Source organism: Phoenix dactylifera, chromosome 8, assembly GCF_051530095.1.
Source record: "Phoenix dactylifera cultivar Ajwa chromosome 8, Ajwa_hap1_PhDact_Kaust_v1.1, whole genome shotgun sequence".
NCBI lineage: Eukaryota > Viridiplantae > Streptophyta > Magnoliopsida > Arecales > Arecaceae > Phoenix > Phoenix dactylifera.
Window position 1 is genome coordinate 22,184,381 of NC_143197.1, and position 72,089 is coordinate 22,256,469.

At 45.6% G+C, this 72,089-nt stretch overlaps 1 protein-coding gene and 1 long non-coding RNA gene across 4 annotated transcripts; one reads left to right on the forward strand and one right to left on the reverse strand.

Annotated features, from left to right (window-relative positions):
- Nucleotides 1-25,237: 25,237 nt before the first annotated feature.
- On the reverse strand, nucleotides 25,238-28,297 carry LOC120105249 (uncharacterized). Of its 3 annotated transcripts, XR_016396230.1 has the most exons (6): nucleotides 27,948-28,297; nucleotides 27,761-27,859; nucleotides 26,054-27,648; nucleotides 25,864-25,922; nucleotides 25,659-25,788; nucleotides 25,238-25,551 (listed from the first exon to the last, which is right to left on the reverse strand). It is a non-coding gene; the product is annotated as an uncharacterized LOC120105249 (long non-coding RNA). The 3 variants fall into 3 exon arrangements; XR_015968142.2 differs by having other exon boundaries at nucleotides 25,659-25,922; nucleotides 26,054-26,166; XR_016396229.1 differs by having other exon boundaries at nucleotides 25,659-25,922.
- A 1,171-nt stretch (nucleotides 28,298-29,468) lies between these two features.
- Nucleotides 29,469-50,008, forward strand: LOC120109080 (serine carboxypeptidase-like 31). The gene is made up of 7 exons (XM_089924956.1): nucleotides 29,469-29,745; nucleotides 29,820-29,927; nucleotides 48,132-48,214; nucleotides 48,631-48,813; nucleotides 49,477-49,607; nucleotides 49,699-49,794; nucleotides 49,891-50,008. Exons 1-7 carry the CDS (start codon nucleotides 29,469-29,471, stop codon nucleotides 50,006-50,008), a joined length of 996 nt encoding a protein of 331 aa, XP_089781082.1.
- The last annotated feature ends 22,081 nt before the right edge of the window (nucleotides 50,009-72,089 follow it).

Consider the following 72,089-nt stretch of genomic DNA (forward strand, 5'->3'; position numbering starts at 1 on the left):
TAGGGATCCACGATAGAAGGACTGTATCACATGATAACTGCACCTAGAGTTTCATCATTCTATTCTGCTGAGTAGCCACTACATGCTGCTAGGTGTCACTAGTGGATGGTGGTACTCATAGGGATTATCTCGATGATCGATAAGCCCTAATGAGTAGAGTTGGAATCGTTCCGACCCATTGAAAGGAGTTTTCAATGATATTGTGATAGAGATCACAATATATCTCACTACCAGTCAGAGTAGAACCTATGGGGTCACACACACTAGAGGCATTGACCGATCCGATGGTTGAATCGTGATTAGGAATCACAAGTAATCAATTCGATTGATAATAAGCTGAAGAAGGAACAAAGAGAATTAATTAATTAGACTTAAAACAAGAGTCCTACTTGGAGTAGGATTCCTAGAGTCCTAATTGGATTAGGACTAGGAATCCTACTTGGACTGAGATTCCAACTTGGACTGGGATTCCTACTTGGACTGGGAATCCTATTTGGAGTAGGACTGGGATTCCTACTTGGAGTAGGATTCCTACAATCCTAATTAGATTAGGAGTTTTGAATTAAATTTGGATTCCTACTTGGAGTAGGATTCCTAGAGTCCTAATCGGATTAGGACTTCGAATTCAAATTAGAGTCCTAATTGGATTAGGACTAGAATTAAACAAGTCCTAATTGGATTAGTATTTCTTAAGTCCTAATTAATTATTAATCTAATGAATCAACATGACTCCTAATTGGATTAGGATTGAAGAGTTCAATTGAGTCATGGTTCATTCAAGTTCTAATTGGATTAGGACTAGCATAGATTGAACCCAATTGATTCATGATTTGGACTAAACCAAATAGGAGCCCTAGATGCCTTTATAAGGCTTTGAAAGGAGGTGCCCTAATGATAAGTGAAGCCCTCCTCCTCTCCATCACGTGGCCACCATCCTTTCCTCTCTTTTCAGCCACCAACAACAAAGGGAAGAAAAGGATCTTGGTAGCCTCCTTCTTCCTCCACCGTTTGGTTCCAACGCAAGGAAGAAAAAGAAGGCTGCAGGGCTTCGTTCCTCTTCTTCTCTTCATCCTTCTTCTTCCTCCTTCCAAGCACAATCAAGGATTGATTGAAAGGGAGGATATCAGCCATCAAAGTTATCTCTGCAAGGGAGCTAGCACCCCGGGGAGATAGAAAGCTTGGATCGATTTTCTGCTTCGTGTGGATACCCGTAGAGGCCGGGCACTTGAACGGCTTCAAGCGAACCTTCATCCTAAACCACGATCATCAGTTTGCGGTGATCATCTACCCGCACAAAGGTGAAGATCTGATCTTGCTAATGCTATTTAAAAGTTTTTAATCCTTATCTATCTACGAACGGTTTTTAAACAACGCTCATGCGATAAACGGTTGATCCCGCACATGCCTCTTCCGCTGCATCTGAATTTTTTGAATTTTCTGCGGCATGGGCGGGTTCCCAACAGGGTCGACTCCAGTGAAGGAAGGGTCAACCCCAAGAAGTTACAGGGAGACGACAGAGAGCACTTTTCTATCGGTCTCAGGTGGGGTCGACTCCAAGAAGTCACAGAGAGACGACAAAGAGCTGTTCTCTGTCATCTCAGGAGGGGGTCGACCCTTGAAGTATTGGGGTCGATCCTTGATCTGCAGGGGTCGACTCCAGCGCTGTGCCAGGCATGCCATTCAGTCAATGACGAAAATTTTTGGTCTTTGACTGGCTTAGGGACTTCGTGATTTATGCTCCTAAGGGTCTAAGTCATTCTTAGGCTAGGTTTAGACTCAAGGGGAGAGAGCATGTAAGTCATGGACTTGAGTTGAGTGCTTTCTAATGTGGCTTAGGGGGAGATTGAGTTGGCTTAGGATTAGACTAAAATTGAGAGCCTATATGAAGGCTTGATGTAATCAGTTTTAGGGTTATCACTTTTATTATTTTCTGAAGAAATAAGAGTCGCCAGAAAACTTTCTCCCACATTCTCTCTTCTCTTCCTCTTCTTCTCCACGAAAATCCTAGTTTGTGATTGTGGTTCTTCATCTCTTCTTCCTTCTTTCTCCACGCGGCCTGACGCCCTAGGTTAGCGGTTATCAGGGATCCACACACTTCCGCATAGCGCCAACAATTGGTATCAGAGCGAGGTTTTGGCATGAGAAAGAAGAAACGAAGGAAAGACATCAAGAAGAAAGCATTCGCTCATCTCCCTTCAAGGTGATTTCTCAAATCAGATTTGTATTTATTTGTGATTGTGGTCTGGCCAACCATGAACAATAACATGAAGGTGGAGTTTGAGAAGTTTAATGGGAAGGGAAGCTTCTCTATGTGGAAGGTCTGGGTGAAACAATCTCTTGGTGCAGAACTATTTGGATTCGGCCTTAGAAAATAGGCCGGAGGGTATGACAGATAAGGAATAATTTTCATTGGAGAAAAGGATTTGCGCTACCATCAGAGGATGCTTGGCAGATTCAGCCTTGTACAGCGTCCTAGAGGAGAAGACACCCAAGGGATTATGGACAAAGTTGCATACCATGTATATGGGAAAGAATATGTGCAACAAGTTGATGTTGAAGAAACAATTGCACAGCCTTCGGATGCATGAAGGTGGAGATATTGTTCTTCATATTCAGAGGTTTGACCAGGTTTGCAATGACTTGCAGACTCTTGGCGTGAAGATGGAAGAGGAGGATAGATCTCTACTCTTGCTTTGCTCGTTGCCAGGTTCTTATGATCCTTTGGTTACTACTTTGCTGTATGGGAAGGAGACGCTGAATTATGAAGAAATAATTTATGTGCTAAGGTCCAATGAGCAAAGGGAAAGATTAACAAAGGATGGAGTTCCTCAGGAAGGTCTTACTGTCGAAGAGAGGCCTAGAAGAGGGAAGGAACGGAGCAAGCAAAGGGGACGATCAAAGTCCAGAAAAGGTAAGAAAGAGTTCAAATGTTACAAGTGCAATGAACAGAAGAGATGGAGTCGACCCTGGCACGTTTTGGCACGTTCTGGCACATATAGCACAGATGAACAGTAAATGAAGCCGATCCCAAGATTCCTTGAGCCGATCCAAGGAAACCATGAGCCGGCCCCAGATTCAACCACTGCAAAAAAAAAAGCTTTCTGAAAATTACTGAGAGGGCCGACCCCAAGCATTCTTGAGCCGACCCCAGGAAGCCTTGAGCCGACCCCAAGAGAGCATGAGCCGACCCTAGCATGAGAACTCAAAATACATGTCTCTGGAATCCCTGAGAGAGCCGACCCCACTGTAGAATTAGGTCAACCCCAAGAAAGTATGAGTCAACCCCAACCTGAAAAGTTGAAAAAACAAGCTTCTGGATTTTCTGAGAGGGCTGACCCCACTGTAGCAGGGGCCGACCTCACTGTAGCAGGAGCCGATCCCAGCCTGATGAACAGTGACTTGAGCCGACCCCAGCACGGGTAACAGCCCAACGACTAGTTCTGCAGAATTATTTTTTAAGTCCCCAATAGCTATAAACGGCTACTTTCTCCATTTCAACGGTAGAAAAGTGTTCTTTAGAGATTGGAAAAGTATTTAAGAGGCACTATTCATCAGAGGAAGGCATCTTTTGAAAATAAAGAAGCACATTTAAGAGAAAATCCTAGAAAAGCATGCCTCATTCAATTGCTTCATCTCAAGAGCCAAAAGAAAGTGGCTGAGCAGTTTTAAAGAGTCATCAATAGCTCCACCAACCCTTATGAAGTGAAGCAAGCTTGACAAAGAAGAAAATAGCTCCTCTAAAGCAATAAACATTCTCTAAACTCTTCTTTGTAATTTATAATTGCTTTATTTGCTTTTTTAGGAGCTTTCATTCATTACTTATTACTCTTGTTGTAAGGTTTATTAGTAAGCCCATAAAACCAACATTGTAGGTTGTTGGTAAGCCCGCAAAACCAACATTGAGGTTTATTGGTGAGCCCGAAAAATCAATTGTAAAGGTTTTGATTGTGAGCCCGAAAAACAATCCTACTGTAATCCGAAGAATTATAGTAAAATTTTCAAGAGGACGCTTGGAAAGTGGATGTAGGTGCCTTGGGGTGCACCGAACCACTATACATCATGGTGTTTGTGTTGTGGCTTCATTTGTGATATTTCTTGCATTATCTTTCATCTTTGCTATAGTTTAATTCATTGAAGTAATTTAAGAAAGCATCCACCGCACTCAACTAAGAAAGTTTTATAAAGCACTAAAAATTTAGAAAAATCTAATTCACCCCCCCCCTCTTGGGTTGTTCCCTTGGGCAACAAGTGGTATCAGAGCAGATGCTCTAATAGTATTTGTTGATCTCACGATCAAGAGCAAAAGATCATGGCAGCCCATGTAGGAAGTTCTATGAGTGAGGGGCAATCCACAAATAGATCTCCCTTGTTTAATGGTATGAACTACACATATTGAAAAGCTAGGATGAGAATTTTATTCAATCTCTAGATTATGATTTGTGGAGTATCATAACTAAAGGACCACATACACCCACAATTAGCATAGATGGCACAATCATTCCTAAACCTAAAATGGATTGGGATGACAGTGATAAGAGGCTAGCGCAACTAAATGCTAAAGCCATTAATGAACTTTACTGCTTTCTAGATATAAATGAATTCAATAGAATATCCATATGTACCTCAGCCAAAGAAATTTGGGATAGGCTAGAAGTCACACATAAAGGGACTAATCAAGTTAAGGAGTCTAAAATAAATACGTTTGTACATAAATATGAACTGTTTAAAATGAAATCCACTAAGTCTATAACTAAAATGTTCACTAGATTCACAGACATCATAAATGGACTAAAGAGTTTAGGCAAATCCTATACTAACTCTGAATTGGTTCGAAAAATTCTTAGGTCTCTACCAAGAGTGTGGGAGGCCAAGATAACTGCAATTCAAGAGGCAAAGGACCTCAACACGCTGCAGTTAGAAGAGCTTCTAGAATTACTCATGACCCATGAGTTGACCATGAAGTAAAATTCAGAAGAAGAGGTCAAGAAAAAGAAAACCATTGCCCTAAAGTCCACAACTCCAAAATAAGGCAATGAATCAGAAGACTATGACGAAGAGGGAATGACAATGCTCGCGAGGAAGTTCAAAAAATTCATGAGAGGAAAGAAGGAGTTCCACAAAAGAAAGCCCCTCTTCAAAGGCAGCTCAAGCAAAGAAAAGAAAAAGGACAAAGAGAAAGAAAAAGAAGCGCCAATCTGCTATGAGTGTAACAAGCTCGGGCATTTCAAGATAGATTGCCCAAAAGTTTATGGATGGCAAGGAAGCTCAAGAAGAAGGCTCTCATGGCTGAATGGAGTGAGAATGAGGAGTCAAGCTTAGAAGAGGAAGATCAGCAAAATACGGCTCAAATCTGCTACATGGCTAATGAAAATGAGGTAGATGCTGAACTTGATTGTGATTTTACAGTAGAGGAATTACATGATGCATTTTTAGATCTTATGGAAGAGCACAAGAAACTAATTTATAAAAATAAAGTTTTAAAGGATGAAAATCAATTTCTTATGAAAGATAAGCTGAAACTATCTAACGACTATGAAACATTAAGTAAGAAGTTCACTAATAAAACCAAAAATCTAATTACCGAAAACATTAAACTAAAAGGAGATACAGAAAAATATAAATTCTTAGTGGATAAATTTATACTTAGCTCAACTAAATTAAACATGATTCTTGATAGTCAAAAAACTGTATATGATAAAGTAGGTTTAGGATATAAAACAAATAGAAAATAAAAATACTTAAAGAATATATTTGTTAAAGTCAAAAATAAACATACTATCTGTTATTGCTGCAACAAATTTGGATTCAAAGCATATGAATGTAATTTTAGAAAATTCAGCTATAATAGATTGAGTGAAAAGAGCAAGCTGAAATACAAGAAAATCTGGGTTCCAAAAAGAACATCAAACACTAACCCTAAAGGACCGTATCCTTGATTTTGATTGCAGGTATGTCTTACAGCCAATAAGAAGAATAGACGTTGGTATCTAGATAGTGGATGTTCAAGACACATGACAGGTGACATAGAGCAATTTATCATCTTAGAATCTAAAGATGGTGGAGTGGTAACTGTTGCCCAGTAGATACAACCCAAGAGGGGGGGTAAATTGGGTCTTTTAAAACTTTTAAGCTACTTCTAACACTTTTCAATTAATTATGCTAAGTTGTATAGTTGCACAGTGGAATTTAAACTTAGCAATACGTTGATTTATCGAATGAGACTTGATTAAGTAAATTGAATATGCTTGCAACTAAAGGATGCGCGGATAAGAGTTAAGCAGGCAATTTATCTAGATAAGTAAGTGAGCAAGATAGACAATGACAAAAAGCATCACAAACACAACAAACATATAGTGGTTCGGTGCACCCCAGCACCTACATCCACTCTCCAAGACCTCTTAGAAATTTTACTATAATCCTACAGATTACAGCCGGTTGTTTTACAAGCTCACAATCCAACTTGTTGTTTTGCGAGATCACAACGAACTCGGTCGGTTTTCACAGGCTTACCGACTAGAACCAACCGATTGTTTTCACGGGCTCACAATCCAACCCAGTTGGTTTTCTCAAAGGCTCACCAACCACAACCTTACACCGTTGGTTTTCCCCTTTGGCTCACCAACAAACCTTAACCCCTTGATTCAATCCCTTGATTGAATCAAGTTACAAGATATTAAAACAAAGGTTTAAAACAAATCAAAGCTTCTTAAACAAGCAAATATAACAATATAAACAAATAGGTAAAGAGAAGCCCTCAAACAAGTTGTGTAGATGAGGAAACTCGGCTTCTTCTTTACTTGACCCTCTTCTGATTTCGCACGAGGTAGAGGATCACTGAGGCAGCACACAGTTGGAGAGGAAGCTTTGGGATTCACTCGGATGCTCTTCTTCTCTCTATTTTTCTTTGAATGGCCCTTTTGTGCTTTTGGGAGATTTTTCTTGTAATCTCTTTGAAATCTCTTCCCTAAATGTTTTCTCCCACTTCCATACTGTCTCCCCTAGCTCTCCTCTTGATTTTATAGCTTTACATGTCGTGGAACCAGAAATCTAGCCGTTAGAGACAAAAATAGAGCCATTATCCACAGTCTGCAACTCCTGACAAAGTTTCCGTTGGGATCAGAGTCGACTCGCGCGATCTGGAGTCGACTCGACTGTAGCAGGAGTCGACTCATGCTTTTCTGGAGTCGGCTCGGCAACTGTTCCAGATTTGAATTAAAGTGGTCTTCTCGACTGGGAGTCGACTCGACTTAACCCGGAGTCGACTCGCCAAAATTTGGAGCTGACCTTGCACTTTTGGAGTCGGCTCATCCCAAGGAATCCATGGATGCATTTTTCAACTTTGCTTACTCGAGTCGACTCGGAAATTCTGGGAGTCGACTCGGTGCTCAGAGTCCGAACTCCCGAGCTTCTGTCTTTTGGCTCGTGCTGTCTCGGAGTCGACTCAAACTGTCTCTGAGTCGACTCGGCTCTCAGTGTCTGAAATTGGCTCTCTGACTTTTTGCTTGTTTTCCTCTGGGAGTCGACTCTAGCTTTCTTTGGAGTCGACCTGCCAACCATCGGAGTCGACTCGAGTTCCTCAGGAGTCGACTCGGCTCTCAGGGTCCAAAATAGCTTCTCTGTGTTTCTGCCTTGTTACTCCCTGGAGTCGACTCGTACTATCCAGGAGTCGACTCGAGGACTATTCTTTTGGATTTTCCTTTGAATTTGCTCTTCCAACTTGAGTCCTTTGAACTTGAAACTTGGGTCAATAAATTGTAGCTTTCTTCCAACTTTTCTTGAGAGCTTTGGAGGCCTTCTTGTGTTCTTCCAACTTGCTATATTCCTTGCAAAATAACTATCTTTCTCCTTGCAACACAAACGTTAGTATTTATACTTCAAGGTTTTGTGATCATCAAAATCAATCTTTAAATCAATCTTTGGGTCATCAGTAACCTATGGGGACAATGAAAAAGGACACATCATTGGAAAGGGTAAAATCCGTATCACTCCATCTATTTTTATAGAAAATATTTTGTTAGTTAATGGTTTGAAACATAACTTACTTTGTATTAGTCAGTTTTGTGATAAAGATCTTAAAGTTTCCTTTGAAGCTTCAGTATGCATAATCAATTTCCTTTGAAGCTTCAGTGTGCATAATCATAAATTCTAAAGATAATAGCATTGTACTTATGGGACATAGGTATGGAAATATTTATATAGTAGATCTTGATGACTTACCCAAGAAAAATGGATTATGTTTAATCACTAATAAAGAAAAGAAAAATAAAACAAGTTGGCTATAGCATCATAGACTAGGACATGCTAGTATGGACTTAATCTCAAAACTGATCAAAAAAGATTTAATAAAAGATTTGCCAAAATTAAATTTTAAAAAAGATAAAATTTGTGGTCCATGTCAATTAGGAAAGCAAACAAGATCATCTTTCAAATCAAAGAATGTAGTGTCAACCACAAGGCCTTTTGAACTCATCCACATGGATTTATTTGGACCTACTAGAACTACAAGTCTAGGAGGAAAAAAGTATGGGCTAGTAATTGTGGATGATTTCTCAAGATATACATGGATTTCATTTCTTGCACATAAAAATAAAGCATTTCAGCATTGTTGAAATATTATAAAAATGTTATAACTGAAAAGAATTTCACCTTAATTGCAATTTGAAGTGATCATGGGACCGAATTTCAAAATCAACACTTTGAAGAATTCTGTAATGAAAACGATATTCCTCATCAATTTTCAGCACCTAGAATACCTCAACAAAATAGGATTGTTGAAAAGAAAAATAGAACTTTGGCAGAAATGGCTCGCACTATGTTATGTGAGTCAAATCTTTCAAAGTACTTTTGGGTTGAAGCTATAAATACTGCTTGCCATATTTTAAACCGTGTTTTAATTCGTCCTATTACAAAGAAAACTTCTTATGAACCTTGGAAGAATAAGAAACCAACTGTCAAATATTTTAGAGTATTTGGTTGTCGATGTTTTATTTTAAACAATAGCAAGGAATATCTAAGCAAATTTAATGCCCAGTCAGATGAGGGTATTTTCTTAGAATACTCTACTTCTAGCAGGGCTTACAGAGTCTTCAACAAAAGAACTTTTGTTGTTGAAGAATCAATTAATGTTATTTTTGATGAGTCTGATAGTGAGTCCCTTAGGAGAGAAAGTATTCTTGATGATGATGCAGGGATAATTGAGTTTGAAAAGCTAAACCTTAATGACGTTCCAAATCAAAAAAGGAAGATGAAGAGAAAAAAGAAGATGATCATAATCCACCACAATCTCAAGACTTGCCAAAGGAATGGAGGTATGCATATGGGCATCCTAAAGATTTAATTATTAGTGATCCATCACAAGGGGTAAGAACTCGATCCTCTCTAAGAAATTGGAATAATTATCTTGTTTTTGTTGCACAAATAGAACCTAAAACTTATGAAGAAGCAGAACATAACATACATTGGATTAATGCCATGCAAGAAGAATTAAATCAATGAAAAGAAGCAATGTATGGATACTAACTGAAAGACCAAAGCATAATACAATAATTGGAACCAAATGGGTCTTTAGGAATAAGTTAGATGAAAATGGAGTAGTTACAAGAAATAAAGTTAGACTTGTAGCTAAGGAATACAATCAGAAAGAAGGGATAGATTTTGAAGAAACGTTTGCTCCCGTAGCTAGATTAGAAGCTATTAGACTACTACTAGTATTTGCATGCTTTATTGATTTCAAACTATATCAAATGGATGTAAAAAGTATCTTTCTAAATGGTTATATAGAAGATAAAGTTTATATAGAGTAACCTCCTGGTTTTGAAAGCCATGAATTTTCTGATCATGTATTTAGATTACATAAGGCACTACATGGGTTGAAACAAGCACCTAGGGCATGGTATGATCGACTAAGTAAATTTTTGTTAAATAATAATTTTAGTAGAGAAAATATAGATAAAACACTTTTCATTAAGAGAAAAGATAAAAATCTGCTAGTGGTACAAATATACGTAAATGACATCATATTTGGTGCCACTAATGATATTCTTTGTACAGAATTTGCTAAATTAATGCAAGAAGAATTCGAGATGAGTATAATGGGAAAACTCAATTTTTTTCTCGGATTACAAATCAAGCAAACTAAGGAAAAAAATTCCATCCATCAAACTAAGTATCCAAAGGAAATCACTAAAGAAGTTCGGAAATGAAAATCACAAGAAAATAGGCACTCCGATGAGCCCCACTAGTAAGCTAAATAAAGATGAAAAAGGGAAGAGCATAGACATGAAACTCTATAGAAGCTTAATTGGATCTTTGCTCTACCTTACTGCTAGTAGGCCTGACATAGTATTTAGTGTAGGAATATGTACTAGATATCAGTCAGACCTTAAGGAATCACATCTAGGTGCTGTCAAAAGAATTCTTAGATACCTAAGAGGGACTTCAAATATAGTATTATGGTATCCTAGAGATTCTTGTCTTGATTTGCTTGCATTTTTAGATGCGGATTTTGCTTGATGCAAGTTAGATAGGAAGAGCACTAGTGGGACATGTCAATTCTTAGGAGACAATTTAGTGTTATGGTTTAGTAAAAAGCAGAATTCAGTGGCACTGTCGACAGCTGAGACCGAATACATCACAGCCGGAAGTTGTTGTGCCCAAGTACTATGGCTCAAGCAACAACTAGAGGACTATGGAATTAAGCTTGATAAAATTTCTATAAAATGTGATAACACTAGCGCAATCAATCTCACTAAAAATTCGGTTCAGCACTCTAAGGCAAAGCACATTAAAATTAGGTATCACTTCATTAGAGATCATGTGCAAAATGGGAATGTAAGTATTGAGCATATGTGTACCGAGAAACAATTAGCTGATATATTTACAAAACCTCTTAGTGAAGATAGATTTTGCATGCTTAGGAAAGAATTAGGCATATATGACCCCTTTGCTTAGAATAGGAAAATTGTCTCTCGATACGCTCCTCTTATTTTGTAAATCCTATGAAACATTGATCAAATTATTGATTTATAAATTCTTCACATGTATATCAAGGTCTCATAAAAATTTGGTAAGGATCAGAAAGAAGAAAGATTATAAAAAAAAAAAATTGGGAACCTGAACTGGGGCCGACCCGAGCCCAGAGTGGGGTCAACCCCACCTTGAGTCGACCCAAAGCACAAGCTGGGGTCGACCCGACGGCGGGACCCCCATTTTTAAGGGGGGAGCCGTGAGCGCTTTTATCACTTCTAACCTCCAAAAACCCTATTTCCTCCTCTCCAATCCCCTCTAATCACTTCCAAACAATAGTAGATCCCTCTCCCAAGCCATTAGATCAAGTTCTAGGAAAGGGTTTGGTGAAAATGGGACCCAAACAAGCAGTGGCCAAGCATGCTAAGAGAGTGACACGCCCATCTACTGTAGAGGAGCATCCTAGAGAGTCATCTTCAGTGCCTCCACAAGCTGAGCCACATGTAGAGCCTCCTCCACCTCCTTCCCCTTTAGTTCTACTTGCTAGGTATGCGGGGAGACCGGTTACTATAGGTAGAAGAATTCATTCTGAATTTTTGGATCAAGAGGGGTTCAGGTTGGGTGGTTGGATCCGACAACAGGGATAGGAGTATCTTTACTCCCTAGATTTACAGACCTACCCGGGATTAGTTCGTGAGTTTTATGCTTTCCTACGGGTCGGTCCAGGAGGGCTTGTGTTCAAGGTTCGTGAAGTTCGAATCCGTGTTTCTGAGGAGAACCTAAGATAGTTACTTCATCTCCCATGTGAGGGTGCCATATCAGACAGACCAGAGCACAAGATTAGAGCTCTACAGCTGATTATGGAGAGAGATGAGCTAGATTATTCAAATAATTTGGTAGCTAGCTCTTTTCCTGCTGAGATGAGACTGCTTCATAACTTTATAGGTCGGATATTGTTTCCGAAGAGCGGAAGATTCGACTATATGTCTAAGCATGATCAGGCGATTATGGAGCATGTTATTCAGGCCATGATGATCAGACAGATGTGTGAGGCCGTATCTAGAGCGAGAGCCTCTTTACCATATGGTATGGTACTCACACTGATATTTAGACATCATGACATATGTCTGGTTGGAGAGATCTCCAGAGATTTATTATAAACCGACACCTACACTGCACGATCACTTATTCGCATGGGCTACGAGAAGGTAGACGGTCACTGGGTGCGGGGAGGTACAGGGGTACAGGCACCAGAGCCTGGAGACTCTATTCTCGAGCCTGAGGTACCTGTCGACCATCCTTCGGCACATGCAGAGGCAGGACTTTCATCATCCACACCTACTAGATATACAGAGGAGTATTGGAGTAGGATGACTGAATTGTATCAGCTCAGGTGATGAGTCTCTTTGATAGGATGACGAGTCTCTCCGATAGTATGATGAGTCGGATAAACAGTATCACGGCTGAGGTCAAGGGAGTTTCTGCTCAGGTGACGAGTCTCATGGACCGGATGACAGCTTTAGAGAGAGAGTTTCATGGTCCTCAGGGAGCTCGAGCAGCTGAGTCAGAGGTCTCGGCATAGAGCCAGCCAGTTCATAGGGCTCACAGACCCTCACAGTCATATCAGCCCAGACCTCCTCTCACCACCTATACTAGGAGATCTAGAGCCAGATCCCAGCCTTTGGATGCCTCTAGGCCTACTGATAGCACTGCAGGAGCTTGTTTAGACTAGTGCATAGAGTTACTCTAGCTATCTATGTATTTTGCTTTTTGTTGATTGTAAATGATGTTATCTTATATGGCATCTTGGCTTATTAGAACATTGTAATTTTGGCTCCTATGAAATGTGATGTCTTATCCGGTTTTATAATCTTTGTCATTGAAATACTTTTCACCCATGTATTACATATCTTTTTGATGATGACAAAAAGGGAGAGAAGTAAGAGAATGTTGCCCAAGGTGACAAGCTAGGGGGGGGGGGGGGGGTGAATTGGTTTCTCTTAATTTTAACTATCTTACTTATGTCAATTGATGAGTTAGTGGAATTAAACAAAGCACAATACAAACAACAAGAAGTATAGTGGTTCGGTGCTCTCCTAAGCACCTACGTCCACTCCCCAAGCGACCCCTTGGGAATTCACTATAATCCCGCGGATTATAGTTGGATTATTTTCCGGGCTCACAATCCAAAAACCTTTACACTTTGGTTTTCCGGATTCACTAAAAACCTATGTTGGTTTTACGGGCTCACCAACGAACCTATGTTGGTTTTTCGGGCTCACCAACGAACCTTTACAATTGGTTTTACGGGTTCACCAATCAACCTACACCGTTGGTTTTGCAGGCTTACCAACTAACCTTTACAAGGAGTTTAATAAATGAAGTAAGAAGATTTAAGCTCCTAGATGAGCAAATATAACAATATAATCTACAAAGAAGAGTTTAGAGAATAGTTATCGCTTGATGTGACTTCTCTCTTCTTTGTCAAGGATGCTTCACTCTTCAAGGATGGATGGAGCTCTTAATGACTCTTGAAATCTGCTCAACCACTTTCTTTTGACTCTTGAATGAAGCACTTGAATGAAGAAGATTAGGGCACTTTGTCTTTCTTGTGTACTCTTTGATATTTTGCAAAAGGATGTTTTCTCTGATGAATAGTGCCACTTTAAATAGTTTCCTTCATCCATTGGACAAGCCCCAATGGTTAGAATTCAAAAACTAGCCGTTACTTACTGTTGGAAGGACAAAAAGTACTTCTGCAGAACTAGCCGTTATGCTTCTGCCCGTGCTTGGGTCGACTCAACCTTTCCTTGGGTCGACCCAACTTTTACTTGGGTCGACTCAACCTTTCCTTGGGTCGACCCTCTTAGAACCACAGAAACTTATAATTCAGCCTTCCCTCACTTGGGTCGACTCAACATTTCTTTGGGTCGACTCAAGGTTCAGTTGGGTCGACTCAACTTTCACTTGGGTCGACCCTCTCAGGGTTTCCAGAGAACCTATTCTGTCAATGTATTCTATCACTGCCTTTGGGTCGACCCTCTCAGTGTTTGGGTCGACTCAAGCTTGGGTCGACTCAACTTCCTCTTGGGTCGACCCTCTCAGTGTTTCCAGAGAACTGTTTTCTTGAGGCTTGAGAGGCTTGAGGTTTGGGTCGACTCATGCTTTCCTTGGGTCGACCCAACTACTGTTCATCCGTGCCATTTTTGCAGAAGTGTGCCAGATGTTTTCTTTATGTGCCGGGGTCGACTCAATCCACACTTTGCTGCAACTCAAGATTAGATTCATCCATATAAATAATGAAATGCATCTTTATCTTATTATACGAATATAATGAGAGTAACAGACTTATAAATGAAGTATCGAATTAACTTGTAACATCCTCTTGATTATTGCTTGTTAATCATCAAAATAACACTATCATCCTCAATCTCCCCTTTTTGATGATTACAAAATATAAAGTATGAGCCTATTGATACTTATCTTAAAATCAGTTTTAAAAGGGCTCAAGTTGCTGAATTTCAGCTTTTCAAATATGAGAGTGAAGTCTCCCCCTATTTCATCCAAATGTTTCCAATTTGACTTTTTGAATTGCTCCCCCTTTCATTTATATTTCATTAAAGATAAAACTTCAAAAATTTGAGATAAAGCATGAGTTTCAGATTATGTATCGAGGTGTGAAAGGTATGTGCCAAATTCTGAAATTCTATGTGCCAAATTCTGAAATTCAATAGAAATTTTAGATTTGATCATTTTCATTGTTACAAATTGCTCCCCCTTAAATGTATATGCTTTCCTATTATAATTTTCAACTTGTTTGACAACTTATTTCTCTTTCTTATACAACTTATTTGTCTTTCCTTACTTCTCTCCCTTTTTGTTATCATCAAATAGGTGCATGGGAATATACGCAATAATTAACAAACATTTAAACTTCATTGATCAAAATAGGAACATTTTAGTACAATTAATGCCAAAAACAAAAACAAATACAATGTTCCTCAATCAAAGTTCAAAGTACATGATCAATACAAAATACATATGAGAACTAGATACATATCCTAGGCTCTAATCATAATGCTAATATCAGCCTAGGGAGTATCTAATGGCTGTGATCTAGTCCTCATCCTCCTAGTATAAGTGGCGAGGGGAGGTCGAGCCTGATGAGACTGAGTATGGCGTGGAGCACGGTGAGCTAGATGACTCTATGCCGAAATCTCTGACTCAGCTGCCTGTGGCACAGATGGTCCATGAGTCTCTCTCTCTCGCCGTAGAGCTCCTATCTGCTCTCTCAGATCACTGATCTCAGCAGACATGATATCTAGTCTGCTCGTCAGCCCATCAGTGATAGTCCTCGCCTGAGCTGACATAAGCTCAGTCATCCTACTCCAGAACTCATCTGTGTCTCCCGCAGGAACAGATGACGATGGTGCAGCCTCTGAAGGTGCAGTAGGATGATCCGTATGCTCCTCATCCTCAGGGATAGGGTCTCCAAAATCTGGTGCATCACCCTCTGGTGCATCACCCTGAATCCCTGCTCCAGTACGTACCCACTGCCCGTTCACCTTCTCATAACCCATGCGAATAAGGGATCGTGCAGTGTACGTGTCAGTATGGAGTAGATGCCTGGAGATCTCTCCCTCTACTGATATGTCATGCTGTCGAAAGATCAAGGTGAGTATCATACCATAAGGCAGGGATACTCTGGAGTTGCAGATCACCTTCCTCATCTGCCTCAGTATCATGGCCGGGAGATTCAGGGGAATACCCTGAATAATATACTCCATCACAACTAGATCTCGTTCTGAAATGAGATCAAATCTTCCGCTCTTCGGAAATAGAATCCTATCAATGATGTTGTGCAACAACCTCATCTTTGCAGAAAGAGAGCTCGCTATAACCTGCTCCGAGAAGTCGAAGTCTTCATTCTCAAGAATTAACTGCAGGGCTCTCAACTTGTTTTCTGGCTTTTTTGGAGTTGCTCCTTCGCAGGGGAGATGAAGCAACTAACTCAAACTCTCTTCGGAAACTCGAACCCTAACTCCTCGAACTTCCGATATGAGCCCTCCCATCCCAGTTTTGAGGAAGGCATAAAACTCCCGGACTAGTCCCGGGTATATCACCACATCTAGGGAGCAGAGATACTCCCATCCTTGCCTTCGGATCCATCCCCCCAAACGGAACCCTTCTTGATCCAAGAACTCGGAATGGATCCTTCTCCCCGTTGTAACCGGTCTCCCCACAAACTTTGCAAGTTGTACTGAAGGGGAGGGAGGAGGAGGTCGCTCTACACGTGTCTCACCTTGTGGAGACACTGTAGACGGCTCTGTAGCTTCCCTTTCCGCACGTTGGATCCGTGAGACTCTTCCGGATCGCTTGGCTATGGCTCTCTTGGGTCCCATTTCTCCAAGATTGTGAAGTAATCTACTGTTTGGAGATGATTGGAGGAGATTGGAGAGTGGAGAATAGGATTTTCGGAAGAGGACAAAGTGTAAACAGTGCCCTAGATAGCTCACGGTCCCCCTTTTAACAGTGGGGTCCCGACGTTGGGTCGACTCAAGAATTTTCTTGGGTCGACTCAACGTTGGGTCGACCCAACCCAAAATTGGGTCGACCCAAGTTCATAAATTTTTCTTTTCTCTTCCTTTTCGCTTCTAAAAATTTTTCTCGCTTCCAATTCGTACAAATTCTTTCTGGGACAATGATACATGAGTAAGGAATCTATAGATGACAAGTTTGACTCATGTTTTATGGGCTTTTAGAAATGGGAGGAATGTATCATGAGACTGCTTGCTCCCTTCTATATCTCTTCAATAAAAAGGATCACATATGCCTAATTCCCTCCTTAGCATGCAGAATCTATCTTCACTCAAGGATTTTGTGAATATGCCAGCTAATTATTTTTCAGTGTATATATGCTCAATACATATGTTTCCATTTTGCACATGATCCCTAATAAAATGATATCTTATTTCTATGTGTTTGGCTTTAGAATGCTGAACCGAATTTTTAGTGAGGTTGATGGCACTAGTATTATCACACTTAATAGGAATGTTATCTAGCTTAACTCCATAGTCCTCTAGTTGTTGCTTAAGCCATAGTACTTGAGCACAACAACTGCCAGCAGCTATATATTCAGCTTCAGCTGTTGACAGTGCCACTGAATTCTGCTTTTTGCTAAACCATGATACTAAGTTGTTTCCTAAGAATTGACATGTTCCACTAGTGCTCTTTCTATCTAATTTGCATCCAGCAAAATCAGCATCTGAGTATGCAAGCAAATCTAGACAGGAGTCTCTTGAGTACCATAATCCTATGTTCGTAGTTCCTCTTAAATATCTAAGGATTCTTTTAACAGCACTTAAATGTGACTCCTTAGGATCTGATTGGTATCTAGCACATATTCCTACACTAAACACGATGTCTGGTCTACTAGCAGTAAGGTAGAGCAAGGATCCAATTAGTCCTCTATAAAGCTTAATATCAATACTCTTTCCTTTCTCATCTTTGTCAAGCTTACTAGTAGGATTCATTGGAGTGCCTACTCCCTTATGATTTTCATTCCCAAACTTCTTTAGTATTTCCTTTGTATACTTAGTTTGATGAATGAAGATACCTTTTTTTGTTTGTTTGATTTGTAATCCTAGAAAGAAACTTAGTTCTCCCATCAAACTCATTTCGAATTCTCCGTGCATTAAATCAGCAAATTCTTTGCAAAGAGTATCATTTGTGGCACCAAAGATTATGTCATCTACATATATTTGTACCACTAATAGATTTTTGTCCTTTCTTTTGAGAAACAGTGTTTTATCTACATTTCCTCTACTAAAGTCATTATTTAGTAGAAATTTGCTTAATCGATCATACCAAGCCCTAGGTGCTTGCTTCAATCCATATAATGCCTTATGTAGTCTAAACACATGATTTGGCAATTCATGATTCTCAAAACTAGGAGGTTGCTCTACATATACTTCTTCCTCTATAAAACCGTTTAAGAATGCACTTTTTACATCTATTTGATACAATTTGAAATCCATGAAACATGTGAAAGCTAGAAGTAATCTAATAGCCTCTAATCTAGCTACAGGAGCAAATGTTTCATCAAAATTTATCCCTTCTTCTTGATTGTATCCCTTAGCTACAAGTCTAGCTTTATTTCTTATAACTAACCCATTTTCATCTAATTTATTTCTAAAGATCCATTTTGTTCCAATTACAGAGTTATGCTTTGGTCTTTCAGTTAATGTCCATACATTACTTCTTTTGAATTGATTTAATTCTTCTTGCATGGCATTTATCCAATTGGTATCTTTTTCAGCTTCTTCATAAGTCTTAGGTTCTAACTGTGAAACAAAAGCAAGATAATCATTTAAATTTCTAAGAGAGGATCGAGTTCTTACCCCTTGAGATGGATCACCAATGATTAAGTCTTTAGGGTGTCCATATGCATACCTCCATTCCTTTGGCAAGTTTTGAGATTGTGGTGGCACCCAATCATCTCCCTTATCTTGAATTGGCACGTTATCAATATTCAACTTTTTAAAGTTAATAATTCCAGTATCATCATCAAGAATATTCTCTTTCCTAGCAGACTCACTATCAGACTCATCAAATATGATATTAACTGACTCTTCGACTACAAGAGTTCTTTTATTGAATACTCTGTATGCCCTGCTAGATGTGGAGTATCCTAAGAAGATACCTTCATCTAACTTGGCATCAAATTTACTTAGATCCTCCTTGCCATTGTTTAAAATGAAATATCTACATCCAAATACTCTAAGATATTTAGCAGTTGGTTTCTTGTTCTTCCAAAGTTCATAAGGAGTTTTCTTGGTTATTGGTCGTATTAACACCCGATTTAGAATATGGCAAGCAGTGCTTATAGCTTCAGCCCAAAAGTACTTTGGAAGATTTGATTCGCACAACATCGTGCGTGCCATTTCTGCCAATGTCCTGTTTTTTCTTTCAACAACCCCATTTTGTTGAGGCGTTCTAGGTGCTGAAAATTGATGTGAGATACCATTTTTATTACAAAATTCTTCAAAGTATTGATTTTCAAATTCAGTACCATGATCACTTCGAATTGCTACTAAGGTGAGCTTCTTTTCATTTATGATATTATTATAAAGTTTCAAGAATTCTAAAAATGCTTCATTCTTATGTGCCAAAAATGAAACCCATGTATATCTTGAAAGATCATCTACAATAACTAGTCCATACTTCTTTCCTCCTAGACTCGCAGTTCTAGTGGGTCCAAATAGATCCATGTGTATGAGTTCAAAAGGCCTAGTTGTTGATACTATATTCTTTGATTTGAAGGATGATTTAGTTTGTTTTCCTAATGAGCATGGTCCACAGATTTTGTCCTTTTCAAAAATCAATTTTGGCACATCTTTTATTAATTCCTTCTTGACTAGTTTTGATATTAATTCCATACTAGCATGTCCTAGTCTACGATGCCAAAGCCAACTTGTTTCATTTTTCTTTTCTTCATTAGTAATTAAGCATAATCCATTTTTCTTGCCTAAATCCTGAAGATCTACCATGTAAATATTTCTTTGCCTTTGTCCTACAAGTACAATGCTATTATCTTTAGGATTTGTGATTGTGCATACTGATGCTTCAAATGTGACTTTAAACCCTTTATCACAAAATTGACTTATGCTAAGTAGGTTATGTTTCAAACCCTTAACTAATAAGATATTTTCTATGAAAGTAGATGGAGTAATGAAAATTTTATCCTTTCCAATGATATACCCTTTTCCATTGTCTCCATAGGTTACTACTCCACCCTTCTTAAATTCCAAGGTGACAAATTGATCTACGTCACCGGTCATGTATCTTGAACAGCCGCTATCTAGATACCATCGTTTTTCCACTTTATTAGCTGCAAGACACCCCTGCAATAAAGATCAAGAAAGAGCTTTAGGTACCCAAACTATGTTGGGTCCTTTAGGGTTAGTACTTGATATTCCTTTTGGAACCCAAACTTTCTTGAATTTAAGCTTATGATTATTACTCAATTTGTTTTGACTGGACTTTCTATAGTTACATTCATATGCTTTATGTCCTAATTTATTGCAGCAATGACAAGTAATATTTTCATTTTTAGCTTTTATAAAAATGTTATTTAAGTATTTTTGTTTCCTATTTATTTTATATCCTAATCTAGCCTTATCATATACAGCTTTTTGACTATCAAGAATCATATTTAATTTGGTAGAACTAAGTGTAAACTTATGTACTAAGAATTTATATTTTTCAGCATCTTCTTTTAACTTGACATTTTCAGCAATTAGATTCTTGGTTTCATTTGTGAGTTTCCTACTTAATGTTTCATAGTTATGAGATAGTTTTAACTTATCTTTGATAAGAGATTGATTTTCTTCTTTTAGAACTTTATTTTTATTGATTAGTTTTTTATGTTCTTCCATGAGTTCTAAAAATGCATCATGTAATTCATCAACAGTAAAATTACATTCAAGTTCAGAATCTACCTCATCGTCATTGGCCATATGACATATTTGGGCCGTCTCTTGATGATCTTCCTCTTCCGAACTTGACTCCTCACTTTCACTCCATTCAGCCATAAAGTTCTTCTTTTTCAGTTTTCTTGCCATCCACTTTAATTCCGGGCAATCTATCTTATAATGCCCGGGCTTGTTACACTCATAACAAATAGGTGATTCTTTTTCCTTTTTTTTGTCCTTACCCTTTTCTTTGCTTGAGCTACCTTTGAAGAAGGGTTTCTTTTTATGAAATCTATTCTTACCTCTCATAAATTTTCTGAATTTTCTTCCAAGCATAGCCATTCCTTCTTCATCAAATTCATCATCATCATCTGAATCTTCCGACTCAGTTTGTTGTTTTGGAGTGATTGACTTTAGGGCAATGGTCTTTCTTCTCTTGACCTCATCTTCTGAATTTTGCCTCATGGTCAACTCATGGGTCATGAGTGATCCTAGAAGTTCCTCTAATTGCAGTGTATTGAGGTCCTTACCTTCCTGAATTGCAGTTACCTTGGCCTCCCAAACTCTTGGTAGAGACCTGAGAATTTTTCGCACCAATTCAGAGTTAGTATAAGACTTTCCTAAACACTTTAGCCCATTTATAATTTCAGTAAAACGAGTAAACATATCAGTTATAGACTCAGTGGATTCCATTTTAAACAATTCATACTTATGTACTAATATGTTTATTTTTGACTCCTTAACTTGATTAGTCCCTTCATGTATGACCTCAAGTTTGTCCCAAATTTCTTTTGCAGAGATGCATGTAGATATTCTATTGAATTCACTTACATCTAATGAACAGTAAAGTACATTAATTGCTTTTGCATTTAATTATGCTAATCTTCTATCACTTTCATTCCAATCCATTTCTGGTTTGGGTATGATAGTGCCCTCTATACTAATTGTGGGTGTGTGAGGTCCTCTAGTAATGATATACCACAATTCATAGTCTAAAGCTTGAATGAATATCCTCATCCTAGCTTTCCAGCATGTGTAATTTGTGCCATTAAATAGAGGAGGTCTATTTGTGGATTGCCCCTCACTCATAGAACATCCCACTTGGGTTGTCATGATCTTTAACTCTTGATTGTGAGATCAATAAGTACTATTGGAGCACCTTACTCTGATACCACTTGTTGTCCAAGGTGACAAACCAAGAGGGGGGGTGAATTGGTTTCTCTTAATTTTAATTATCTTACTTATGTCAATTGATGAGTTAGTGGAATTAAACAAAGCACAATACAAACAACAAAAAGTATAGTGGTTCGGTGCTCTCCTAAGCACCTACGTCCACTCCCCAAGCGACCCCTTGGAAATTCACTATAATCCCGCGGATTACAGTTGGATTGTTTTCCGGGCTCACAATCCAAAAACCCTTACACTTTGGTTTTTCGGGTTCACCAAAAACCTATGTTAGTTTTACGGGCTCACCAACGAACCTATGTTGGTTTTTCGGGCTCACCAACGAACCTTTACAATTGGTTTTACGGGTTCACCAATCAACCTACACCGTTGGTTTTGCGGGCTTACCAACTAACCTTTACAAGGAGTTTAATAAACGAAGTAAGAAGATTTAAGCTCCTAGATGAGCAAATATAACAATATAATCTACAAAGAAGAGTTTAGAGAATAGTTATCGCTTGATGTGACTTCTCTCTTCCTTGTCAAGGATGCTTCACTCTTCAAGGGTGGATGGAGCTCTTAATGACTCTTGGAATCTGCTCAACCACTTTCTTTTGACTCTTGAATGAAGCACTTGAATGAAGAAGATTAGGGCACTTTGTCTTTCTTATGTACTCTTTGATATTTTGCAAAAGGATGTTTTCTCTGATGAATAGTGCCACTTTAAATAGTTTCCTTCATCCATTGGACAAGCCCCAATGGTTAGAATTCAAAAACTAGCCATTACTCACTGTTGGAAGGATAAAAAGTACTTCTGCAGAACTAGCCGTTATGCTTCTGCCCGTGCTTGGGTCGACTCAACCTTTCCTTGGGTCGACCCAACTTTCACTTGGGTCGACTCAACCTTTTCTTGGGTCGACCCTCTCAGAACCACAGAAACTTATAATTCAGCCTTCCTTCACTTGGGTCGACTCAACATTTCTTTGGGTCGACTCAAGGTTCAGTTAGGTCGACTCAACTTTCACTTGGGTCGACCCTCTCAGGGTTTCCAGAGAACCTATTCTGCCAATGTATTCTGTCACTGCCTTTGGGTCGACCCTCTCAGTGTTTGGGTTGACTCAAGCTTGGGTCGACTCAACTTCCTCTTGGGTCGACCCTCTCAGTGTTTCCAGAGAACTGTTTTCTTGAGGCTTGAGAGGCTTGAGATTTGGGTCGACTCATGCTTTCCTTGGGTCGACCCAATCAACTTTGGGGTCGACTCAATCCACACTTTGCTGCAACTCAAGGTTAGATTCATCCATATAAACAATGAAATGCATCTTTATCTTATTATACAAATATAATGAGAGTAACAGACTTATAAATGAAGTATCGAATTAACTTGTAACATACTCTTGATTATTGCTTGTTAATCATCAAAATAACACTATCATCCTCAGAGAAGGGAGAAATTGCAATATAGGGGGAGAAGTAAGAGAAGTAGAATAAGTTATAAGAGAAGTTAGAGAAATTCTTCATACCTAAGATATAAAAGGGGAGTATATATATACATCCTTAAGCAAAGCTAAGTTGGAAGAAAATATAAGAAAGCAATTGTATAGAGATATGTGTAACAATAAAAAATTCTGCACTCTAAAACTTCAAAACAAGAAAATCTGGAGTTTAATCAAAAATTCTAAATGTGGCACATACTTCTCTTGTCTCGATACATAACTTGAAACTCTTATTGTGACACAAATTTTTGGAGTCTTATCTTCAATAAAACACAAGAATAAGGGGGAGCAAAACTAGAGTTCAATTGGCATAAATTTAGATTAGATCGAGGAAGATTTTGGTTGGCACACCCTTTAATTTAAAAAATTCTGAATTTTCAGCTTTTAAAGCATTTTCTAAACTTTAAACCTCAATTCAAATATAAACGCCAACTTCGGTACACTCAATGTTTTGTAATCATCAAAAGAGGAAGATTGAGGATGATAATGTTATTTTGATGATTAACACAACCATTGAGGCCATATCAAATTAGAAATGCAAATTAACTCGATACATCATTAAGGAATGGCACACCCTCGATACATTCACGATACATTAGGAAAATACAGTCAAAACAACTCTCAAAGATTAACAACGAGATAAAATTTGTAGTAGAGAATGATAGAAAGCTTTTAAATTCATTTCGGCAAAGTTTCAAGTAGAGTATATTCTAAAGGGCAAAACTATAATTTTCATTATTAAGGGTATGAAACTCTAATGTGCCATATATTCTAATTTACTTGGAATATGTTTTATTGATCCTATATGCTAGTCTAACTCTAATATGCAGACAATCATGATTAGAGTCGACCCCAATTAGTTTCGAGTCAACCCCGATATATTTGGCACGCCTGGGAACGAAGTGGCACGCTTTTGAAACACTTGGCACAAAGTAGGAGTCAACCCCAGAAGAGACTGAGTCGACCCTGGCACGTTTTGGCACGTTCTGACATATATGGCATAGATGAACAGTAAATGGGGCCGACCCCAAGTTTCCATGAGCCGACCCCAGATTCAGCCACTGCAAAAAAAATAGCTTTCTGAAAATTACTGAGAGGGTCGACCCTAAGCTTTCTTGAGCCGACCCCAGGTGGAGCCGACCCCAGGAAGCCTTGAGCCAACCCTAGTGGAGCCGACCCCAAGATGAGAACTCAACATACATGTCTCTGGAATCCCTGAGAGGGCCGACCCCACTGTAGCTTGGGTTGACCCCAAGAAAGCATGAGTCAACCCCAGCCTGAAAAGTCGGAAAAACAAGCTTCTTGATTTTCTGAGAGGGCTGACCCCACTATAGCAGGGGCCGACCCTACTGTAACAAGAGCCGACCCCAGAAAAACTTAAGCCGACCTCAGCCTGATGAACAGTGACTTGAGCCGACCCCAGCATGGGTGACAGCCCAACGGCTAGTTCTGCAGAATTATTTTTTAAGTCCCCAAAGGCTATAAATGGCTACTTTCTCCATTCCAACGGTAGGAAAGTGTTCTTTAGAGGTTGGAAAAGTATTTAAGAGGCACTATTCATCAAAGGAAGGCATCTTTTGAAAATCAAGAAGCACATTCAAGCGAAAATCCTAGAAAAGCAAGCCTCATTCAATTGCTTCATCTCAAGAGCCCAAAGAAAGTGGTTGAGCAGTGTTAAAGAGTCATCAATAGCTCCACCAACCCTTGTGAAGTGAAGCAAACTTGACAAAGAAGAGAATAGCTCCTCCAAAGCGATAAACATTCTCTAAACTCTTCTTTGTAGTTTATAATTGCTTTATTTACTTTTTTAGGAGCTTTCATTCTTTGCTTATTACTCACTACAGGAGAACTTATCTTTTCCGACACTATTTAGGGCCTTTAGCGACGCTTATAAGCGTCGGCTAAACATCCGGCGACGCTAATCAAAGCGTCGCAGAAACGTCGGCGATACCGGAGTGGAAAAACTTTTTGCCGACGCTAATTAAAAGCGTCGACAAAAATCGGGATTTGCCAACGCTTTTTGCCGACGCTTTAAAGCGTCGGCAAATATTGTTTTTCGATGCTATAAAGCGTCGGAAAAAACCATCATGGCACGCGGGTTACGCCTAGGCCGACGGTTTTTACCGACGCTTTAAAGCGTCGGGAAATGTAATTATTTTAAAAAAAATTAAAAATATCAAACTCCATATATTTACATATATCATAAAACACACATTATACAATATGAACCAAACATTCAAATTACATTGATATTGATACAAACATTCAGATCATTCGAAATATTTATATTGTCATATTTGATTAAATTTACATAAAAAGTTATGAATTACAATGTACTTTGAAAATATAAAAAATATATACATATCAAACTCCATAAAAAAATAATCTACAAAGTATCAGGGACGGGATTCAGCTCCATCATCATCATCTCTGCGAGCATTTGAAGTATCAGGAATCTAAAAAAAAAAAAAAGAAACCTTAGATATTTGTAAAAATGGGATACATTAACTTATACATCATAATTGATAATATGTAAAGTATTCAAAAATATATAGTTAGTTACCTGAGAAGGGAGAAATCGTTGTAACAAAGATGAAATATTCGTAAGCTGGGACTGCAATTTTTCTTGGTTCGGCACTGGATTTCGACTTATTTATCCAACTTTTGTCCATTCTATTAAAATACTGATTGAGCTGCAACTAATATAAAAAAAAATTAGACAACTGAAAGGAAGAACATGCTCAATAATACATACAATTGCATGTGACCTATACGCAGCCAGCATGCCAACGAAGCTTGGATCAGCATAAGGGTAAGGAACGCAAGCCTGTTACAGAAACACCGCAATAACCATCAAGCATATGCAGAAGCATACACATGAACACAGAAATATGTGGTTACAAACGGTCTAAAGCAGTCAAGACCACTTAAAATTTCAAGAATATGGCATCAACTTACAAAAGGCCGGCTATAATCGGGTCTTGGAGGTACAAAGGCAGCTTCTGGAGTCCCCAGAGATAAACCTGAGTTCATGTGACCCTCAACCCGCTTTCCACATGTATTAGCATTACCTAAGTGGGAAAAAAAAACACCCAACATCAGATGGCTTACATCTGGTGGCACAATGGCAGACCTCATTACATTGCGAAAAAAAAGAAAGCCTAAGATATAGGTTTCAAAAAAATATATTTGACAACAATTACCACCTTATATATGCACACAAGGTCAAATCAGTGACTTAGAATACCATTCACAATTGAATAAATAATAATGACTGCCAAGCTGCCAGCTTATTGCCAATAAATTGGCCGCAAAACTTCTTTATATCGTGAGAACTCCCCAGATCAAAACTTGAAGAACATATTTTGTACCATTGATCATCTCTAAGATTGCATTAGGCATTTAGTCAGGATTTTGTCAAGTAATGTTCTTCTAAAGTAAGTACATAATAAGAGGAAAAAGTAAAAAATGGTAAAACAATTGGCTACACAATTTGATGCTGAACGGACAAAACTACTCTCTGAATATTTGTTGCTAAAGGGTTGCCTGTCATAAGCCTTTACATTATTAAGAGGCATCTCTCAGTTCCATAGATATTGCAAGTCCTAAGAGATGTTGCACGCTTCTTGCTTTTACTGCAATATCGTTATAATAAAAAACCAAGCTATTTAATAATCATGCACTGAAAGGAACATAAGAAAACTGCAATCCAGAATTTAAATCATCCTAAACCACTGTCACAAAGAACTTGATATACATATTCCAGCACAATTGAATGAATTTTTATAAACAAGAGGGCAGTATCATTGGAAGGCTGAAATAAACATATTAAACCATACATCAGGAGTTACCAAAGTACATTAGCAACTAAATAGAATGGTAAGAAAAGGCCCAATAGATATCAAAGAAAATTTCTGAATTTGAAAGTTAGAATTGAACAAATACACAAAGAGAAACTAATAAATGGCATAAGTACCTAATCTGGGAAAAAACATCAAACTAGATACTAACGATCAAAATCAAAAAAAGAACATATTGCAGGTATTAGTTGTAGTTTTTAAAAGCAGTCCAGTTGGAAGCCTATACAGGCCATATAATTTTTTCTAAAAAAATTAGGAATAAGAATGACTAATACGTTACTTTTTCAAGTTGTATGTTTGAAGCTTTGATATCAAACCTCTTGATTTATTAACTTGGAAATCACATAACAAAAATTAATTATGTGCAAGACTCCTTTGCTATGAGCAAAAAAAAAAATGTGGGCTCTATATTCAAAATAAGAGGAAATTAAAGGGGAGTGTGGGCACAAAATATTCATTCATTTAAATCTTAAAGTGTCCCTCTGATGATCAGAGCAACTTAACATCCAACATTCGGACAGAAAAGATTTCAAATAACTTGCAATAAAATCTACAATAAATCTAAACAAATCCAGCGTTGTTCTCCTCGATGAAGCTGATCGTCAAGTTGATCAGAAGCAAAAATGCACCATATGGGTTCCTGCCATATAATTTTTTAATCCCCACGAAATCCTGCCAGTCTGGGGGCTTCCCCTGTTGAACGGAATCAAGAACCCATATGGGTTCGTCACAGAAAAAAAAAATTAAAAAAGAAGAAGAAATGCACCAGAGAAAACAATTAGATTATGGTGTTTCCAGGACTCACCCCTCCGTTCGCGAGGGCGATGGCCATGATGGCCGCCGCCTCCATCACCCACGACAGCGGATTCCACATGAACCCTAAGAATTTCAGAAACTTGCTCTCCTGCAACCACAAACAAATTCAAAAAATAAATAAATAAATCAACAGCTAGATTAAAAAACAAAAAGCACATACAAGAGGGTTGTCTCACAAATCTATATCAGTTGAAGTGGTGTGGGAAAGAACACATCCCCTCCCGCGTGCATCTCAGATTATCAAACACCTCCTTCAAGGGTATGTTGTCGTCGAATCACATCCCGCCCGCCACCACCGCCGTATCCTCAGCTCGGAGGGGTAGAACACCTTTCTCGACGGCGCGGGGTCGTCCTCGAAGCTCGAAGGGGGAGGGGGATCCGGAGGGGGAGGGGGATCCGAAGCTCGGTGGGGGGTTTGGGGGGAGATGATCGGGGAGGAAGGAGGGGGGGAATGATGGCGGCTAGGGATGAAAGGGTTAGGGTTTTTTCCTCCGCACGAGAGAGAGAAAGAGACAGAGGGAAAAGGCAGGGGATCGGGAAAAAGGCAGGAGATCCGTGGGTTTGGTGGCCTTTTCCTTCCGACGACGCTTTGAAGCGTCGTCTTATTTTAATTTCATCCAATGCTATAAAAAAGCATCGTAGTATGTCAGCGCTGTTTCGAAATTTGCCGACGCTTTCTGTTAGCGTCGGCAAAAAAGAGTCGGCAAAACCCTATTTTGTTGTAGTGACTCTTGTTGTAAGGTTTGTTGGTAAGCCCGTAAAACAACATGTAGGTTGTTCGTGAGCCTGCAAAACCAATATTGAGGTTTATTGGTGAGCCCGGAAAACCAATTGTAAAGGTTTTAAATTGTGAGCCCGGAAAACAATCCTACTGTAATCCGAGGGATTATAATAAAATTTTCAAGGAGACGGTTGGGGAGTGGACGTAGGTGCCTTGGGGTGCACCGAACCACTATACATCGTGGTGTTTGGGCTGTGGCTTCACTTGTGATAATTCTTGCATTATCCTTCATCTTTGCTATAGTTTAATTCATTAAAGTAATTTAAGAAAGTATCCACCGCACTCAACTAAGGAAGTTTTTTAAAGCACTAAAAATTTAGAAAAATCCAATTCACCCCCCCCCCCCCCCCCCCCCCTCCTCGCCCCCCCTCCCCCTCTTGGGTTGTCACCTTGGGTAACAGATATGCTCTTTGAATTTATAGTCATATTTCTTTTCAGTTGTAAAAAAGGTAAACAAATATTAATGTTAATTAAAATAGATATGTTATTCAATATTAAAGGTAAATATTTCTTTTCAGTTGCTATTATCTCTCCTGCATGCATTTAACCATGGTGGGCATCAAATTTGGAAAAACTTTATTACCCAATATTTGTGTTATAGTTGCCATCCTCGTCCGTTCAATTTTAGTATACAACATTTATTTATTTTGGCCACCTTAGTTTAGCCATCCTTTCATTGGGAGATAGATCGATAGAGTAACAAACTCATAGAGAGAGAGAGAGAGAGAGAGAGAGAGAGAGAGAGAGAGAGAGAGAGAGAAGTCAGTCTTGAGATACTGAGCATCCATGTCCAAGACCATTTTCTTGGTATATGTTGAAAGATCTAGTCCCATGCTAAAAGTGCTATAAATACCAGCAGGTTGATGGCAAGTTTTATTTTCATCTCAAGGGTGTTAGTTTGATGCTCTATAAAGAAATGAGATTGTTTAAGGGTTTGGGTCTCTTCATATGGGCTGCTTCAGCCTTTCTTCTTGTTCATGAACTACACCCAGTATCTTGTGGTGGTCTAGGAAATAGGTTCGTTGAGAATGGAGACCTTGTCACCGATTTGCCTGGCCAACCAGTAGTCCAGTTCCGGCATTACGCCGGATACGTGACGGTGAACAAGAAGAATGGGAGGGCCCTCTTCTATTGGTTCTTCGAGGCTGCATCTCATGCTGATGAGAAGCCTCTAGTCTTGTGGCTCAATGGAGGTAAGGATCCTTGCTTGTTCGTGATATGATGGGGATTACAACCATCCTACTGAGCTGTTTAAATTTTGGTGTAGGTCCCAGGTGTTCCTCCGTTGGCTATGGTGCAGCGCAGGAGATTGGTCCTTTCCTGGTTGAAAAAGATGGGAGTAAGCTCAAGTTCAATCCATTCTCTTGGAACAAAGGTACTGCTTGAAATAAAATGACATACGTATATATAACATACATATATATACATATATGTAAGAGGTTTTTTGAAATTTAAACTGAAATTTGCCCGTTGAAGAACTTAATGAACGGCCGTTATCAACTTGAATGATTTGCGTGTTGAAAAAACTCAACCGGTTATCAAAACCTTCTTGAATAGAGACCAATGTTTCTTTAGGTGAAGCCTAAAAAGGGCCTCACCAAGAGGGAAAGAGAGGGTCCTCTCATTTTCATTTTTTTATAGCTAAAACGGACATTTCATACATCACGGGTACGAATACACCTAATAGAATCAGAAAACAAAACGTCCTGAAGTGCTCCGGGCATCTTTCTCTCTCCAGTCCATAGGATACCTCCTAAGTGGCTTGCAACATATGCCGCCACCCAATTGGCCGCCCCATTGGCCTCACGATATACATGCATAGCCTGGAATGTGACACCTTCCCTCGCCATCTCCTAAATGTCATGGAGCAGGGGATGAACTACTCCATAACTGCTCAAGCCCTTTCAGACCCAGCTGATCACTGTGGCCGAATCTCTCTCCAGTAGGATTGAACTCGCCTGAAGTACTCGCCGTGTGTAACTCATACCCATCCAAGCCACCCGCATCTCTGCCCCAGAAACCGAAATGTCGAAAATCTAACAGCCACCCGCTGCCACCGCACCAGAACTCGGACCTCTGATGACGAATCCAGCCCCACCTCTCCTACCTCCATCCAATATCACAGTTTCACGCGAAGAAAGAGCCTTTCAAGCCCCGTTTTCTTCCTTTTTTGTTGAAAAAGATGGGAGTAAGCTCAAGTTCAATCCATTCTCTTGAAACACAGGTATTGCTAGAAATAAAATGGCGTACATATATACACATATGCATGCATGCATATATAATAGTATGCATATATAATAATTTTGTTCTAACGAGAAGAAAGCTGATTCTTGGTGATAAAGAGACATTATCTGAGATTTGGTCTTGGAGATCAATGAGCCAAGATTTGCTCTTTCTAGATACAAGAGGAGGACTACATCAATTCAACGATATATCCGAAGGTCTATTGGCCAAAATATGGTTTAAAAACTAAACATTTATGTCTTGAATTTAATATTTAGTAGTTCTCCATTTTATGTATAGAAAAAGAATATAATAATTAGTGTGTTGAAACTCATTCAGGATGATTTTACAAAAAGAAATCCAAAGGATCTTTGCTGCTCTAGCTAGCTTAATTATCTAGTTTTCACAATAGTCTTCCACTCACCTTGGTTAAGATCTATTTGTATTGACTACCATTAAAAAAGTTTATAGTAGCCAACAACATAAACTTCTAGTATGAAGTTATAGTTTATTATACTTATTCAAAACTTGTTTAAATTATAAAATAAACTTATTCCAATTATATTATGGTATTTTATTTGTTAATAATTAATTGTTCTTGTAAAAATTCAATCCTCTTCCTTTTGGTAAAATAAATAACTCTATTTTCTTCTTTATAATATCTTGAAAATATTTTTATTTAAAATATTTAAAAATACTAATAATTTCGATATATTTATATAATCATTTAATTTTTTTCTAAAGTCCTTTAAAAATAGATAATGCATATGCTTCTTTTTATCCATGTTATAATTAAAAAGTAATGGTATTTAATATAGAATATTTTTAATACATTATATTACATATTTTATCTAAGTAGTTTTAATTTTTTACATATTTTAATCTAAATCCTTGGTTAGATCGGTCTCCATGCAAGTTTTTAATAATTATATATTGGATCAGTACCTAGTTATGGTGTGTCATCTGCAATATTGATAGTGAATTTTATACCGAGAACTATTTTTGTCTATTTATTAAACTGACTCGACTCATGTAATTTGTCCATTAAATGGTTCTGGTCAAATCAAGTTGACAATAATATATTTAACCCATAAAAAAATTTAGGTGAAAATATAATACATAATCAATTTCTTTAAATTTACTATGCTTCTAATATTCAATAAGCATTAAAGATTACCTATCTTAAAAGTAGGTACGTTATGCACCCTCTATATTAATAAATTATTTATAACACATCTTTACTAAATTAATAGTTATGAATGTTTGTAAAATTATTATAAAATAGATTAAAAATCCCAAGCTAAAGCAAACCTACATTTCTCCAACTATTTATCCAACTTGACTGATCATGTAACCCATTCAGGTAGTAGGTTTGGCCAAATGAAGTTGAAAATAGCATATTTAACCTGCTAAAATTTGTTAAGTACAAATAGAACATATAATAGTTGATCAATATATGTATTTAAAACCTCATTACTTCTAAACATCATTAGGCAAATGTAATATATTTAGTGATGAAATACTATCATCACAAAGAATCCAAATTAGTTTGCAATGATACTAATTTATCATAAAAAATAAATTATAGAAAATTAGCAATCAAAACTATTAGTTATACAATGATGTATGGGGAGCAAAATTTATTTCATCAATAAATAGTCAATATCATGCAACAAAATTGTATATAATGCTAATTAAGTTTTATTTAACTAGAAAAAAATTATCCTTACAAGATAATATCACAACATAAAAAAATATTGCAATATCTATAAATAGCCATTATAATATTATATAGGTCTTTTAAAAAAAAATTTATAACTGTTACTATAGAATATGTGGCGATTTTATGGTATATATACCATCATTATATAATAACTTTTCAGTAACACTTCTGACAAGCTGCTACAATATTATATATCTTTTATTATATTTTTTTAAAATCTATTACAAGAAAACTTTCATAGAAACACATTTTGCCGAACATTACTAAAATTCCATCGCTATAGACTATTTTTGGTGTAGCCTCCACTGTTCCGTTAGCTATGCAATGTTTAGCTCTTTGCAATGCATGAAGGTACAAAACATTTGTGGTTGCTCAATAACATAGATCTAATAATTTTAATTCTTGGCCAGCAATCCAATAAAAATATTTTAGGACCACCACTTGCTGTTTGCATCCCATAAGTAGCAGAAGATAAGTGTGTTTTTGTCATCCTTAATTTGAATGACCAACATATCATATAATTCCTAGTTTCCTTCGTTGTTATAAAAAAAGTGGTAAGCCAACTTAATTCTTCAATGATTCTAAGAACTTCACATAGGACTTCATTTAAAACATCAATATATAAACTAGATTTGATTACTTTAAATTATGTAATTAACTAATCCAAACCGCTTTTTAACAAAATTACTAACACCATGTAATCTTATACCACCAAAATAAGCATCTACATTCATAAAAATGGATAAAAAGAATGTAAGGATATAAAATATACCAGAATATGTACTTTACCTGCATAACAGTCATTCACATTAACATAACCAAGAGCAGTAACAATTCAATACACATAAACTGTCTTTGGTTAACCAAAATAAATGCGCCAATAATTGTTAACTAATTTTGTTGAGGCCAACTTACTGTTCCTTGAGTCTCCAGTAGGTGTAGGCTTTTCCTACTCAAACACAACCAGCGACTATGAGATTCTTGGAGATTCCTTTACAGGTGAACTATGTGAACTATGCTTATTGAAATACCTACTTACGCTCTTCTTATACCACAAGCATCTAAGAATTAATACCACTATTCATGTTTGCCTGAGTTTTTTAGTTTGATTTACATATTACTTACTGTTGCTGGAAATTGGACCCGGGGGCAACCTTCGGTCGAGGAGAGGGAGCGACTGTTGACTCTCACGGCGGGGCGGCGGTCTGTCGGCGGGCGGCGTCCTCCGTCCGGGGCGGTCGGAGAGAAGGAACAGCAGGTCCTCGCAGCGGGGCGGCGATCCGTTGGCTGGCGGCGTCCTCCGTCCGGGTGCCTGCACACGAACCGGTGGCCGGGTTCTCCGGCGCCGGCCCTCCGACGCTCAAGTCAGGGAGGGGGCAAATAGTGGGGAGAAGGAGATAGACAGTGATTTTTGGGTGTATGAATGTTCCAATCCCCTCTTGAGAGGCCAAGGCTCCCTTTTATATGCGGGGGTCGGTTTACCTGTGATGTAACAAGGCGAGGCCGTAGTACGGCTTGGCATGTTGTTCAGGTCGGCGCTCGGTCAGGCGAATCATTGCACTGATGTCGGCGGTATGGCCGAGATCAGAGACTTATCATAGTCGACTAGACCCTGCTGGGTCGATTTGCCGTGGAGAGCTGGGGATCCGTAGATGTCAGGAGCCATGCGCATTTATTGTGGAGTAAGTCGGAGATCCGCATTTATTATGGAGTAAGCCGGAGATCCGCATTAATGGTGGAGTAAGCCGGAGATCCGCATTTATTGTTGAGTGTGCCGGAAGATTACAGCGGCCATGCGCAATAAATGCCGGAGGGGTGTTAGAGTACGGTCCTCGGACATCGGGGTTTCTCTTAGGTCGGAGGTTTCGGGGTCGGTCGTCTCGTGGCCGAGCGTTCCGAGGTCGGACGCTGACTTCGGCTGTCCGGGGTCGGAGGTTGTACGGCTTCTTAGGGGCATTTATGTCATTTGGGGGGAAACTTTATTCCCCCCAACACTACCCCCCGACTTCCGAGTTCGAGCGGCTTGTGGGGCTCGGACGTGGGAAGTAAAGTCTGTCACTAAGGTTGGGGGGAAGGTCTCGCCCGCCCCCTTGTGCTTTCCGGAGCTTTCATGGTGAGATATGCGCCCTTTGGCGTCTCGAGGCTGCTTTATTCGGTGAGCTAATGATGGAGCTCGTATCATCATGCTTCTTGAATCGCCAGGATCATTTTACGGCGGATTAATGATGGGGGACCTCGAGCTCGTCGAGGCGGTGTCTCGATTCCGTAATCGACGTTTCTGGCTCATTAATGAGTGTGCCGTTACGGGGTTTGAAACGGACACGCGGCGCGACCCGAGGTCGGACGCTTTCGATTTCATGTTACTGGATCATAATTCCGAAGAAGTGGAGGCCTCATCGGGGCTCCACGTGTCCCAGATCTTATTAAACGAGGGGAGCGGGGGTTACGTCCGCTCGTTCCTCAAGACGATTTGATTCTGTGGATCCATGATGAGGCCCCGAGATCCGATGGGACAACGCTTCGATTTCGTATCCGATTTATCAAACCGGAGTGAATACGGTGCCTCGGCTTCCGAGGTCGACACGCGGCGCAACCCGGTCGGGGGGATGGGAACCGACCCCGTCGATCTGAGCCGTCAGGGGGGTCTATATAAACCCCACGAGTCTGCCCTAAAGGTCTTGTTTGGCCGCCTCTTATTTTCGTCGTCTTTCCCCCCTGCTTCCTCCCTCAGCTGAATCTTGCTGGTGGTGCCCGGAGCGATTTCCGGCAATGTCCAGTAGGTTTTCTTCCTGTTTTCACTAGGGTTTCCTCTTTTCTCCTCCTCGTCAACTTCCATTTTCTACTTTTAACTTTTGCTCCACTCTTCCGTGAGAATGGGTTCCGGTCCCGAAGAGGTTGGGTCAAGTCTGTCGGAAGAGGAGCTGGAGTTAATCCGCTCCCGTTTCTTCTTCCAGCCCGGGTTTTGCCTTGAAACCGCAGGGCCGGAAGACAGGGTGACGCAGCCGCCCCCAGGTCGGATCGCGGTTTACCGCGAGACACTTTGGGCGGGCCTGCGTTTTCCCACCCATGAGTTCGTGAGCAACTTGCTGGCCGAGTACCAGCTCGTCCCGGCGCAGTTGGCTCCGAACTCATGGAGGACCATAATCGGGTTTTTATCCCTGTGCCTCGGGCACGGGATCCCGATTTCGGTAGGCCTTTTTCGCCGGTGTTTTCTGTTAAAGAAAAATCCGGCGGACGTAGGGTGGTTATATTTCGCCTTTCGGGGCGGTATGTCACTCTTCCGGGGCGCCCCTTCCTCGATTCACGAGTGGAAGAGGAAGTTTTTCTTTCTGGCGTCTGCGGCGCCTTGGGGGTTCGAGCCAAGGTGGGGACACCCTCGGCTGAAGGCCCTCAACAAACTCTCCGAGCCCACAGGGAGGGAGCTGAGGACCCTGGACTCTTTGCGAGCCCTCGGGAGGGGCAACGACCTGACCGAGCTCCTGCGGGAGGACGCCCTGGCGAGCGTGGGTCTGAGCTCGGCGCGCCCCGAGGGTAAGGGCGGTTGCATTATTCTATTTATTTATTTCTTGCTCTTCGTCTTTACGGTCACTGGTCTGACTCTTAACAAAATTCTTGATTTCAGATATTCCACGCATGCCGACCAGCAACACATCACTTTTCTCTCGCCTGAGGAGGCGAGAGGCCGAGGCCGGGGGTGCTGCGCCCCAGCCTCGGAAGAGGGCGAGGACGGACGGCGCTTCTTCGTCGGCCGGGACGAGTGGCCCCGAGGCGGGGGCCCTTGCAGCCGACCCGAGGCGGGAGCGGGTTGTTGGTGATGCGGGCCCGTCGGCCCCTCCTTGCCCTACCCCCCTTGCCCAGCGGGGGGAGCCGTCCGTGGTCCGGCCGCAGCAGCCAGGACCCGGGCTTACCCGAGGCACCGAGGCGAGCAGCTCCGGGACCTCGGGTTCGATCGTGCCGAGCTCTTCCCAGGCTTTCCGAGAAGAGTCGGTCGAGCCGGATTCTTCTATTCCCGAGGGGCGCTCGGCCTTTCAAGATGCCGAGGTTGCACGCTCCATGTTGCGGCGTGCGGTGCTTCCAGCGGACCGGGCCGTGTTCCGGGGTATTTCGCTGGAGGAGGTCGTCGGCAGTGCTTACTGCAACACCGCCCGGGTAAGCTTCCTTCTTAATTTCCCCGAGTTTTTAGCGTACATATGTGCTTTTCAACTCACAATACCCTCGTTTCTTTCTTTTCAGCATATTCTCGAGCTCGACACCATGGCGTTCATCGCCCATGGGTATCGGGAAGAAGTTCAACAGCTTGGCCAGCAACTGGAGTCGGCCAAGAAAAGAGTCGCCGAGCTGGAGGCGGCGTTGGCCGCGGCCGAGGCTCGGTGGACAGCCACCGAGGCTGAGCGCCTTGCCATGGTGGGGGCGCTCGAGGAGGAGAAGGCGGCTCATGCCCTGACCAGGGCAACCATGCGCGGCACGGAGGCACGCTTAGGGGAGGTCCAGGCCAGGGTCGCGGCCCTCGAATATGAGGAGGGGGTCTTCCACCTCCGACTCGGGCAACTTGAGGCCCGGGAGAGGAGGGCCCTCGAACGGGCCGAGCATGCTGTGGAACTCTTCAAAGAGTCGCAAGAGTTCCGCGACATGTTGGAGGAGGAGACGGTCGACGGTTTCCTTCGAGGCTTCGAGAACTTCCGGGAGCAGGTGCGCCGGTACTGCCCTCAGTACGACTTCTCGACGGTCCGTCCGAGGGAGGACCGGGGCTGGGGGTCCGACGTGCAAGCCCTTTCTGCCATCCTGACGTCCGAGGCGGGAATATACGAGCAGGACCCCGCCGAGCCTTCGACGGGGGTAGCCGAGGCGGACGGTGTCATGGAGGCGGCTCCGGCGGCCGAGATCGACGCTGTCCCGGAGGCGGCGCCCGAAGCTCCTGCTCCCGGCCCCGAGCCTGTTTCGGAGGAAGATCATGAGGTCATCAATGTGCCGGATGACCCCCCGGATGTGGCTCCCGCCGCTTAGGACTTAGCATATTTTTCTTTTCTTTTTCATTGTATCCGGGGCCGGCCCTTGAGTGGCCGACTTCCAATTTTGTAATTGGCCTTCCGGCCCTTTGTTAATGAAGAAATGTTTTTGTCATTCTGTGTTCATCTTTTCCTCTGTTGTCGTGGATGAGGCTAGAACCTTAGCTAACCGCCTCGACGACCTCTAACTTCGTATTTTAATCTATGGGCTGCTTAACGAAGCTGCCCTTTTCCCTGGCTATATCTTAGCCTTCTCAGATTCCAATCGTCTCGACCAAAGGGAGCTCCGAGCTTAGGTTTCTAGAAAATTTCTCTAAGTCCTATAACTCGGATCTTAGAGTCGTGGGAGTTGCCATGTTTGGCCTTTAGGAAAATCTTAAGGCACCGAGGTCGGGCCTTAGCCACTTCAAGTGGGACCGGAATAGGTCTATTCGTGCCGCTATTCGGAGAGTTTAGTCGGGTTTCCGAACTCAACTCCGAACCTCTCATAGGGAGCGCGGGCTAATAAACAAGTTATTGCCGAAGGTTTTCATAGTTATCGTTCTCGGATCTTGCCGAGATTTCGGTGAACAAGGCTGGGATTCCCAAAGATTGTCTTGGTACCTGTGCTTGGCTGGTACATTCGTGGCCGGGACCACTTTCTCAGCTGGACGTCGGAGTTTACTTAGAAGAGCCGAGTTGGGCCCTACTTTATGAAGCCTTAGTACGGATTGCGGAGACTTGACGAACAGAGCAGGCATAATGAAGTTGGGAGGTCGGTCTTAAGCCGACCCAACGAAGAAGCCCGGCTTTGGGGCAAAATAAGACTCCAACATTGGACGAGATCCCGCTCGGCAATATGTAGATAAAATTTGACAAGGAAGGCGTCTAGTTGGGTGTACCTCTTGCATTCTCGGGGTCATGCTTCGCATGGTGGAGTAGGTCGCTTCCCTTCCTCGTCGACCTCCGGAGTCATTTTTGACTTGTAAAAGGGGCTCGGGCTTCCCATGGACCCGACGACTCCTGCCGGAGTTGAGAGGATCTGGGGAGGCTCTGTTGATTTGTAGCCCTTTTTGAGATCGAGGGGGCTTAAGACCCTATGGTCGGACCTCGGAGCGCCTCAACCTTGGTCGAGGGATCTCACGTCAGGTCGGCGGATTCGTGGACGCTTTGCTGACCTGTGATACCTCCCGAGGTCGAGGGAGTCTGGTTCTCTACGGTCGACCCTCGGGGCATCCCGACCTTAGTCGAGGGATCGTTCGCTTCGGGGATCGGGGATCGTCGACCGCTCCCGGGGGTCCACTTTGCGGCGCCCCGGGTGGAGCCACCCTTTCCACCCCTCACGGTGCCTTTCCGAGGTCGAGGGAGTCTGGTTCTCTACGGTCGACCCTCGGGGCATCCCGACCTTAGTCGAGGGATCGTTCGTCAGGTCGGCTGGTCTGGGCACGCTCTACCGACCGGCGACGCTTCCCGAGGTCGAGGGAGTCTGGTTCTCTACGGTCGACCCTCGGGGCATCCCGACCTTAGTCGAGGGATCGCTCGCTTCAGGGATCGGGGATCGTCGACCGCTCCCGGGGGTCCACTTTGTGGCGCCCCGGGTGGAGCCACCCTTTCCACCCCTCACGGCGCCTTCCCGAGGTCGAGGGAGTCTGGTTCTCTACGGTCGACCCTCGGGGCATCCCGACCTTAGTCGAGGGATCGTTCGTCAGGTCGGCTGGTCTGGGCACGCTCTACCGACCGACGACGCTTCCCGAGGTCGAGGGAGTCTGGTTCTCTACGGTCGACCCTCGGGGCATCCCGACCTTAGTCGAGAGATCGCTCGCTTCGGGGATCGGGGATCGTCGACCGCTCCCGGGGGTCCACTTTGTGGCGCCCCGGGTGGAGCCACCCTTTCCACCCCTCACGGCGCCTTCCCGAGGTCGAGGGAGTCTGGTTCTCTACGGTCGACCCTCGGGGCATCCCGACCTTAGTCGGGGAGGCGCTACGGGGGGCCGCGAAGGTACTACTCCGTTGTTGGTGTTGAGCGCCACGGGGGACTGCGAAGGTACTACCCCGTCTTCCCGAAGTGTCGAGGGGTCTGGGCACGCACTGTCGACACTCGGGGCATCTCGACCTTCGTCGAGGAATCTTGCTCCAGTCGACGTTTCACCGTCCTGTGATTCTTCCCGAGGTCGAGGGAGTTTGGGACTCTACGGTCGAGCCTCGAGGCATCCCGATTTTGGCCGGGGAATCTGAGGATCACAGACGACCCAATATTAGAAGAGGATTACAGTCATCAAAATGAGAGAAATATTTGCAGAAAAAGGAGCTGAGTCCATTATCCTGATTATCTTGAACCCCTTGGGGTTTCACTGGTAGTACATTCGTAAATTCTCGGAGTTCCAGCTTCGTGGGATCAGAGTCCCTTCCAGGGACTTTAATTTGTACGCCCCTGGCCGTTGTACCCGGGCGATTTGATACGGTCCTTCCCAGTTTGGGGCGAGCTTTCCTAGCTCGGTCGATTGAGAAGCCTCGGCTTTCCTGAGGACGAGGTCCCCTACTTTGAAGAGCTTGGGCTTAACTCTGGAGTTGTAGTATTGGGCCGTTCGCTGTTGATATCTCGCCATGCGCACCCGGGCGACCTCTCTTGTCTCTTCGACGAGGTTCAACTTGCTCCTGAGCTGGGAGGAATTGGTATCGGGGTCGTAATGCTCCACCCTCGGAGAAGGCAAGCTGATCTCCAATGGGATGACGGCCTCAGAGCCGTATGCTAGGTTGAAGGGGGTCTCTCCCGTGGGCAGTCGGAACGTGGTCCGGTACGCCCAAAGGACATTGTACAAGTCCTCGACCCACTGTCCTTTGGACCGATCAAGCCTAGCTTTGAGTCCCTGCAAAATAGTTCGGTTAGTTACCTCAGTTTTCCCGTTTGTCTGGGGATGGGCAACCGAGGTGAAGCGATGATCAATGCCGAGCTCAGAGCAAAACTCCCTGAAATGAACATTGTCAAATTGTCGACCATTGTCAGATATAAGGATACGGGGTAGTCCGAATCGGCAGATTATAGACTTCCACACGAAGTCCCGCATCTTTTGCTCGGTGATCCGGGCAACAGGTTCGGCCTCGACCCATTTGGTGAAGTAGTCGATGGAGACGACCAGGAACTTTCTCTGTCCGGTGGCCAGGGGAAAGGGCCCCAGGATGTCGATCCCCCATTGGGCAAACGGCCAGGGGGCGATGATGGAGGTCAGCAGAGCTGAAGGTCGGCGCTGGATATTGGCGTTTCGTTGGCACCGATCGCACTTGCGGACGAAATCTGTTGCGTCCTTCTGGAGTGTGGGCCAGTAGTATCCCTGCCGCAGGATCTTATGGGCCAAGGCTCGACCCCCCAGGTGATTTCCGCAGATCCCTTCATGGACCTCTCGGAGGGCGTAGTCCGCCTCGGAGGGGCGGAGGCATCTGAGAAGGGGAGAAGTAAATGATCGTCGATAGAGTTTATTCTCGTACAAGACATACCGGGGAGCCTGGCGCTTGATTCGGCGAGCCTCCGTCTCGTCATGAGGTAGAGTTCCGTCCTGAAGATAGCAGACGAGCCCGTCGATCCAGCTTGGCTCGGAGTCGACGCACATAGTGGGCTCGGGTTCCTCCGTGCTGGGGACCCGAAGATACTCGAGCGCTTTTCCCTTGGGAAGCTCGCTCATGCGGGAGGTGGCCAGTTTGGATAGCTGGTCTGCCCTGAGATTTTCCGCTCTGGGAATATACTGAATATTGAAAGAATTCAGGGCAGATGTGAGTTCCCGCACCTTTTGGAGATACTTTTGCATGGATGGCTCTTTAGCTTCAAAATCTCCTTGGACCTGGTTCACCACCAGCTGGGAGTCGCTGAAGGCCGTCAGGTCTCCCACTTTTAGTTCTTTCGCCAGCTTGAGCCCGGCGATGAGAGCCTCATACTCGGCCTCATTGTTCGAGGCCGGAAACTCGAGGCGCAGAGCTTGCTCGGCCACCACTCCATCTGGACTGGTGAGGATAAGTCCGGCCCCGCTGCCCCCCGGGGTCGAAGACCCATCCGAGTGCAGGACCCATTGCTGCTTCGGGGTCTCCTCCACGGACTCAGATGGCGGCTCGAGGTCGTCCGGAAGGGTGCACTCCACGATGAAGTCGGCGAGTATCTGAGCTTTGATAGCCGGCCTGGGCCGATATTCTAGGTCGAATTTTCCGAGCTCGACCGCCCATTTGGCGATCCTCCCCGCACGATCCGACCTCTGCAATATCTGCTTCATAGGCTGGTCGGTTAATATAGCTATCGTGTGGGCTTGGAAGTAAGGCCTGAGTCTCCGAGCCGAGATGATGAGAGCGAAGATGGTCTTCTCAAGTTTAGAATATCGGGTCTCAGCATCCCTGAGAACCCGGCTGGTATAATAGACCGGCTTTTGGAGCTTGTCTTCTTCCCGGACGAGTACCGAGCTTACTGCAGCTGGGGAGACGGCCAGATATAAGTAAAGAATTTCGCCCTTCTGGGGCTTGGTGAGCAGCGGGGGAGAGGCCAGAAGGCGCCGAAGCTCTTCAAAGGCTTGCTGGCATTCTTCTGTCCACCGGAAGTCTTTCGGCCGTTTGAGGCTCTTGAAGAAGGGGAGGCAACGCTCGGCTGATCGAGAAACAAACCTTCCCAGGGCGGCTACCCGCCCCGCGAGCCGCTGCACCTCCTTAACTGTCTTTGGAGGCGACATCTCTTGCAGTGCCCGGATTTTCTCAATTCCGCGTTGGGTCACTATGAAACCCAGGAACTTGCCCGAGGTGACCCCGAACGCGCACTTCGCCGGATTGAGTTTCATTTGGTATTTTCTGAGCTTGGCGAATGTCTCGTTGAGATCGGCTATGTGGTGTTCCGCCGCTTGGCTCTTTACCAGCATGTCGTTCACATAGACTTCCATGTTCCGGCCGATCTGGTCTTTAAAGATTTGGCTGACCAGTCTCTGATAGGTGGCCCCAGCATTTTTCAGGCCAAAGGGCATCACCTTGTAGCAGTAGGTGCCCTTGTCGGTGATGAAGGCCGTCTTCTCCTCGTCTTCTGGCGCCATTCGGATTTGGTTGTATCCTGAAAAGGCGTCCATAAAAGTTAGCAGTTGGTGTCCTGAAGTGGAGTCGACGAGCTGGTCGATGCTCGGGAGAGGAAAGCTGTCTTTTGGGCAGGCCTTGTTCAGGTCGGTGTAGTCCACGCACATACGCCATTTTCCGTTGGCCTTCTTTACGAGGACTACGTTGGCGAGCCAATCCGGGTAGGAGACCTCCCGGATGAAGCCGGCTCCGAGGAGTTTGTCCACCTCCTCGGCCGCAGCTCGTTGTCGCTCAGGGGCGGAGCCTCTTTTCTTCTGCTTTACAGGCCTGCTGGTTGGCCTCACCTGGAGTCGGTGGACCATGACCTCGGGGTCAATTCCTGGCACGTCCGCGGGCGACCAGGCAAAGACGTCAGCGTTGTCCCGCAGGAAGCTGACGAGGCGATTCCTCTCAAGGGCGCCGAGGCCGGAGCCAACCTGCACGGTTAGCTCGGGAAAATTTTCTTGTAGTGGGATTTGAATGAGGAGCTCACCGGGCTCTACTTGCTTCTTCCAGAGAGTGTCCCTCGCATCGAGGGTTTCTATGGGCAGTGAAGGGCCCATCGGGCGGTCTGGTGCCTCGGCTGGTTGCTTTACTGTGTGGGCCGCCATGTAGCATTGCTTGGCGACCAGTTGGTCTCCGCGGACCTCGCCCACTCCTTGGCCGGTGGGAAACCGCATGAGCAAATGGCGAGTTGAAACCACGGCTCGAAGGGCGTTTAACCCTGGGCGCCCAAGGATGGCGTTGTAGACCGAGGGCAGATGGACCACCAGGAAGTCCATCCTCACAGTGCTCTCCCGGGGGGCGAGGCCAACTGTGACAAGGAAGCTAGCCTCACCTTCAACCGGGACCGCATCTCCGGTAAACCCGACCAGCGGGGCATTGATTCTCCGGAGGTGTCCTTCTGTCAACCCCATTTTTTGGTAGGCATGGTAGTACAAAATGTTGGCTGAGCTTCCATTGTCAACTAGGACACGCTTTACATCAAACCTATTTACAATCATTGAGATGACCACAGCGTCATCGTGAGGGGTCTCGACCCCTTCTAAGTCCTCGTCCGAGAACGAGATGACTTCATCAGTGCGTGGGCGCTTCGGGGGTGCTCCCTGGGCGGCTGTTCCTGCCGAGGTCCGCCCAATCATGTTGATGGTGCCGGCGATAGGCCTGTTGCCGCCAGGATTTTCGGTTGGTGCGACATTCTCCGCCGGCCTCCTTTCCTCATGTCGGTTCCTCACGAACCGGTTGAGTACTCCCCGTCTGATGAGCGCTTCTATCTCGTCCCGGAGTTGGAAGCAGTCCTCCGTGTCGTGCCCGCGATCTCGGTGGAAGCGGCAGTACTTCCTGGAATTTCAGGAAAATCCCGTGTCTCGCATAGGAGGCGGGGGTCGGAAGAAGTCCCGACCCTCAATTTCCATCAGGATCTCGGCCCGAGGAGCATTGACGGGTGTATAGTTCTCGTACCTCGCCTGGTACGTCCGGGGCCGCGGTGGAGACCTCGGACGAGGAGGTGTCCTCTGCTGAGGTCGCCCCTGCTGACGGGGCGGGCTCCTCAGTCTGGAGAGATTCTTCTCTCGGCGGGGAGACCGGCTCCTTTGTCGACCGCGCTCCTCGCGGCGCTTCTTCCGCTTCTTCGAGGTGGGCTCGATTGCCCCCCGCCTGGAGGCGACTGCCTCCTCGGCCTTGGCGTACTTCCGGGCTCGGGCCAGCATTTCGGTGAAGTCGGCCGGGAAGCTCTTCTCGATGGAGAAGAGGAATCGGTAGGAGCGGACCCCAGTCTTCAGAGCCGACATGGCTATCGACTGGTCTAGCTCGCGAACCTCCCATGTGGCGGCGGTAAAGCGGTCCAGGTACTCTTTGAGGGACTCCCCCTCCTTCTGCTTGATGTCTAGGAGGGAGTCTGATGTCCGTCGCTGGCGCCGGCTGGCAGCAAAGTTGGTGGCGAACTGCCTGCCGAGCTGCTCAAAAGAGGACACCGTGTTCAGCTTCAGACCAGAGAACCAAAGCCGAGCGGTCCCTCGGAGGGTTACTGGGAAGGCCTTGCAGAGTATGGCCTCCGAGGACCCTTGTAGGGCCATGAGGGCCCGATAACTCTCCAAGTGGTCGAGGGGGTCGGTGATTCCGCTGTAGGGCTCCACCTGAGGCATTTTGAACCTCGCGGGAACTGGCTCGTCCTCGATCTGGCGGGAGAAGGGGGACTTGGTAGTGAACTCAAAGTCCCCTTCCTGTCTTGCCTTCTTGCTGTGGAGTGCCGCAATCTGGCGCTCCAGATACTCGACTTTTCGGTCGAGCTCCCCCACCCGTGGGATTGTCGCTGTGGTTTGCGCCAGCTCACGGTGATCCGGGGCCGACTCCGCCTCAGAAAGTTGGGGTCTCCGGTCGAAACCTTCTCCCGGTAACTCTCTCCGGGGAGAAGCTCGTTCTCCATTGTTGGCTCTGGAGGAGCCATGCAAATTTTGGCTGGGGAGAACCGGGCCGTTGGGGAGACACTCCGGCGGGGCCTGGGCCTGCGGGGGAAGTGCCGGTAAAGCCTCCACGCACCGCAGGCCCTGAACGGCGGCGGCCAGGGCCTGGACTTGCTGTGCCAGGGCATTGAACTGTTCCGGCTGGACCTGAGGAGCTGGGTCAGCCGGAGTTGGAGAATTCTGGACGGAGTGTCCAGGACTTTGCGGGGGACGCCGGGAGACGTTAAAGGCTCCCTTAGGTCTCAACTTCATGACTGCTACTCGGTCCCTTCCTCTAGCGCCAACTGTTGCTGGAAATTGGACCCGGGGGCAACCTTCGGTCGAGGAGAGGGAGCGACTGTTGATCCTCACGGCGGGGCGGCGGTCTGTCGGCGGGCGGCGTCCTCCATCCGGGGCGGTCGGAGAGAAGGAACAGCAGGTCCTCGCAGCGGGGCGGCGATCCGTTGGCTGGCGGCGTCCTCCGTCCGGGTGCCTGCACACGAACCGGTGGCCGGGTTCTCCGGCGCCGGCCCTCCGACGCTCAAGTCAGGGAGGGGGCAAATAGTGGGGAGAAGGAGATAGACAGTGATTTTTGGGTGTATGAATGTTCCAATCCCCTCTTGAGAGGCCAAGGCTCCCTTTTATATGCGGGGGTCGGTTTACCTGTGATGTAACAGGGCGAGGCCGTAGTACGGCTTGGCATGTTGTTCAGGTCGGCGCTCGGTCAGGCGAATCATTGCACTGATGTCGGCGGTATGGCCGAGATCAGAGACTTATCATAGTCGACTAGACCCTGCTGGGTCGATTTGCCGTGGAGAGCTGGGGATCCGTAGATGTCAGGAGCCATGCGCATTTATTGTGGAGTAAGTCGGAGATCCGCATTTATTATGGAGTAAGCCGGAGATCCGCATTAATGGTGGAGTAAGCCGGAGATCCGCATTTATTGTTGAGTGTGCCGGAAGATTACAGCGGCCATGCGCAATAAATGTCGGAGGGGTGTTAGAGTACGGTCCTCGGACATTGGGGTTTCTCTTAGGTCGGAGGTTTCGGAGTCGGTCGTCTCGTGGCCGAGCGTTCCGAGGTCGGACGCTGACTTCGGCTGTCCGGGGTCGGAGGTTGTACGGCTTCTTAGGGGCATTTATGTCATTTGGGGGGAAACTTTATTCCCCCCAACACTTACATTTTTGTCATGCTTCTTTTATGGAATTTGAAGTATAGCACATTTAGCACCCTTTTTCACAACAAAATATCATCAAATAAAAAAAGTTGCCCACTGAAAGGAAGAGTTATATAATTATAATCTGATGTTGGAGATTGTCATAGGTTGAAGGCGAGAGACAAGCATTGCAGCGAGACAACATGTTCATGCAAATTAGTTTGTGGTTCTATTTAATTTTTGTAGCACTAATGAACTTTTAAAGAAAATGAATGACCTTAACTTGTTTTACCTTTTACTTAGTAATTTCTTTGATTTTATAGTCATAAATTTTTAATTTTCTGACTTATATCCATATTTATATTCATACTTTTAGTATCGGATTTATATCAGTATCTATATAGAAAAATATTGATATAAATTTTTGCATCCGACTAACATTCATATTCGTATATGTATTCATCAAATAAAACAAATATGGATATGGATATGCCGGTATCCAATCCGTATCCGATCTGGTTTAGCCTTAGGTCTTAAGTGGAATAGAAAATTTTTCACCTCTAAAAATATAGCAGCCCATTCTTTTGCAGTGATCACCCTCTAGTAGCCATTGTTGTCTAGTACCGAAGATGCTTGGTCCTTGAAAATAACAGTCACCTCCCACCAAACCTTCCCATATACAAAGGATATGGCATCAGAAGAGCCCAACCTTCAATACTTCAAACAAGGTTACTTCTTTGCATCAACATACCTGTGCAGCGCACGCACATCTCACTGGTTTTTCTAAAAATATTCCACTCTATTTCGAGATTTAAGAAATGATTAAAACATGAGAAATATAGAGAGTAAAATATACTCTTTAATTAAAACATAATATGGGTGTGTAATTTGTCTGATCTATTCATTATAAATATATTCTTAAATAAAACATACATATTATTTTAATAATTTTAACAAATTATCATGAAAGCATTATGGAAATACGCTAACATAGTTAATTTCTTTAATGTTTACAAATTTACTAGGCATATGCAGCAATACAGGTGATCTATGATAAATTTTAATTTTTTGTTCTTTGTTAAACTGCAGAAAAATATAGCATGTTTCAAATTTCTTGGGAGTTTCCTTTCTGTGCCAAGATTTGTTGATTTAAACAAAGTTTTGTTTATTTTCTTCGTATCCAATTTTAAAAATGTGCAGTTGTAATTTGAATTCGTACCCATCACATCTTCATTTGCTCTATTATATAGACTTCATCATCCATGTGATGGATGAGGTAGAAGTCTCTATAACTAGGTAACTTTTGCATGCCTTAGAGTCACAAGTTTGGTATAACAACAATTTGGTTTGGGGAAAGATTCAGAATTTGGATGTTAATGTTGTAACTTCAGCAATATCTGGAAGGAATTGGGATACTTAAAGTTTAGAAAAACAAAGTAGAAGAAGACAAGGTACATGTAATATGAACATTAAATGTTTTGCTCGTGCAAGAAAAAAAAAAGGGAGAACTAAGAGTACCAAACAGTTGCAAACAAAATCAGCACTAACAGCAACGAGTAATATCATTAAGTTGTAATCAGTAAGCTTTTAGTGAAAAATATGTACAGAAATCATGAGTAATTCGAGAACATGTCAATAATTACGAGAATATTATTAGTAGTATATGTTGGGTGAGCGTGTGCATGTGTACTCACTAGCTAGAGATGCACTTAATTTGTCAATATGACTTCACCTAGTTATAATCATTTTTAGCTTTTTGGAGTTCTTACCTTGCTTCGTTGTTATTTCTATGGAACCATTGTTGATTAGCAAATGATACATACACTTTTCTGCACAACTGGTTCGAAAAGTTCCCATCCTACAGAAACCGAACCTTTTACATGGCAGGAGAGAGCTATGCAGGTATGCTTCAGCTCTGGACTCTTTTGGTGTTTAATTTGTTGCTTCATAAGTCTAATATTCTCTGGTACTGCACTGCCAGGAAAGTATGTTCCGGAGTTGGCTGAGCTCATCTATGACATGAACAAGAATCCTTCATTGTTTATAGACCTCAAGGGTTTCTTGGTATTCCTCCCTCTTGTGTTTTATTATCTATAATCTCCAGTCTGATTTCAGCCCATAACAGCAATTAAAATTCCTTTATTTCTTCTATGGATGTTGATTAGTGGACAACATCGGTTTACTGCTTAAATAAGTTAATCATATGTTCAACAAGCATCTGTCATTAGTCCTGCAAGACTGAGCAGTGACATGTCTTGCTTACCAAATTTTTATGAAGCATACATAGCTTGACTGATAAGATTCAATGGCGCATGTTTCTCATAGTCAAGGATACCGAAACTAACAAGGCTGTAAGGTTTTCTTGATTGTCTCCTTGTATGTTATGTCTGCGGTAATTTTCACACACAAGTAGTCTGATGGATGGATGTCTCATGATCTCATTAACTCGAGTTCACTATTCTTGTTCCTGTTTTTTGTAGTTGGGTAATCCTGAAACCTCTGATAGTCATGACTGGCAAGGTTTGGTGGATTATGCTTGGAGCCATGCCATCGTCTCGGATGCAACACATGACATCACCAGAGATAACTGCAAATTTGACAGTGATGACCCATGGAACAACACTAAATGTCGGGATGCTGTCGAGAGGTCCTTAAACAATATGGTGAAATTGATATCTACAGTCTATACACTCCAACCTGCATCCAGAACTCATCAGGTTCCAACAATGGTGGAAGAAGACTACTCATGTTCAAGTCCACCTCCAAGATGGTAAGAGACTTGTTGATTGCAGTTTTAGTTGCCACCACCAATTACCTATAAATATTGCAACAGACCACTCCGTTTTCCACAAGGATCTGACATTTTTCTGAGAGTTCACAAAAAAGACTAATGCCTGAGCAATATTGATAATTATTTTGAAGGGAAAATTTCCAAATAAGAATGATTATTTGAAATTACCTACCAAAACAAGATTATTTTTAGTCATATAAAATATATAATTCTTCTTCATTATGAAGTGCGGACACATTATGGTGATCAAATAAACAGTATCAATTTCAATAATAAATACCAAGTTATCATAATGATTTTATGGAAATATATGCAAAGTGCTTGATCATTTCAATGTTTATCGAGATTTTTAAATTTTTATGAGCTATGATACTAGGTATCCTATACAATTTTAATTCAAGAATTTCCCATATAAAATGTGAGAGAAGCAAAATTGTTTTAAATATCTCAGGAGTTTACTGCATAATAATAACCCAAAAATCGGATTTTTTTACTGCGCCTACAATGATTGACTATGATTAACATGATTGATTAGATACCGAGGATCATGGGTAGCTACGATCCATGCCTTGATGGTTACACAACATCTTTCTACAACAGACCAGATGTTCAGAAGGCCCTCCATGCTAGTGATGGCCACAACATCAGGAACTGGAGCATCTGCAAGTAACTCTCTCTCTCTCTCTCTTTCTATGTGTGAGTGTGTTTTTCTTATTTTTGGTGATTGTGCTTATAGAAATGTTTAAACTGAGCACAGCAAACAAATTTTTAACGAGTGGAAGGACTCGATGCCCTCTGTTCTCCCCATATACAAGAAGCTGATTGCAGGAGGGCTCAGGATATGGGTCTATAGGTATGATCTCGAAGCTGACATCCCATGATCCATCAGCTTACTATGTTAATATTTCCATGATCATGACATCCATGAAATCCTTGTTTGCTTGTCCAGTGGTGACACAGATGGAAGAGTCCCAGTGCTGTCAACAAGATACTGTTTGGACACCCTAGGATTGCCTACAGTTGGTCCCTGGAGGCCATGGTACCATAAGAAACAGGTGCTGCAGTGAATCATACATCACTTGATTTATGATGCACTGACATATTCATGCATACGAGTGCCGACAGGTGCACGCATGCATGAAACCACATACTTCGATTCTACGTAAACCGATGTGCTAACAAAAATCTGGTACATTTCGTCCCCAGGTGGCTGGATGGCTACAAGAGTACGAGGGGCTAACTTTTGCAACATTTAGAGGAGCTGGCCATGATGTGCCAACGTTCAAACCAAGCAGTTCCTTGGCTTTCTTCACTGCCTTTCTTGCTGGCAAAGCTCCGTCGTCTACCCGTTGAGTAAAACATTTCTCTGAAGGTCTAAAATCAATGGCTTCGTTGCAAGCTACTCAGCTCAAGAATGTAGTTTGATGGTGAATAAACTGGACACAATTTAAAAACAAAAAATAATGTAGAATTGTTGATCTAATCCAAAGTCATTATCTTAGTGAACAACTTGTTTGAACTAATTGTGATTGCGTCAAGAAATAATGTAGCATTTCTTGACTTCGTGCATTTTTATTTTCAGGCCCCAGTCAAAATGAGTTCTCATTTAGTCACACCTCTGATCTTAGATCATATGTTACAATTGATTATAATCTCAAGCCATGAACATTCTTGCATGCATCCACTTTATCTTCATTTACTTCTCCATTTTATCCTATAATATTGTATCATATTGTAATGAAAATATGAACAGTTCGTCATTTCTCAAGAGGTAATATTATTACCTCAATAACAGGGTAAGGGTATCTCTTTCGAGAGCTATTATTGCATATGCAGTTTTCAATTATAGTCAACCAAACAAAGCCCATTTCTATGGCTGCAATTCTAATTATAATTTAATTTTAGGCAATTGAATCACTGGCAATGAAATGGTGCCTTACTATAAACCCAAATTACAGGTACAGTAACCAATCCACAATAACTTTACACTTGAGACAATTGGCACCTCTTAATGTTTAATAGACCAAGATTTAATGAAATAGAAAAATCTTGATAAAAAAAAAACTATTTTCAGATTTTCTAGAACAAAATTGAGTTCAATTATTCCAAATCTAATATTTCTAGTTACCATGCATGTATCATAACTGATTCTTAACAAATGCCCCAGGTCATTCATTAACAAGACCCTATCTTCAGAAATGGAAACTTATATTGAGAACGAAGTCTTGCAACATCGGCATAATGTTCTCGACAGACTCAAGCAAGCAAATTTATGTCTATCATAAAAGACACAGAGCAACAACTATAAAAAATTATTTGTATCAAAGCACCCCCTCAAATCCAACTTGCATCTTGATAGATGGAGAAATTGCTGATTGTTGATTTTCTTTTTCCCAATAAATTATGAACCAGATCAACAGTTCTCTTCCAAAGAATATTGTCTCCATTAGTTAGCTGCGACAGACTCTGATTGTAGTTTTGATTTTTCTAAGAAACCTTAATAAGAAATCGAAGGACGTATCTGAAAAGTAATGACTATAGAAAGACTAGGCATCCTTACCATCCCACCCACCACCACTCCAGAAGCGAAGCTCCTTTGCCGAAGTAGTCAAAAAGCCATCACGAAGACACTGCCACCTCTCTGGGCATGTCGCATTGAAATCTGAGAAACTGCTCAGGTATGGCCGCGGACTGCTTGCTGCAGCCCCAACCATACCGACCACCATCTCATCCTACAACCTCTCGGGTCCTCCAAAACCTCACCTCCATCTATTCAAAGCAAGGGTTTGGCTTCGCTGTGGAGGAGGAGACCACTACAAGGCCTCATGCAGGATGTGGCCATGAATTGTATATTTATTGACATGAAAAGATAAACTAGGTGAACAAAGTGAAACACATCCTTGTTGGCTACAATAACGAGGAATATGAATAGATAAGTCATACAATACTAAAGTTTAGTAGTAATCTGATTTTAGTCCTGGCGAGGAGGCGTTAAATATTCAAAAGAAAATCAGTTGTACATCTCCGATGAGCAAAGAACCATCACCATTATATCCACCAACAGGGTAGAACTCCCCACAGGCCACACTTCTTCAAGAGGGAAAATAACCTTGAAGGGGAGAAGTTGGCTATAACATCACTTACAAATCCCAATACTTTTCAACAAGGTAATATTTTCAAATAAAAACACATTAATTATGTAACTATAAAGATATTGTAAACCCCGGCCCATCTGGAGACTTGGAAGGAATGGCGGTGGAGATCGGCAACTGTTGAGGCGGTTATAACCGCCTGACAACCACGATCACCACCACCTCTCTCTCCCGCCGAGGTCTATAAGAACCAAGGACTCTTCTCTCACCCCCTCTCATTCCCTTCTCCTTCTGTGTGAGAAGCCGGATCGAGAGCAGTGGCGCCGGAGGAGGAGGGAGCTCGTCCCCGCACTGCGTCGCCGGAGCAGATGCAGCAGCTCGCCGGAAAAGCCCCACAGCTCCTTCCCGGAGCTAGGTGAGTCTTCTGATCACTCTATCCCTCTCATTTCATATTTCGATCTATTCGGATGAGTGATCAAAACAAAAGAGAAATAAAGAAATAATAGTAAAGAAGAGAAGGAAGAAGATGAGGAGGAGGGAAGGGGGAGGTACAACCTGCAGTGTTTGGCCTCTGAGCCAACATTGACCCCGATCGTTGATGGCCGAAGACTATTCTCCTCCCGATCATCTTCTTTCCTTATTAGCCAAACCCTAACCGAGCACATCTAGATTTGGTAGCTGAGAAGATGGTCGCCGTTGGAGGTGTTCTCCTCCCCCTCTGCTGCGACAGACTCGGAGAACCGTTGGCTCGGCCGCAGCCGCCATTGGTCTCGGCGAGGGTTGCGGCATGGCCGAGGGGCTCTCCCCTCTCTCGGGTGACTGGTTTCGGAGACCCTGTTTCCCAGAAGGGGGGAGAACAGAAGAAGAAGGGGGAAGATGAAGAGGATGGGGGGGTCGGCTGCTACAGGCCGAGCAGCGGGTGATGTTGGCCGGCCGCCGGCACCGCCGACCTCGGACTCGGCTTCCTCCCGAGCACTTCCGAGTTTGCCCCCTGCCCCATGGGAAGAGAGGAGAAGAGGAGGGAGAGGAGATTGGGACGGGAGGAAGAAAGGAGGAGAAGAAGCTTCGGGAAGGGAGAAGAGAAGAAAAAGAAAAGAAAAAGAAGAAAAGAAAAGAAAAGAAAAGAAAAGAAAAGAAAAAGAAAATAAAATAAAAAATGGATGTGGGCCGAATTGGGCTTGATTTCGGCGGTGGGCTTCAAATGAACAAGGCTTTAAAGGCCTGAGGCCGGACTAGGCCCTCGTCTGAGCCCAATATTCTTAAACCCAGAATTAACTGAGCCAGAAGCTGAATCAGATTTGAGTCAGAGGTTGAATCAAGTCTGAACCAGAAGCTGACCCAGACCAGAACCAGAAATTAAATTGAGTCATGGGCCTGAATCAGAAATTGAATTAGGCTATGGACCCGAAAATGAAATTGAGCCCTATGGATGGGTTGTAAATGACTTTAAGATTATAAATGAATAAAGATTAAATGTGCAAGTGACATGTAATTTAATGATCTTGCTAGATATTGGAGAATTGGCATTTGGGTGAGCAAATTAAGGTAAGTAACATGTCTTAATCTTATTATGGATCATGTATCACGTTTTATATGGTGAAAAAGTATTATTTATAGAATTGGAATTGTGTATATGAATTGTGGAAAATATAAGTAACCCGGATATAATCTTATGTTTTATCAAATACTTGTGACTATTTGATTATGAAATTGTATATGATTATTTATATTTTCACAAAATTAGGATCCAACATGTGTTAGCAAATGATTGCATGATTTTGGATAAATAGCATCCATAATGATTATTATATTATTTACACATTATTATGATGAGGTAGAAAGATGCATGGAAAGAAAAATAAAGTTTTCAGCATGATCATAAATTTTATTCAGCATGATGCCATTACTCACTTTCCAATGTACCGATGAGAAAAGATTTATGAAAAGCATGATATGTTTTTAAGAACTCTCAGATCGCTATGTACGGCCCTCGCCAGCGGGTTATAGTAGCTTGGTTTAGACCCTGCCAACAGGGAACAATAGTTGGCAAAGATTATGGCCCTCGCCAGCGGGTTACAGTAGCTCGGCATACGGCCCTCGCCAGCGAGTTATAGTAGCTTGGTTTAGACCCTGCCAACGGGGAACAATAGTTGGCAAAGATTATGGCCCTCGCCAGCGGGTTACAGTAGCTCGGCATACGGCCCTCGCCAGCGGGTTATAGTAGCTTGGCTTAGACCCTGCCAACGGGGAATAATAGTTGGTAAAGATTATGGCCCTGTCACGGGTAATAATAGTGACCATAGCTGCACTATCATCTGAGAGCACGAATTTCAAAGTATGAATAATGATGAGTACGGATTTCAAAGCATGAATAATGATGAGCACGAATTTCAAAGCATGAATAATGATGAGCACGAATTTCAAAGCATGAATAATGATGAGCACGAATTTCAAAGTATGAATAATGACGAGTACGAATTTCAAAGCATGAATAATGACGAGCACGGATTTCAAAGCATGAATAATGACGAGTATAGTTTTCAAAGCATGGGATAATAACAAAAGTTTTATAATGCATAGCCATGTTTATGAAGTTGCATAAATGGACATGCATAGTGTTGCTGGTGGTCCGAACCGAGAACGATTGACACGACGGTGTGAACGGGGTTCCGTCTGAGTTGCCTTGGTTGGTGTTGGTTGCGCTCCACCTTCCACCGGGAGACCTGCAAACAAGCCTCGCACCACCACTGGGGTAGTGGGGGCCCTCCGACGATCAAGTCAGAGGAGATTGGAGGAGGAGGAAGGATGATAATCGCAAATAAGAGAATGCTCTGGGAGATGTTGCTTACCCCCCCTTCTCCCCCCATCCGCATATATACCTGGCTGGGGGGTCTCTCAGGGGGGTTTGTCATCGTGGGGCACGATGGAGTGGCCACTGACATGGCCGTTACAGGGCGTCGTGGAGCAGTGCCGGGTACGGCCATGACAGGGCGTAGTGGAGTTCCGTTTTGTACGGCTGATACAGGAGATCGTGGAGCAGCATCGGATACAGCCGTTGCAGGGAGTAGTGGAGCAGGAGGCCGCGGCGTGCCTCTGGGGAATAGCCTGTCATTGTCGAAAGATATCCGACAGCCGTGGTCTTCCTGGGCGCGCGCGCCGGTCCCGTGGGGCATGGTGGCTAAGTTCCCCCGTAACAGTAGCCCCCCACTCCCGAGCCTGGAACCAGAAGGGGAACGGGTGAAGGGAGTGATGCTTCGAGATTGCCACCATCCCTCAGAAAGGCGCGCGCTCTTTGAGTTTCCCGCCTTCTTTATGGCGTATGGCGGTTGTCGCTGATCTGGCAGGCTGAGGATTTCGGCGGACATCCTTCCTTAATGGTGTCGATTCGCCTTTGGGGCGCGAGCGATGTTTCGGCAGCCAGGCGTCTTCTGGCGTCATCGAGGCGTCACCCGCCTTTCCGCCTATTTAACCGGGGGCCCTCCCCCGTCCGTCTTCCTCTTTACAGATATTTTCGAGTTTCTCTTTTGCGCTGCCGTTGTTGCCGTTCTTCCTTCTCTTCCGGTGAGTTACCCCATTCTTCTACTTAGGGCTCTCCATACTTTCTCCTTTTATACCAGTGCACTCCAGTCGTTCCGGTCTTTCCCCCCTTCTTGTCCCCGTCCCGACCGTAGGATTGGCCATTAGGAATGGGCGAAGTGAGAGCAGACCACATTAAGTCGGAGCTGGTCGCCGAAGACTTAGACAAACTCGTGGCTCGGTACCACCTTCCCGAGGCCTGCAACGTCACGCTCCCGGGGCCTGAGGAGAGGATGTCCCATCCTCCTCCAGGGAAGATCGCCATTAATGAGGGCATTCTCCAGGCCGGGTTCCGCTTTCCCCCTTCGGACTTAGTCGTGCAGGTGCTCCGGGGTTTAAAAGTGGCGCCGATGCAACTGGTGCCGAACTCGTGGCGTGCCCTGACGGTCTTCCAGGTTCTCTGCCGTATGCATGAGATTCCCGCCACCCTGAATGTTTTTTGGGAGCTCTACAGCCTGAGCGGGCACCCCCAGGACAAAGGGTGGTGGTGCTTTGCAGCGCGGCGAGGGTGCGGCCTCGTCAAGGAGGCTCCTACCTCCATTCACGGCTGGAAGGAGCGCTTCTTTTTTGTTGATGCAGATCCCTCTTGGGAAATCAGGGCGACCTGGGAGACACCGATGAAGTCTCAGATCGGCCTATCGAGACTGTCAAGGGAGGAATCCGATGGCTTGGCCGCCTTGAAGGGGTTGGTTGCCGAGGGCCAGCTCCCCCCGGTGGCCCGCCTTATTTCCGAGGACACTTTGGTGAATGTCGGTCTGAGCTCGGTCCCCACCGACCGTGAGTCCGCCACCGATTCTTTCTTGACTTCTTTCCCTTCTTTCGTCCCGTTCTTTCCTTTGGTTTCTCCGCCTCCGACTATCCCGTCCTTTTTGCAGAGATCGACGACGTCATGCGGTCGGTGAAGGCAAAGGCTGTTAGTAGGACGTCCCTACTGGAAGCAGTCCAGAGGAGGAAACGAGCTCCTCCGAGCGGGGCCCCACCGGCGAAGAAGTCCCGCAAGGAGGTGCCTCCGACGCCGACCGGCGAGTCCGGGCCCGCCGATCAGGGAGACGCCGTGGGCACGGACCGACAGCTGACGCTGTATCAGCCTTCCGGTGGTAAGATTGCCGCTATTCCGGAGGTATCATCCGAGCCTGCTCGAGACGAATGGGTCGGACGTGATCGGTCCCCGGCCCGGCCTTCGACTCAGTCGGCTCCTGTTGACTCAAGGAGGGACGCGCCGAGGCCCCGGCCGAGCGGGACCCTATCAATTCCTGGGGTGTCCCCCGCCCCGAGCACAATCAGCAGGACTCTTCTCCAGGCGACGGATAAGGGTAAGGCTGTAGAACCACCATCCGGCTCCGGGGAGAAATCGGGGTCGGCCTTCACTACCGACGGCGCCCGAAATCTCATCGAAACAGTGCTGCTGGAGAAGGACCGTCGGCGGGTCCGGGAGTTGGAGGTCTCTGACGTTGGGGCTGCCAGCTGCGTCTGTCTCATGTCGGTGAGTGTTCTTCTGGCCGCTTTTCACCATTTATCGGCTCTGTTGTTCTCCGCCTGACGCCCTCATTTTTCCTATTTCTTAGCTCGCCCAGTACATGGTCCGTCTGGAGGAGTGCTACAAGGAACAGGCGGGGCTTCTGGCGAAGGCCGAGGACCGGCTGAAAGCAGTGGAAGAGGGAGGCCCGGCTGCGGCGGGCAGGACGACCGGGGACCTCGAGGCGAGGCTCCGGGAGGCCGAAGAGCGGGCACTCAGCTTCGCCGCCCTCGAGAAGCAACTGTTGGAGGCTCAGGAGCAACTCAAGGTTGCCTCGGGCCTCGAAAGCGGGATCAAAAAGGCGGAGGAACGAGCCGAAAAGCTGTCCCGGAAGGTCGCGGATTATCGAGAGAGGTGGGAGAAAGCCCAGCGGTCTGCCGATAACGCCCGCAACCGAACCCGGTCTTTTGAGGCGAAACTGGGTGAATTGGAGTCGGCCTTGGAGAAGTTCCGCGCGAACGACCAAGAGCTTCGTTCGCGCCTGGAGGAAGCTGAGGCCGCTCGCACTGCTGCCGAGGCGAAGCACAAGGAGGCTCAGGCTAATCTGCTGAGGGTCTCCTCCGAGGCTGACGACCGGATTGTGGCGAAGGTCTTGGAGGCTAAAGCTCAGATTACGGAGCGAGCGGAGGCGGCGCTGGCCGAGAAGAGTGCGGAGATCGGGCGTCAGGCGGTGCAGACTTATCGTCAGTCCGCCGAGTTCATCCGTGACATGTCGGAGGCGGTACGGGCCTATCGTCAGTCTGACGAGTTCATCCGTGACGCGTCGGACGCGGGGTCCGAATCCTTCATCTTAGGCTTCGAGGAAGGCCTCGCAAGGGTGTCGGCTAAGTACCCCGAAGTTGACCTGAGTGGGATCTCCCTTCTCGACTCCTCTCCGGCGCCATTGCCTGCTGATTCTCCAACCGCCTCCCTACCCCCTGCGGACGAGCCCGACGCTCCCGACCCGGGGGTCCCTCCAAGCTGACCTTCTGTACCTTTCGTTTTTTTTTTTTTTTTTTTGGCGGCATTTTGTCAAATTGTATGGGCCTCGGCCCTGAGACAATGAAAATTAATGCAAGTTGAATGTTTCTTCATCCCGCTTTCATCCTTCCTCTTTTTAGCTCTTGGTTGCGTTTTGCCGACTTCTGATTCCCGAAGTTCTTCCGGCGCTAAGCCAGGCATCCGAGGGTTAGGCCTCAGGGAACTCTTCCGGCGCTAAGCCAGGCATCCGAGGGTTATGCCTCAGGAAACTCTTCCGGCGCTAAGCCAGGCATCCGAGGGTTAGGCCTCAGGAAACTCTTCCGGTGCTAAGCCAGGCATCCGAGGGTTAGGCCTCAGGAAACTCTTCCGGCGCTAAGCCAGGCATCCGAGGGTTAGGCCTCAGGAAATTCTTCCGGCGCTAAGCCAGGCATCCGAGGGTTAGGCCTCAGAAAATTCTTCCGGCGCTAAGCCAGGCATCCGAGGGTTAGGCCTCAGGAAATTCTTCCGGCACTAAGCCAGGCATCCGAGGGTTAGGCCTCAGAAAATTCTTCCGGCGCTAAGCCAGGCATCCGAGGGTTAGGTCTCAGAAAATTCTTCCGGCGCTAAGCCAGGCATCCGAGGGTTAGGCCTCAGGAAACTCTTCCGGCGCTAAGCCAGGCATCCGAGGGTTAGGCCTCAGGAAACTCTTCCGGCGTTAAGCCAGGCATCCGAGGGTTAGGCCTCAGGAAATTCTTCCGGCGCTAAGCCAGGCATCCGAGGGTTAGGCCTCAGAAAATTCTTCCGGCGCTAAGCCAGGCATCCGAGGGTTAGGCCTCAGAAAATTCCACTCGTTGGTCAACCAAGGCTGGCGCAAGCCAAGGCGACCGGTCGGGGCTTCAGGCTAGTCTGCTCCCGGGATGGTCATCGGGTTAGCCTGGCATCCGAGGGCCGAGCCTCGGGACATTCCACTCGTTGGTCGGCCAAGGCTGGCGCAAGCCGAGGCGACCGGTCGGGGCTTCAGGCTAGTCTGCTCCCGGGATGGTCATCGGGTTAGCCTGGCATCCGAGGGCCGAGCCTCGGGACATTCCACTCGTTGGTCGGCCAAGGCTGGCGCAAGCCGAGGCGACCGGTCGGGGCTTCAGGCTAGTCTGCTCCCGGGATGGTCATCGGGTTAGCCTGGCATCCGAGGGCCGAGCCTCGGGACATTCCACTCGTTGGTCGGCCAAGGCTGGCGCAAGCCGAGGCGACCGGTCGGGGCTTCAGGCTAGTCTGCTCCCGGGATGGTCATCGGGTTAGCCTGGCATCCGAGGGCCGAGCCTCGGGACATTCCACTCGTTGGTCGGCCAAGGCTGGCGCAAGCCGAGGCGACCGGTCGGGGCTTCAGGCTAGTCTGCTCCCGGGATGGTCATCGGGTTAGCCTGGCGTCCGAGGGTTGTCAAGCCTCAGGGGATTCCGCTCGTTGGTCGGCCAAGGCTAGCGCAAGCCGAGGCGACCGGTCGGGGCTTCTGGCTAGTCTGCTCCCGGGATGATCATCGGGCTAGCCAGGCATCTGAGGGTTGTCAAGCCTCAGGGAATTCCGCTCGCTGGTCGTGCGCCTGTCGCTTGCTGCCCGACGGGATTTCTCCGTGGTCAGCTGCGATCGTGTTTCTCCTCTTCTCCAAGCGTTGCCTGGGGAACACCAGAAGAGCATTAAACGCTAATTAGTGCGTTACCTGGGGAATCAGATCGCCAGTTGCTGCTTGTGGGGAGTGTCAGTTAAGCGGCCGCGATACGCGCGTTCTTCGAGGCGGATGCGGCCTGGACGCGAGCGGGGATAGGTTGACCTAGGGGTACATGCCACCCGGCGTGTCCTGCACAAAGAATGGGATTAAGGAGAACGACGCTTAGAAAATCGCGGAGAGATACGCCTCGGGAGCCGGAACGGCTCCGGATCCAATGCGTCCGCATTTATTGGAGCCACCCGCATCGGAACGACCAGGGGGCCGCAGTTTGGCTATAAATACAGGTGTAGGTACGACGGAGTTTGCCAAGCCGGAGCTGTTCAGGTTGCCATGGATCGTGGACCTCCTCCTTGGCATATGACTGAGAGACTCCTGTCGAAGGAAAGGGGAGGCGCTCCCCTTGCGACTTCAGCCAACTAGCCGTTTCATCTGGGATCAACAAGGAGGGTCTCCCCGACGGAACTCCGCTCTAGGCGTTTCATCCGGGATCACATCTCCCCTCCTTGAAGTTCAGCCTCCCGATTGAGCTCTGCACCAGACGCTCAATCCGGGACCGCGCCTCCATATGCTCTTCCCCCTTGTATCCCTTCTCTTTCCTACCACTGGGGAGGATGGGAATATCCTTTGGAGGCGGCGTTCCCCTGGGGGCAGCGGGAGCTTCTTCTGCGGCGGCTCTTTGTCTTCTTCGTGAGGCGTGGATGGCGCCTCCGGTTAGAAGCACCCACTTCCGGTGGGATTGCAGCCGCTTTGGGTTGAGGGTTCGGGATCCTCGATCCTCAGCTCCACGGAGTCCCCACCTCTTCTTTGCTTTCTTTACTCCCTAATTCCCCTTTGGGAATTCCTTGTAATCACACGAGCACGCCATTGTAACCAGAAATTATTGAAATGAAAAGTGTTATACATTTTCTTGATCTGTCTTTCCGGCTTCTTCTTTCTACTGGTAATATACCCGCAGGTTAGCGGAGTTCCAGCTCCTCGGAATTTCTCGACCATCTAGGGCCTCTAGCTGGTAGGAGCCAGGTCGGTTTACCCAGCGAACCCTATACGGGCCTTCCCAATTCGGCGCTAGCTTCCCACCTTCCGTAGGTTGAGATGCTCTAGCTCGCCTTAGCACCAGATCTCCGATTCTGAAAAGCTTCGGTCGGACTTTGGAGTTGTAATATCGGGCCACCCTCCGCTGATACATTGCCATCCGAACCTGCGCCATTTTCCTTGCTTCTTCCAAGAGATCCAGGTTCCCTCGGAGTTGCTCCGAGTTGGCCTCGGATCGGTGCGCGGCCACCCGAGGTGAGGGGAGTCCGAGCTCTACGGGGACAACGGCTTCCGTGCCATAGGTTAGGCTGAAAGGTGTTTCCCCGGTAGGAGTCCGATGCGTGGTCCGATACGCCCAAAGGACATTCTCGAGTTCCTCGACCCAAGCTTGCCCCGTCCGCCCGATCCGCGCTTTGATACCTTGGAGGATTGTCCGATTTGTGACCTCGGCCTCGCCGTTGGTTTGGGGATGCGACACGGACGTGAACCGATGCTCGATCCCAAACTCCTCGCAGAAGTCCCGGAAATGCTTGTTATCGAACTGTCGACCGTTATCCGAGATGAGGACCCGAGGTACCCCAAATCGGACAATGATGTTCTTCTTTACGAACTTCCGGACTTGCGCCTCCGTGAAAGTGGCCAGTGGCTCTGCCTCCACCCACTTGGTGAAGTAGTCGATGGCGACAACCAAAAATTTCCGCTGGGCCGAAGCGATGGGGAATGGTCCGAGGATATCCATTCCCCACTGTGCGAAGGGCCAGGGCGCGGTGATTGGCGCCAAGGGAACAGAGGGGACTCTCTGGACGTTGGCGTGGCGCTGGCAGGCGTCACATTTCCGTACGTGATCCTTCGAGTCCTCCAACAAGGTCGGCCAATAGTAGCCTTGCCTCATGATCTTATGCGCCAAGGACCTAGCCCCCAAGTGCGATCCGCAGATGCCTTCGTGGACTTCGCTGAGGGCGTAGGCCGCTTCCGAGGGGCGGAGGCACCTTAAGAGGGGGGCGGTAAACGAGGTCCGATACAGCCTCCCTTCATAAAGTACGTAGTGGGCGGACTTCATAACAAGTCGCCGAGCTTGGTCTTCGTCTTCAGGGAGGATCCCTTCGGCGAGGTAGGCTACAAGCGGGTCCATCCAAGATGGCTCTGGATCGATCGCCATCACCGCTCCAGCCTCGCCGATGCTCGGGGCGTCTAGGGTCTCCAAGTATATCGCCCTTGACAAGTTGTGTGCGTCTGCGCCCACCAAGCGGGACAGCCTGTCCGTCCTGGCATTTTCGCTTCTTGGGACCTGCTGAATGTCAACATTGCCGAGGTCTGGAATGAGTGCTTGCACCTTCCGGACATAGCTCTGCATGGTCGGGCTTCGTGCCTCGAACTCCCCTCGGACCTGCCCGACCACCAGCTGGGAGTCGGTGAAGACCTTCAGACGCCGGATGCCGAGCTCCTTGGCGAGTTTGAGTCCCGTGACTAGGGCCTCGTACTCCGCCTCATTGTTGGTCACTGGAAATCTGAACCTCAAGGCATACTCGGCTATCACTCCATCGGGACTGGTAAGGACCAGCCCAGCTCCTCCACCTTCAGGGTTCGACGACCCATCAATGTGGAGCGTCCAGATCGGGAGGTCGAGGCTGGGTGTTTCCGGCGGCCTAGGTTCCGCCTCCCGCACAGTGCACTCAGCGAGGAAGTCCGCGAGCACCTGGGCCTTGATGGCGGGTCGGGGCTGGTAGCGAATGTCGAACTCTCCAAGTTCTACTGCCCACTTCACCAGCCGTCCAGCATTCTCAGGATTGCTGAGGATCTGCCGCAGTGGTTGATCGGTCAAAAGGGTGACAGAATGAGCCTGGAAATAGGGGCGAAGCCTCCTGGTCGTAGTCAGCAGCGCGAAGGCGATCTTTTCAGCCTTCGTGTACCGCGTCTCGGCATCCCGGAGGACTCGGCTGATGTAGTACACAGGCTTCTGAAGCTTTGCCTCTTCCCGAACCAATACTGCGTTGACTGCGGTTGGGGAGACCGCCAGATAAAGGTAGAGCATCTCCCCCTCTTGCGGCTTGGACAGCAGGGGAGGAGATGCCAAGTACTCCTTGAGCTGGTCGAACGCCACTTGACATTCGGCCGTCCAGAGGAAGTCTTTCGGGTGCTTCAACACCTTGAAGAACGGTTGGCAGCGTTCGGCCGATTTTGCCACAAATCGTCCGAGCGCGGCGACCCTTCCAGCGAGCTCCTGAACCTCCTTCACTTTGGTCGGAGGGGACATATCTTGGATGGCCTGGATTTTGTCCGGGTTGGCCTCGATCCCCCGCTGGTTGACAATGAAGCCGAGGAACCTCCCGGCCGAAGCACCAAAGGCGCACTTCGCTGGGTTTAGCTTCATACGAAACTTCCGCAAGGTGGCGAAAGTCTCCTCCTGATCCGTAATGTGCTGATCCGCATGGCGGCTCTTTACCAGCATATCGTCCACGTACACCTCCATGTTCCGGCCGATCTGCTCCTTGAAGATTTTGTTGACGAGGCGCTGGTAAGTAGCGCCAGCATTCTTCAGACCGAAGGGCATTACCTTGTAACAGTACAGCCCCCGGTCTGTTATAAAGGCCGTTTTCTCCTCGTCCTGCGGAGCCATCATTATTTGGTTGTAGCCGGAGAAGGCGTCCATGAAAGATAGCAGCTGATATCCGGAAGTCGCGTCGACTAGTTGGTCTATTCGTGGAAGCGGGAAGCTATCCTTGGGGCACGCCTTGTTCAGGTCGGTGTAGTCGACGCACATCCTCCACTTCCCGCTCGCCTTCCGGACAAGTACAACGTTTGCCAGCCACTCGGGGTAGCTCACCTCCCTTATGAAGCCTGCTTCCAAGAGTTTGTCTACCTCCTGGTCGACCACCCGGATCCGATCCGGGGCACAGTGTCTCTTCTTCTGCTTTACGGGTCGGTGGGTCGGGTCGACGTTGAGGGCGTGAGAAATGACCTCCGGGTTGATCCCAGGTACATCGGCCGCCGACCAGGCAAATACATCAGCATTGGCTTGGAGGGATTCCACTAGCCGGAGCCGAGCTTCCGAGTCGAGATTGGCACCGACCCGGACCGTACGATCTGGGCGACCCTCTTCAAGGGGAACTTCGATTACACCCTCGGCCGGCTCCCCGTGCCGCAAAGCCACCTCGTCTCTGGCGTCAAGGGACTCGACGCTTAGGGCCTCCGCGGGCTTCTTTCCTTTGAGAGTTGCTAGGAAACATTGTCGTGCGGTCGGTTGGTCACCTCGGACCTCCCCAATCCCGGCCGCCGTGGGGAACCGCATGAGCAAATGGTATGTAGAGACTACCGCGCGAAGGGCGTTCAGTCCAGGTCGTTCGAGGATTGCGTTGTAGGCCGAGGGAACACGGACGACCAAGAACCCGAGCCGCACCGTGGCTTCTGCGGGTGCGACGCCCGCAGTCACAGGCAACTCAACGACACCTTCGGCCGAGATAGCGTCTCCAGTGAATCCTATGAGGGGGGTGGATGTTTTGTGCAACAGTTGTCGGGACAAGCTCATCTTTTGGAAGGCCTCGTAAAACAAAATGTCAACTGAGCTTCCACTATCCACAAGAATACGCCTTACATCATAATTCGCCATAGTGAGGGAGATCACCATGGCGTCATCGTGGGGAGTCTGAACCCCCTTTACATCTTCATCACAAAAAGTGATTACATTTCCGACCCGCTGCCTCTTCGCGACGGCCACCCTTGATGCTTCCGCCGAGCCCCCTGCGTTCCTCACGGGCCGAGAGCAGCCCCCAGTGATGGTGTGGATGACGCCCGCGACGGGCCGATTCTGCTCCCGAGGCTCCTGAGGGGCCGGGTCGGCCGGACGCGGGTCTGCAGGGGGACGTCGATCATTTACATATCGGCCGAGACGCCCTCGGCGGATGAGAGCCTCGATCTCGTCCCGAAGCTGGAAGCAGTCTTCGGTGTCGTGGCCGTGGTCCCGGTGGTACTCACAGTACGCCCGAGAGGGCCTCCTCCCAGGGATCTTCTTCATCTGCCTCGAGACCGGGAGGTCCTCTCGCCCCTTGACCTCCATAAGGATCTGGGCCCGGGGAGCCAGGAGTGGGGTGTACCGGTCGAAGCGTCGGTGCGGAGAACGAGGGCGTGGGGCGCCGTGGTTCCTCGCTGGTGATGGGCTTCTGCGCCGACGCTGAGGCGTCGGGCTTCTCCTCCGGGATGCCTCTTTTCGCCTTTTCTTCCCGAGCTTTAGAGGGGTCTCGGCAGCCTCCTTGCTCCAGTGGGCGGCCGCCTCCTCGGCGTCCGCATACTGGTTCGCCCGAGACAGCAACTCCGGAAAGCTCCGTGGCAGGCGTTTGTCCAGGGAGAAGGTGAGTCTGCCCTTCCGGAAGCCACGCTTCAGGGCTGAGAGAGCCACCTCCTGGCTCAGGTTCCGAACCTCCAGTGTAGCCTTGTTGAAGCGGGTGAGATAATCCCGCAAGCTTTCTCCCTCGTTCTGCCGGACATCGAAGAGGGAGTCGGAGACCAGCCGTCGCCGGCTACTGACGGCGAAATGGCTGATGAAGAGGCGGGTGAACTGGTCGAAGGACTGGATGGAGTTAGCCTCCAGGCCGGCGAACCATGCCCTTGCCGGGCCACGGAGGGTTGCCGGGAAGGCCTTGCAGAGGAGAGGATCCGATGCTCCATGGAGGAGCATAAGAGTCCTGAAACTCTCCACGTGGTCCCGCGGGTCCGCCGCCCCGTCGTAGGGTTCGATCGCCGGCATTTTGAACCCCGGCGGGTTTGGGGTCCGCAGGATCCTCGAGGCAAGCGCCGGCTGGGAGGAGATCTCCAAGTCAGCGAAGGGATCTTTGGAGTGGCCCTTCAGGACCTGGAGTTGTCTGTGGAGGTCGTCCACCCGCCGGTCCAGGGAGCGCGACCGGTGGGTATGAGATAAGGAGCGGCGCGAGGGCGACCGGCTGGAGTGCGGACTCCTTGAGGACTGGGGTGTCTGGGAACGCGCCCGGGTCCGCCTCTCGTACCCCGCGCAGCTCCGATGAGAAGGTCCTGGCAGAACGGACCGCACTCGAGAATCCTCCTCACGCCGGCGCTCCTCTCCATGGGAGAGGAAGGAGCGCGGGTGGTGAGGGACAGGCGAGCGTTCGGGGAGCAGCGGCTCCTGAGCCCGCTGCGGCACCCGAGAGATCACACCCTGCAGATTCTGCACTGCCTCTGTGAGGGTGCGAACCTGCTGGGCTAGCTGGTCGAACTGAGCAGCTTCGACCGTCTGAATGGGAGGTGGGGCGGTGGAGTGCTGCTGAGAACGTGTTGGGGACGCAGCAGCCTCCCGGCGGGAAGCGCGAGAGGTTCTGCGACCAGAAGCATTGGAAGCTCCACGACCACCTCGCCGTGCCATTACGATCGTTCTGAGATTCGGGCCCTTCCTCTAGCGCCAACTGTTGCTGGTGGTCCGAACCGAGAACGATTGACACGACGGTGTGAACGGGGTTCCGTCTGAGTTGCCTTGGTTGGTGTTGGTTGCGCTCCACCTTCCACCGGGAGACCTGCAAACAAGCCTCGCACCACCACTGGGGTAGTGGGGGCCCTCCGACGATCAAGTCAGAGGAGATTGGAGGAGGAGGAAGGATGATAATCGCAAATAAGAGAATGCTCTGGGAGATGTTGCTTACCTCCCCCCTTCTCCCCCCATCCGCATATATACCTGGCTGGGGGGTCTCTCAGGGGGGTTTGTCATCGTGGGGCACGATGGAGTGGCCACTGACATGGCCGTTACAGGGCGTCGTGGAGCAGCGCCGGGTAGGGCCATGACAGGGCGTAGTGGAGTTCCGTTTTGTACGGCTGATACAGGAGATCGTGGAGCAGCATCGGATACAGCCGTTGCAGGGAGTAGTGGAGCAGGAGGCCGCGGCGTGCCTCTGGGGAATAGCCTGTCATTGTCGAAAGATATCCGACTCGGGGTCGGAGTGCTGGATCAGGAGGCAGCCGACTCGGGGTCGGGCTGCAGAGCCGAAGATATCCGACTCGGGGTCGGAGTGCTGGATCAGGGGGCAGCCGACTCGGGGTCGGGCTGCGGAGCCGAAGATATCCGACTCGGGGTCGGAGTGCTGGATCAGGGGGCAGCCGACTCGGGGTCGGGCTGCGGAGCCGAAGATATCCGACTCGGGGTCAGAGTGCTGGATCAGGGGGCAGCCGTGGTCTTCCTGGGCGCGCGCGCCGGTCCCGTGGGGCATGGTGGCTAAGTTCCCCCGTAACACATAGTTTTATGACTGGTTTGTTATATGAAATGCTTACTTTGTTACAACTGTTAGTTTCTTAAATTAATGCACTAGTATGAGAAAATATTATGACTGATCAGATAAGATTATGCATGGTTACTTACTGAGCTTTATAGCTCATATCCATTTATTTATATTCTTACAGATGAATAGGAGATGCTAGAAACGAGGAGCGTGACATGCTTCAGGGTTATGGGGAAAAGAAAATGACACATTAAATGTTTCTATTTTAGATGCTTTGTAATCAATCTTTTATTGATGAAACATTTGTTAACATTCAAGAAAGAAATTGTTCATAATTGATTTAAAGTTTTAAAGTGGCTGCGTGTTATTGCGGGCAAGGGTTCGCAATAGCACGGCCGTGTCATGATCCGATTTCGGGGCGTGACATTAAGTGGTATCAGAGCAATAAGTTTAACCATGATTTAAATTTTTTTTAAAATTAATCATGGGAATGGGTAGCTAAGTTAGCTTTTACATAATTGGAGTCACAGTAAGAACAATAATGACATTTTAAATAATACCTAAATAAAAATAATAGCAATAATAATAATAATAAGAGAAAATTTCTATATATATATATATATTTGAATACATATATATATATATAATGTGATGAAATGGATAATGATTAATACTATATTTTGATGGGTGACGATGAGTGATAGCAAGAATGAAGTTCTGGCTAACTATAAAAGGAAAGGAGTGAAAGCATCACCCCAAGAAGCTACCAACATGCCCGCTAGGCCAGCTCCAGACGCTGTAGCCACTTAGGTAGATCTTGCTGGGGTATGCCAAGTGGTGGCACAGCTTCTTCAGCAGCAGCAGCAGACGCAGCTCTCCTTCCGACTAGTATCGTCTACTGATACCTATTATGAGAATTTCGGAGGCTGCACCCACCAATGTTTGAGGGAGGTGCTGATTACTTGGCTGCGGAGGCCTGGATTCGGGAGATAGAGGAGATGTATGATGCCCTACAATTTCTCGAGGAGGTCAAGGTCAAATTGGCGGTTCCTATGCTCAGAGGAAACGCTAAGTTCTGGTGGATAGCTATGAAGGCTGCTATCCAACGCTTAAAATTAGTTCCATTAAACTTTTCAGGAGGAACCGGGTCACTTGCATTGGCCATTGGGGTAACTCTAATTACTAGCCTATTATACGTAGGAATCTACTTCAAGATTGTTGGCAATAAATTTGAAGCAGAAATAAAACTAAACTATTCTACTTCAATAAATAATAGGCAGTAATAGGCTAAAATAAAAATTAAAAGTAAAAGTAGGAAAAATGGAACCCGAGATGCTGAGGCGTGGTATGTTGGTCACTTTTCTTGAAGTAGATTTCGCCGCCTTACAGTGCACTAGGCTTGGATGGCGTTCTACTCCTGAGATACAACAGCCTCTCGTTCCTTCTGCCTCAATGATTTGCACGGATCAAAGAAGGCTTCGAACCCAGAATCAATATGCATCAAGCCCGTTAAACAATTTTGAAAGAAATATTTTAACTGGTAGGAAGAGAGAGTAGAGAAAGAAAAAGAATTAAGAATTAATCTGTAGAGGTCGTCTATTTATGGACTTTTAACAGACGTATGGCTGTGCGCGCGTCTTTTGCGTGAGGTGCGAAACATTCGCGTGGATGGGCGCGTCCCTGAAGAGAGCGTCCCTCCGTGCCTTTTGCACGGTCGTAAAAGCAGATGGGCGCGTCCCGTGCCTTTTGCACGGTCGTAAAAGCAGACGGGCGCGTCTCCCTTTTGCACGGTCGTAAAAGCATCCTTGCTTTTACGTTCGTGCAGCAGCATCGTCTTCCTTTTGAAGCTTTGGACGGTCGTAAAAGCATGTGGGAAGAAGGTTTGCACGGTCGTAAAAGCATGTGGGAAGAAGGGGGGTGACAAAAAAAAAACAGTGGAAAGAAGGACTCGAACTCATAACCTTGTGAGTACAAAACCCACAAACAAACCAACCGTACCATCAAGGGATTGTGATAAAATAAAACATTTAATCATCAATAAATCTAATAATTCCCCACCTGATTAAAATGTTTTCAAGATTTTATAAAAACTAGTCATACCGGGCTTTTCATGTCATAACTTCAATAACGGTAGCTTGCAGCTTTGAACCTTTACCTAGTGAAAGTATACTTTCATCTGAAAGGAGTAGTGGTAACTAAAAAGCTTTGAACCAAATCCTTTGATTCAGATTTTCATATACTCCACCCATAGCAAATGCAAATACTGGGTTCATCATAGGTGGTGCTTTTCGGCCTAATGCACCAATATCTCAGTTTCATGAGCGCTCTAGGAGTTAAACCCTTATCCCCATAGACTGCGGCCACACAGTCACACTCACATAGGTGAATCCTCCAAGGGTGCTCGCAGCACAGCACCTTGTCATAGACTCGGACTCATTCAGAGTTTCAAACTCTTCCGTATACCTCTGCTGTATTTAGCACTCACATCATAGGGAGAGACCAAATGACATAAAGTCATTTTAATAATAGTGCTAACTAATCATTAAACAACTTGTTTTTCCCATTGAACCTTTCGTCTTGGGATCTCCAATCAGAATAGGTTGGGTTGCCATTGTCAATGATTCTTTATGGGTTTCCATCCCATCCCCCTTAATGTTTCTATAACTTTGCTTCTAGCTAGTCCTTTAGTCAAAGGATCTGCTAGGTTACCTTCAGATCTAACAAATTCCAAAGTCACGATACCTTTTTTAATTAGGTATCTAATTGTCTTATGTCTCACACTAATGTGTCTTCTGTTTCTTTTGTTATATGTCTCACCCTTAATTGCAGCTTTATTGTCACATAACAAAGAGATAGCAGGCATAGGCTTTTCCATAATAAAAATTTCTGACATAAGATTCTTAAACCATTCTGCTTCTTGAGATGCAGAATCTAAGGCTACAATCTCAGCCTCCATAGTGGATCTGGTGATCACAGTTTGTTTGGATGATCTCCAAGCAACAGCTGCACCACCCAACATGAATATGTATCCACTAGTTCCTTTTCGGTTCATTGAATCAGTGATCCAACTAGCATCACTGTATCCTTTAAGTACAGTGGGAAATCTTGAGTAATGTAAACCATAAGACATGGTACCTCTCAAGTATCTAAGTACTCTGTCTAGTGCTTCCCAGTGACTAAGACTAGGGCAACTATTAAACCTACTGAGCTTTCCTATAGCATAAGAAATATCAGGTCTACTTGTATTTGCAATATACATCAGTGTCCCAATAATCTGAGCATATTTTTCTTGGGCTATTAGATCACCTTTGTTGCACTTCAAGTTCAAACCATGCTCATAAGGTGTACTCACTGGTTTACAGTTGTACTTATCAAATTTCTTCAAAATTTTCTCAATATATTGTGATTGATCAAAGATTATACCATTAGGTATTCTGGTAATCCTATTACCAAGCATTACCTCTGCCTGACCTAAATCTTTCATATCAAAATTATTAGATAAAAAATTCTTGATATCAGTTACAATATTCATATCAGTACCAAAAATTAAGATATCATCAACATATAAACATAAGATAACTGATAAGTACTAAATAATGCATAAATTAACCTTTTATTCATAGTACTTATCATTATTTTAATTTGCATATTTCGTAAATTTAACCATAAAATATGTGTTACCATCATCATTGCATTTTAATAATTATCAGAGGTAATTCGAGTTGATTTAATTATTTAATGGTTGAGTCTAATGGATGCAGGTCAAGTCGAATTGATTTAGGATGATCTCTGAACCCAAATCGCATGCACCCCGCAAATCAAGACCCTCTGATTCAGTCACCTAAATTTCTTTCCACTCGTTCCAACTCTTCTTCCACATAATCCAATTGCTCTATTTTAATCTCAAAAACAATAAAATCCCTTTAATTATTTGTCTCTCATATCTTAAAGCATACCATCTAGTTGCACGGCTCCTAAGCCATTTCCCAACTCTTCTACTCCTCACATCTAGCTTCATCTTCCCGAGATCCCAACTTCCCATCCCCTGTTCCACATCACCTCCCAGCTTTTCCTCAACCTTATCCCGGATCTCCCGCATCCTCCCAATACTCATCCAAGAATTCCCAACGCTATCAGCAGCTTCCAGCTCCCCTGTTTCCAGCGGAACAGAACCATCCCAAGCTTCATCCCGAGCTCCACGGTTCCACCAAACCAACCATCTCCTGTTTCGGAACCAGCCTTGCATCCTTATCCAAACATTCAGATTAACAGCTTAGCATCCATCTAATAGATTCATCTTCATCTCATTCTTCATCCGCATGAAGCCAGCTTATCCCCTCCACGGATAAGCCCCAGCCATCAAAGATTCATCCTCTTCCCCTGTTCCGAAACAAAACTAGCAACTGTCCGTGATTCAAGGTTTCTTCCGGTTTGATCCCAACTCCACGCTCCCAGTTCATTTCCTTATCTTCCTCCCACTGCATCCAGCTCACGGTTCATCACTTCTTCCCAACCATTTCCCATCATTTGCGGAGGAGATCAACCTTCACAGCCTTCTCCTACTTCGGAACAGAGTCCCAACATCCGAACTTCACTTCCTGATTTTTATCCCACGCCCGAGCTACCGAATCCCGTGGATCATCTTCCCAGATTTCCTCTCAGCACTCATGGATAGCTTCCAAGGCAGGATCCCATGATCCGTGATGATCTCTTCCGATGAGATCAAATCTCAGTTCACAGGTCACTTCCCATCCACGGACGAGTTCATGTGTCCGCGTTTCATTCTTCCGTTTCTTCCAGCGTCCAGACCATCATCTCCTCCCACGACCGGATATTCCGCAACTCATCTCTATCCCATGAACAGCCTTGCATTCGCTCCCAAACCGCCCCACATATCTTCCGCGTTCAAGGATCAAGAAGATCTGCTCTTATCCAGCAGCCGTTCATCCTTATCTACACTCGAAACAGGGGAGGGGCAGCCTATAAAAGGAGGAAGCATCTCTTCCTTAGAAGCAAGCGGAGCTCACAGGCAAAATCCCACAGAAGACAGAGGAGGG

Bases quoted from the DNA above. Each gene is read 5' to 3' on its own strand.
- LOC120109080 (XM_089924956.1), top strand. From the start codon at position 29,469: ATGAGATTGTTTAAGGGTTTGGGTCTCTTCATATGGGCTGCTTCAGCC. The intron at 29,746-29,819 runs GTAAGGATCCTT...ATTTTGGTGTAG, and splicing joins AGTCTTGTGGCTCAATGGAG to GTCCCAGGTGTTCCTCCGTT. The intron at 49,795-49,890 runs GTATGATCTCGA...TTGCTTGTCCAG, and splicing joins CTCAGGATATGGGTCTATAG to TGGTGACACAGATGGAAGAG.